This window comes from Macaca fascicularis, chromosome 11, assembly GCF_037993035.2.
Source record: "Macaca fascicularis isolate 582-1 chromosome 11, T2T-MFA8v1.1".
Classification (NCBI taxonomy): Eukaryota; Metazoa; Chordata; class Mammalia; order Primates; family Cercopithecidae; genus Macaca; species Macaca fascicularis.
Window position 1 is genome coordinate 12,569,196 of NC_088385.1, and position 52,039 is coordinate 12,621,234.

Below are 52,039 nucleotides of genomic sequence, written 5' to 3' on the forward strand. Positions count from 1 at the left end.
TTTGTACAACTCAACAGCAATAAAAAAAAAACAAATAATTCGATTTACAAATGGTCAAAGAACCTGAATAGACATTTTTCCAAGGAAAACATACAAATGGCCAACAGATACATGAAAATGTGTTCAACATGACTAATCATTAGGGAAATTCAAATCAAAACTGCAATGAGATACTACCCACACACCTGTTAGAATAGCTATTATTAAAAAAGACAAAAGCTAACAAGTATTGGTAAGGATGTAGATAAAAGGGAACCTTTGTGCTCTGTTGGTGGGGATATAAATTAGTGCAGCTATTATGGAAAACAGTATGGAAGTTCCTCAAAAGACTAAAAATAAAACTATCTGGCAGGGCGTGGTGGCTCACACCTGTAATCCCAGCACTTTGGGAGGCAGAGGCAGGTGGATCACAAGGTCAAGAGATCGAGACCATCCTGGCCAACATGCCAAAACCCCATCTCTACTAAAAATAGAAAAATTAGCTGGGCATGGTGGCATGCACCTGTAGTTCCAGCTACTTGAGAGGTTGAGGCAGGAGAATTGCTTGAACCTGGGAGGCAGAGGTTGCAGTGAGCTGAGATCACGCCATTGCACTCCAGCCTGCCGACAGAATGAGACTCCATCTCTAAATAAATTAATTAATTAACAAATAAATAAAAATAAAACTATCATATGATCCAGCAATCCTACTTCTGGGTATATACCAAAAGAAAATGAAATCACTATCTAGAACAGATATCTGCACTTCCATACTTATTGGACCATTATTCACAATAGTGAAAACATGGAAACAAGTATTGGCCAATAGACGAAAGATAAAGAAAATGTACTATGTATATACAATGGAGTATTATTCAGCCATAACAAAATGAAATCCTGTCATTTGCACAACATGGATGAATCTGGAGGGCATTATACTAAGTGAAATATAATAAGTCCTATAGAGAATTACAAGTACTGTACAATTCTACTTATATGTAGAACCTTAAAAAGTCAATCCATAGAAACAGAGGGTAAAATGATGGTTGCCAGGGGATGGAGGGCAGTGGAGAAAATCAGGCAATGTTGGTCAAAGGGTACAAATTTTCAGTTCTAAGATGACGAAGTTCTAGAGATCTAATGTACTGCATGGTGACTATAGTTAATAATGATGCATTGTACACTTGAAATTTATTGGGGAGTAGATCTTTCTTTGTGTTTGTTGATACCAATGGCCAGAAGGGAGTAGATCTTAAACGTTCTCACTACACACAAGATTGTCAACTATTTAAGATAATGGGTGTGGATTAACTAACTTGATTATGGTAATCATTTTACAATATATGTATGACAAATCACCACAGTGTACACCTTAAATATATACCATTTTATCTGTCAATTATACATCAGTATAGTAGGGATGAAGAGAAAACCAGACAGGAGGAGAAACCACATCATATAATTTTATTGGTAAATAATTCTTTAGCAACCAGACAAAAATTAAGAGAGACTCATGTTCTCTCCATGTGTGCACAATAGGGGTCTTCAGTACAGGCTTTGGCACATGAATAAATGCTCACTTTATGAAAAAGTGAATCAATCAATGTACAGACCAATTCTCTCATAAGTAGAATAGTTGACAGACCACCTAAATTATATGGACCTCCCTTACACATAAATAAGAAGAGCTTATTATCTATCCCTACAATGACAGATGCCAATCCAACCACTTGTTAATGGAGAATGTTCAGTTCATAAGTGGATCTTCATCATCTCACAAACTGACCTTTGATGAACAATACAATGAACATCATTCCAGCCCCATCTTTTGGGTGTTTTACGGAAATTTAGCACAACACAGCGCTCATTGGGATCACTGGGCTCATGTGGATGCCAGAATCTGAAAGGGACAAAAAAGATGAGGGCATTTCTTCAGAGCTTTGAAAAGAGTTAGAGACAGGGGTGAGGAGCTAGGGATGAATTTCATGGAACATAGGGTCAGATATGCCCAAATCTATGTTTCAGCCACTCATCATGCAGCTTCTCCTCCATCTGCATTTCTGGCATTTCCTTTGAAAACTCTGCTTACATCACTCAATGTTCTCTCTCTTACTGCTTTGAATATCCTCACCACAGATTTTCCAGAGGTTCTCTTCTCTTTGTCCATCCTTATGTCCTGTTCCTATGGGTCCGTCAACCTATAGGGTGTCCTTGTACAATGAGAAGATTTCACCCTGGTCCCACTTATCAATAGAGTTTTTCCTTTTTTTAATGCACTGTTTTTAAAGTCTAGAGAACTAGTAAAATCTTTTGGATCTTCTACTTATCCCTGTTATTGGATAAGTAATTTAACTTCCCTGATTCTCAATTTTTCTATCTAAAAAATGAGGACTAGAGTAATATCACAATTTATTTCATACAGTGGATATGAAGATCAAAGGTGGTAATCCAGTAAAGTATATATTTTATGTAATTTATGTAATGTATGTAAAGTATGTAATTTATGTAATTAAAGAATTACATAAATATGAGATACAAGATTATCAGAATTTAGCATTTTTGCTTCATAAGAAGTATTAAATCTTCAACCTGACTGGGTGTGGTGGCACACACTTGTCATCCTAGCAACTCAGAAGACTTAGGTGGGAGGATCCCTTGAGCCTAGGAATTCAAAGTTGCAGTGAGCCATGATTGCACCACTGCACTCCAGCCTGGTTGACAGAGTAAGACCCTGTCTCAAAAAAGAGAAAAAGAATTATCAAATCTTAATAATTGGTTATGATCTTAATCAACATGGATTTTCACTATGTAGAGATAGGTAAATATACTGGTTAAAAGCACAGTAAGATCCACCCCATTTGAGAACTATTGTTAGCCAGGCACGGTGGCTCACGCCTGTAATCCCAGAACTTTGGGAGGCCGAGGAGGGTGGATCACGAGGTCAGGAGCTCAAGACCATCCTGGCTAACAAGGTGAAACCCCATCTCCACTAAAAATACAAAAATTAGCCGGGTGTGTTGGCGGGTACCTGTAGTCCCAGCTACTTGGGAGGTTGAGGCAGGAGAATTGTGTCAACCTGGGAGGCGGAGCCTGCAGTGAGCCAAGATTGCTCCACTGCACTCCAGCCTGGGCAACAGAGCGAGATTCCATTTCAAAAAAAAAAGAAGAGAGAACTATTGTTGACACCACTGGGTGACCTTAGCTGAATTATCTATACTCTCCAAGTTTAATTTCCTCATATCTACAGGGGAAAAATAACAACGTGTGCCTCATAGGGTTCTTATGCAGATTAAATGAAATAACGAAATTATTTAACCTAGTGCCCAAGAGCTAAAAGAATAGTGAGATATTCTACTTTTATACCTGATAGCTAGAATACCCTAAGTTCTCTGCATGATCCAGGACCCAAGATGCTTTTATTTCATTCTATACTCACGTGGAACTTTCATTGTATGGTGTCCGATCTACCCATTGCCAATGTCGCTGACCTTCTGGATCTGAGAGCCCCACAAAATAAGCAGATTCTTCTTGCAGATTCTGGAAGATGAAATCCTGAGGGGGGGGAAGAAGGAGTCACAGCCTTTACAGTATTTTTTACAGCTCGAACTGAATTCTTAATACCTTAGAGAAACGAGAAGAAAAGGAGAGGATCCAGCAACAGCCGCATTTTTTTTTTTTTTTTTTTTTTTGAGATGGAGTCTCACCTTCTATCCCAGGCTGGAGTGCAGTGGTGCAATCTTGGCCCACTGCACCTCTGCCTCCCAGGCTTAAGCAATTCTCATGCCCCAGCCTCCCCGGTAGCTGGGACTACAGGCGTGTGCCACCATGCCTGGCTAATTTTTGTATTTTTAGTAGAGGCAGGGTTTCACCATTTTGGCCAAGCTGGTCTTGAATTCCCAGCCTCAAGTGATCTGCCTGCCTTGACCTCCCAAAGTGCTGGGATTACAGGCATGAGCCACCATGCCCAGCCAGTATGGAAGCAATTTCTATGATCAGAATGAATTCTCATCTTAGGTTTACTTCCCCTCTTTCCTTCACTAAGAGATTACATTCTTCAAAGTTGCACACGAGAAACTTTTGGCAGATTCAGTCATTTTCCTTTCATAACTTCAGGGATTATTTATTTTCACTCCTGAGTATTGATTGTGATTCATCATGAGTTAACTTTCTTTTCTCTTTTCAACCTAATACCACTTATCTGTTAAATAGTTAATCATGTATAAAACATTTACATATTGAAATAACAAATTGATATTTCAGACTGAAACATTTTCATCCTTCCATTCAACCCTCATATATTTTTAATGCCACAATTTCTTTCGGGGAGGTTAGTTTTACTGAAGCAGGAAGAAGGTATGGAATATAAAGGCTTAGGAGCCCTTTCTATTTATCTTATTTAAAGCCTTCTGCCACAGCACAAATATCCCAAAGTAGCAAAAACCTCCTTCGCAGCCAAGACAGATACACAAAGATCAGGCAGGGCTCACAGCCCCATTATCTATTAGAAAGTACCTGCTCTTCTCGAGTGTTTATCACCAGCAGGTGAGCCTCCATTCTAGCGCAGTCCTTCTCACTCTTTTGCCAAGATGCTGATTCAGTAGAAATAAAGTAGCAGTTGGAACTAAACGGCTTCCAATTCTTTGGGCAACAGCTCCAGGCTGTCTCTGTATTGGGAAGAGGTGCACATACTTGCAGTATAAATAATCACTTTTAAAAGTGTGTATATTATTAAAATTAAGAGCCAAAGGAGAACACATGGAAGCTGGAACTCCCATCCCCACTCAGATGTAACCAGGAGCCCCTGCCCCTCAGGCGTCAAGGAAGCCAAGTCTACCTCAGTCAGGCAGTGATGAGGCAGAGCCTCTTTTCTCTTGCTGAAGTGCTATCTGAAAAGGACAGCTCTTAATGAAACATGTTTAAATAAGATCCAGACTCTCAGAATATAATGCAAAAATGTCCGAAGTTCAATAGAAAATAACTCATTATGCTAAGAACCAGTAAGTTTTCAAATTTAATAAAAAATAATAATCAATAGATGCCTACAATCAAGACAACAAAAATGGGGCCGGGCATGGTGGCTCACACCTGTAATCCCAGCTCTTTGGAGGCTGAGGCAGGAGAATCACTTGAGCCCAGAAGTTCAAGACCAGCCTGGGCAACACAGTGAGACCCTGTCTCAAAAAAAAAAAAAGACAACAAAAATGTTAGAATTATCTGACAATGATTTTAAAGCAGCCGTGATAAAACAAAAATGCTTCAACAAGAAGATACAAACATGCTTGAAACAAATGAAAAACTAGAAAGTTTCAGCAAAGAAATAAAAGATATAAAGAAAAACCAAATGGAAATTTTATAATTGAAAAATATAATAACCAAAGTAAAAAGCTCAGTGGATGGACTCAATAGCAGAATGAAGGGGATAGAGAGATTAGTGAATTGGAAGACAAAACAATCTGTCAACTGAACAACAGAAAGAAACTAGACAGAAAAGGCTGGACACAGTGGCTCATGCCTGTAATCCCAGCACTTTCAGAGGCCGAGGTGGGCGGATCACCTGTGGTCAGGAGTTCGAGACCAGCCTGGCCAACATGGCAAAACCCTGTCTCTAAAAAAAAAACCCTGTACTAAAAATACCCAAAAAAAGGCTGGGTGTGGTGGCTTACACCTGTAATCCTAGAACTTTGGGAGGCCAAGGTGGACGGATCACCTGAGATAAGGAGTTTGAGACCAGCCTGGCCAACATGGTGAAACCCCATATCCACTAAAAATACAAAAATTAGCCAGGCATAGTGGCGCATACCTGTAATCCCAGCTCCTCAGGAGGCTGAGGCAAAAGAATCACTTGAACCCAGGAGGCAGAGGTTGCAGTGAGCCGAGATTGTACCACTGCACTCCAGCCTGGGCGACAGAGTGAGACTCCATCTCAAAATAAATAAATAAATAAATAAATAAATAAATAAAAATAAACAGAACCTTGTAAAGTGACCCCAAATGTGTACATATCAAACAAAGCTGCAAAATCTATAAAGCAAAACTGATACAATTGAAGGGAGGAATTGAAAAATATACAATTACAGGTGGATACATCAACACCTCTCTCTTAACAATTGACGGAATCACACAGAAAATCAGCAAGAACATAGAACTTAAAAACATCATCAACTACAAGGATCTAATCCACATTTATAGAACACTCCACCCAACAACCGAATACCCATTCTTTTCCAGTGCCCCTGGAATATATGCTAAAACAAACCATATCTTGGGACATTAAATAACCTCAACAAATTTAAAATTGCTGAAATCATATATCCAACCACAGTGAAAACAAACCAGAAATTAATAAAAGAAATAACACAGGAAAATCTCCATACACTTGAAACTAAACAACACACTTCTAAATAATCCATGAATCAAAGGAGATGTCTCAAGGGAAATTTTTAAAAATACATTGAACTGAATGAAAATGACATTACAGATTATCAAAATTCATAAGATACTCTTCTTCAATCAAAGGAACTAGGGCTCCTCAAAGAAATATCTGATTCTAGGATAGGGACATGAAATGTACAATGTGAGTCTCCAGCATTTTCAGTCCCAGAAAGTGAGGAAGTGCTAAACCAACACAAAAGAAAAAACACATTCTGGTGATACGTTAAAGGGTCACAGGAGTCAAATGAAAGAGTTCCCAATGTCCAAAGCTGGAGCCACAAAATAAAGTAGTATTGGATTATAAACCAAAATTTAAAATAAATATCCATGAGTTGGACACACGGTGGGGAACAACACACACTGGGGCCTGTGGTGGAGGGAGCACGCTGGGAGAGGGAGAGCTTTAGGAAGAATAGCTAATGGATACTGGGCTTAATACCTGGGTGATGGGTTGATCCGTGTAGCAAACCACCATGGCACACATTTACCCATGAAACAAACCTGTATGTACTGCACATGTACCCCTGAACTTAAAAGTTGAAGAAATATATATATATATATCCATGAGTACATGCAGATATAAATAAATGATTGGATAAATAAATGGAATAAAAGAGACAAATATCACCTGGACAAAATTTCAAATAAATTATATATGTACGTGTGATGGCTAATTTTATGTGTCAACTTATCTGGGCCACAGTACCCAGATATTTGGTCAAACATTCTGGATGTTTCTGTGAAAATGTTTTTGGATGAGATTTACATTTAAATTTGCTGGACCTAGAGTAAAGCAGATTGCCTTCAGTAATGTAAGTAGACTTCATCTAATCAGTTGAAGATCTGAATGGAACAAAAAGAGGACCTCCTCTGAGCAAGAGGAAACTCGGTGGACCACCTTTGCACTTCATCTGCAGCACTGGCTCTTCAAGGTTCTGCAGCAGATGGTCTTTGGACTCAAACTGCAACTCTTACTCCTGAGTCTCCAGCCTGCTGACCATGACTGATACCATACTCCACCTCATGAAAGGAGAGCATAACTCCCCAATCCTTAAGTGTGGACTGAACCTTCCAAAGAGTGTAGTATGGAAAGGGGCAGGGAGGGAAAGAGTAACTTTATAGTGGAGAAACTTGACAAACACTACCTTAGCCAAGTGACCATCAATAGCCAAGAATCCTTTTGATAATATATGCCCTTGATATGATGTAATGAAAATAGCATTTTACATCTGTGATCTTCCTCCCAAAAACCAATAATCGCAGTCTAATTATTAGAAAAACATCAGACAAATTCTGATAGATGGACATTCCACAATATAGCTGACCAGTATTGCTCAAAACTGTCAGGGTCATCAAATATGAGGAAAATCTGAGAAACTACCACAGCAAAGAGGTGCTGAGAACAGGAGACATGAGACATGAGAACTCAATGTAATGTGGTGTTCTGGATGGGGATCCTATTGCAGAAAAGAAACATGAGGTGAACACTAAAGAAACCTGAAAATTGTGAATTTTAATTAATAATAATATACCAATATTAGTTAATTAGTTGTAAGAAATATACCATGTTCGTGTAAGATGTTAACAACAGGGGACAGCATGTGTGCAGAGCAGGGGTAAAATGAGATCTCTTTGCATTATCTGCTCAAGTTTTCTGTGAATATAAAACTGTTCTTAAAAATAACCTATTAGCCAGGCACGGTAGCTCACTCCTGTAATCCCAGCACTGGGAGGCTGAGGTGGGAGGATTGCTTGAAGCCAGGAATTCAAGGCCAGCCTGGGCAACATGGCAAGATCCTCTCTCTACAAAGATTCAAAAAATAAAAATAAAATAGCCAAGCATGGTAGTTGGCACCTTTGATCGCAGCTACTGGGAGGCTGAGGTGGAGGATTACTTGGAACCCAGGAGATCAAGGCTACTGTGAGCTGTGGTCACACTACTGCATTCCAGCCTGGAAAACAGAGTGAGATCCTGTCTCAAAAATAATAATAATAATAATAATCCATTAATTTAAAGAATTTAAATAGCCGGGCGTGGTGGCTCAAGCCTGTAATCCCAGCACTTTGGGAGGCCGAGACGGGCGGATCACGAGGTCAGGAGATCGAGACCATCCTGGCTAACACAGTGAAACTCCGTCTCTACTAATAAGTACAAAAAAACTAGCCGGGCGAGGTGGCGGCGCCTGTAGTCCCAGCTACTCGGGAGGCTGAGGCAGGAGAATGGCGTAAACCCGGGAGGCGGAGCTTGCAGTGAGCTGAGATCCGGCCACTGCACTCCAGCCTGGGTGACAGAGCGAGACTCTGTCTCAAAAAAAAAAAAAAGAATTTAAATAATTCACATCCATAAAAAAATCATCATCACATTTTCATCACATGGTTCTAACTGATATGTGAGAAAAAAAGCAAATGTGTATAGAAAGTTCAGAAAGAAGCAAAGGTTGAAGACGTCTAAAAGCAATGTAACCTTTTTCACAATTAAGCTTCTATTTTTTACCATAGACAAACTAAAGATATATGAGTACATAAAAAGAATTTTAGGACCAGGCACCGTGGCTCACGCCTATAATCCCAGCCCTTCAGGAGACTGAGACAGACAGATTAGCTTAGGAGTTCAAGATCAGCCTGGGCAACAGGGTGAAACCCCATCTCTACAAAAAATACAAAAACTAGCTGAGTGTAGTGGCATGTGCTTGTAGTCTCAGCTACTCAGGAAGCTGAAATGGGAGGATCACTTGAGCCCAGGAGGTTGAGGCTGTAGTGAGCTGTGTTTGCACTACTGCACTCCAGCCTTGGCAACAAAGTGAGACCCTCTCTCAAAAAAACAACAACAAAAGAATGTTATGTCCTATATATTTGCTTTCTGTTTTTTGGTTTTGGGTGTTTTTGTTTGTTTGTTTGTTTTTGTTTTTGAGATGGAATCTTGCTCCCTCGCCAGGCGGAGTGCAGTGGTGCGACCTCGGCTTACCGCAACCTCTGCCTCCCGGGTTCAAGCGATTATCCTGCCTCAGCCTCCCGAGTAGCTGGGATAACAGGTGCACGCCACCACACCCAGCTAATTTTTGTGCTTTTAGTAGAGACGGGGTTTCACCATGTTGGCTAGGATGGTCTCGATCTGTTGACCTCGTGATCCACCCACCTCAGCCTCCCAAAGTGCTGGGATTACAGGCGTGAGCCACCACGCCTGGCATGTCCTATATGTTTGTATATTTGTAGCTTAAATTATTGTGAGACTCAACTTCTCAGTATGATCTACCTGGGAATCTTACTGGAAATACTGATTTGGGATCCCTACATAGTATAGTCAGCAACTGAATTCTAGGCACATTAACTTTTACCTTCCGTGGTCATATTTTTTTTCACACACTCCAATGTTGTATGAACCAGGTCTTTCGTAGTCATTTTTTCAAGAAGCTGAGAATATTTTTGAAAGAAAACTGGAAAAGAGAATAAAGACCATTTATTTTCCTGGTAGCATTATGACTTTGCTCTTTATCGTTACTTTCTTGCATTCTTTATTGAAACAAAACTTACAAGTGCCGTATTACTTGAGTAGAGGGAAAAGATTTCCCATTTTGAAACTATAGATATCTCTAGGAATAGCTAAAAGATCAGTAGTTGGAAGGGGACACAACAGTTCCATCATAATGGATCTAAAGTCCCCGCACATTCTCCTTCAATACTTAATATAAGATACACGCAAAGGCAAACTCTTGGGGGTGGAGGGACGGAGGGCAATAAACACTTATATTTAGGGATGTGCACACCCTGGGACTCTGGAGCAGAGGGGAGAGGAGCAAATTAATTCTGAGGAGTTCTGGGTTACCTTGGACAATGGAGAATTTTAAAAAGAACCCCACATGAATCAAGAGCGCATGATTTTCTTCCTCTTCTCTCCATTACTCTCTCCATCCCAACTGGCTCTTACTCCTCAGCACACCAACGCTCCCATGTTTCTCCCAATTTAAAACTAACCCACCTCTCCCTCTAGAAACTGAACTTTTGGGCGGGCACGGTGGCTCACGCCTGTTATCCCAGCACTTTGGAAGGTCAAAGAGGGTCAGGAGTTCGAGACTAGCCTGGCCAAGATGGTGAAACCTCGTCTCTACTAAAAATACAAAAATTAGCTGGGCGCAGTGGCAGGTGCCTATAATCCCAGCAACTTGGGAGGCTGAGGCAGGAGAATTGCTTGAACCTGGGAGGCGGATGTTGCGGTGAGCCGAGATGGCGCCGGCGCACTCCAGCCTGGACGACGGAACAAGACTCCATCTCAAAAAAAAAAAAAAAAAAGAAACTAAACTTTTTCTCTTTCCTCCCTACCTTTCATTTGCTCCTTGACCCATCATATTCTGGGTTTTACTTCACTATTTCACTAAAACCATCCCTAAAATGGATCCTCAGTAATATCCTAGGGTTACTTAGTCCTTTTCCTATTTGACTTCCTTAAAGGCTTGACCCCAGTTATCTTTCCCCTTAGCTCTTGGGACACTACTCTCTGTTGTTTTTGTCTTACCTTTCTTGCTGCTGCTTCTTTCACTCTTCTGTAGGCCCCTTTTCCTCCATCCATCTCATTTAAAATGTAACATATCCCAGAGTTCCATCCTTATCCCTCTTTCTTATACTAAGTTATCTCCCTGAGTGATATTATATATTCTCATGGCATCACCTGCTACCTCTATGTGAAGAACTTCCAAAGCTCAGACCTCTCCCCCTAAATCCAGACAAATGGACCAGCAGACATGTCCATTTGAGGTTCTCACAGTCATGTAAAACTCAACATGCCCAAAACTTAAGTCACCATCTTCCAACCCAAACCTGCTACTGATCCTATATTGTCTACCTCTTTGAAAAACTTAATGATTTCTGAGTTTACAAAGTCAGAATATTGGAGCCACACTTTACTTCTCTAGGTCCTTTATTTCCCAGAACTGAATATTCATCAAACCTCTACCTCCTTTATCATTCAAAACTACTTCATCTTCTCTTTTTGCGCTAACACTAGCCATAGACCAGTCTGACAATATTTCTCAATTGAATTAGCGAATTATCCTTCTAACCTCTCTTTCCCTCCAAATTTGTCCTCATATATCCATTTTCCACACCTCTCTCAACATGCTATTTCTTCTTTTTTTTTGCTTTTAAAAACATTTTATTTTATTTATTATGTTATTATTTGTTGATGTTTTAGCTATTGCATATTTATGTGTTTTCATTTCTTTCAATCGATTTTCTTTGAATCTTTATACATCATTACTACTTTTGGTGTAATTTATTCCACTTTGGGCACTTCTTCATAAGTCCAATCCGATTATATCAATTCCCTGCTTAAAATTCGTCGATTTTAAAAATTGCAAAAATGGCCACAACTTTCAACATTCCCTGGATCTACACTGTTTTGCAATGTGATTTTGCAGTTTCTTCATTTAAGAGACGTGGTCTATTTCTCCACTGCCTGGATCTGGGCTGCTTGTCAGACTTCTTTTGGCCAAGGTGAGTTCTGTGCTAGTTCCAAGGTGAGACTTCAAAAGGCATTGCTTACTTCAGCTTTCAGTCTTAAAAGCCTGCCAGTTGCCATGTGAACAAACCCAGGCTAGCCTGATGAATGATAAGAGAAATGTGGCCAAATCTCTCCCGCCATTCCAGCTAACATCCTCTTCCTCAGAAGCTAAGTTGCCTGTGGCCAGTACCCTACCACATATACATAAGTGAGTTCAGCCAGGACTCAGGGAATCTCCCAGCTGATGCCAGTCTCAATTGCCAAGCCACAGATGTATGAGCTAAATAAATAGTTGCTGTTTTAATCCACTACGTTTTAGATTGGCTTATTAACCAGCAAAGGATAATTGATAAAATAACCTTTAGGAGGGAAAAAAATCCAAACTCTTTATCATGATATACAGCGCTCTTCATGGTCTGAGTCCTGTTTATTTCTGTCACCTACAACTTCATTTCTTAGTTCTTTACTTAGCGCCATATGTTCCAGTCATGCATACTTATGTTTCCCCAAATTCCACACTCTCTCATCTCTAGTTCATTCTTGGTATACACAGCTCTAGATGTCACCTCCTCCAGGAAGCCTACCTCAGCCTCTTGCACTTATTATACTTCTTAACTGCACAACACTTACCATACAATGTTATAACCGCTGGTTCATTTTACCATTCTCTAAATTTCTTGAGACCAGGTGCTGTGGCTCTGTCTTGACTCTCTGTCTGGCACAGTGCCTGACATACAGTAGATGGACAATACTTACAAAATGACCAAAGAAATTAATAGAGAATCTACCTAAATGTACACTAGTTTTGATGCCTTTTAAAAATTTGGGGCCAGGCATGGTGACTCATGCCTGTAATCCCAGCACGTTAGGAGGCTGAGACGGGCAAATTGCTTGAGCCCAGGAGTTCAGGACTAGGCCAGGAAACATGAGAAAACCCTGCCTCTACTAAAAATACAAAAAAAAATTAGCTGAACATGGTGACGCACACCTATAATCCCAGCTACTTGGGAGGCTGGGGTAGGAGAATCGCTTGAACCTGGGAGGTGGAGGTTGCAGTGAGCCAACACTGCACCACTGCACCCCAGTCTGGCTAACAGAGCAGGGGGGAAGAACCCAACAAGTGCTGAAAGCCAAAGATATGCAGCAATCCACCTAATTTGCTAAATTGGCTTTTAGATCCCACACAGTCTTGAGTAGGACAGGAATAATCAGAGTAAAAGTCAGTAGAGAACTCCTCCTGAAATATGTCTTCCCATCTCCTTGTTGTCTACCTGCTCATCCCAAAAGATAAGTGTCTGTGCATTCAAATAATACTGGCCTGATAAATGCTACCAAGGAAATATAGATTTGTCCTCACTTACGTAGTGTCTAGTATAGAGATGATGCCCCATAGATTTCACTCTGTAATACAAATACATACACCCACATTTATGCTTCAGTTTCTCTAAATGAGAATGGATTCCATTATTTTTACAAGACAGTAACTAAATCCAAATAAAGAGTAAAATTCACAGTGGATTCCCATGAATTATGTCTCCCCAGAGAAAATTTCACTTCGGATTTCTGGATAAACTCATTTTCAAAAGTCAGTTTTTAAAAGATGCCCTCTCTTCATGCACAGCAGATATTGCTTATTGGTTCGGTTGGCATACTTACTGAAAAAAGCAAAAAAGAATGAGATTGCCAATAGCAGGAAAAGTATCATCAATGAGGCACAAAGCAGCTTGGAAAACCCGGTATTACTTTTGTGAGGGGCAGTCCTTTTCTTGGAAGCTGAAGAAGAAGCCAAATTAGTTTTATCAGTAATAAGTTCTGTCTTTACTTCCTCTTCTTCCTCCTCCTCCTTCCCTTTTCTTGGATGACACACAGTAACTAACGGTATGACATTTGAAATCACATGAGAACAGGAATAGAAAGGCTATAATATTCACTTTAGAAACTTTAGAAAATATATAAAAATACAAATTCCTACCATTGAGGATAACTGTTATGCCATATAAGTTATAATGCACCATAATATTTTGATATAATCTTTCTAGCAATTTTATGAATGTATATATACATATATGCAAATTTTCCCACATGATTGATATACCATAAATACTGATATCTGACCTATTCTTTTCCTTACACTGTATCATGAACATTTTTCATACCCTTATATTTTCTTCTTTAACACTCCTTATTATGGTTGCATAGTATTTCATCATATATTTAAATAATAGATTGTTTCCAACTTTAAATAATGCTATAGCAAATAAATTTTTATAATCATCCATGGTTACCATCTCATGGTTAGAAATTGCTTTCTTAAAGTTATGATATTTTGTAAAATGATGGGGGGAAAATCTTCAGTATTATATAATATGATTACATTTTCAGTAAAATACATATGCACATGATATGTATTTGTTGTTTTTTTTTTTTTTTTTTTTTTTTTTTTTTTGAGACGGAGTCTCACGCTGTTGCCCAGGCTGGAGTGCAGTGGCGCGATCTCGGCTCACTGCAAGCTCCGCCTCCCGGGTTCCCGCCATTCTCCTGCCTCAGCCTCCTGAGTAGCTGGGACTACAGGCGCCCGCCACCGCGCCCGGCTAATTTTTTGTATTTTTAGTAGAGACGGGGTTTCACTGTGGTCTCGATCTCCTGACCTTGTGATCCGCCCGCCTCGGCCTCCCAAAGTGCTGGGATTACAGGCTTGAGCCACCGCGCCCGGCCCATGATATGTATTTGTATGTGGAAGGATATTCACTAAATTGCAAGTTATGATTGTCTCTAGATGATAAGAGTAATTATAATTCAAATATCTGTGTACCTCTGGCTAATTTATTCTACAATGAACATTAAAACTTGTGTAATAAAGAAATTATACAAAGTTTTTAAGGGGAAAAAATTTCACTAAGTGCTCTCCACACCTTCACAGAGATATTTTAGAAAGCATAACTATAGTCCTGACCCCTTCCCCCATAGTTTCTTGTACTCTATATACATTCTTTTCTCTCTTTTGCTCTATACTTGGGATATCACACATGACACCCAAATTACCTTGCATCTACTCCCAAACGTAACAGAGTCTGTCTCAGAGATGCAACATGCAATAAGTTCTCTGATTTCAGAAAAAGTTTCCTGGAGATTTAAGAGACTTTCTTTGTAGACTTTCTAGTCTTTCATTTGCAATGGCCTTTTGTTACATTTCCATCCATTACCAACAAATATTCCCTCACCACTGTCCACCCAAACTCCTTCCCTCTAACTGATCAAAAAACAAATCTCACAAATTCATCAGGACCCCCTGCATCTGGGTTGATGGTTTCAGAAGCTGTATTCAACCTCTTAACCCCAGCCCCACTCAGCCTTAGAAAACACAGGGGCATCAGAGCACTCGCCTTAGCTCAGAACTGGCATTGATTTCTCTCACCTCTATTTCAGTAAGCAGAGTGGAGGCTGAAGAGCGTGACACAAAATCTTTTGTTCTCCACACTACAAATGTACACCCCGTAATGTGTATCTGCAGGCTACTCAGTCTTCTGGGACTCTTGTGTTTCCCAGACATACTCAATCAGAGAACCAGCAACTCCCAACACCTAGGCCTTATTCATAAACCCTCTCCTCATCCTTCCTCTCATCATTCACTCTGACCCCCAGAAAATGATCTTTACCTGCAGAAGAGGCTGAGTCGATGCCTGAGAACTTGGATTCATTTTGGAACCTCACTTCAGCATAAGTGATTTCTGAAGTCATAATGGGAAGAGACCTTCTGCTTTCTTCAGAAAATTGGTTTCAAATCTTTCTTAAAACATCTTATAAATGAGAACCAAACATGGTGGTAGATTACCTCCTTCCTTTCACTCACCTAGAGGAGAGCAGAGGCACCAGATAGGCACATATCTTCAAGAAGGGTCTTTTGAGAACTAAGGATCACAATAAAAACCAAAAACCTCAGTTCACAGAGGCCCTTTCCTCAGGACCAGTATAGTGAGAATCACAGCCTTGAAACAAATGCAAGCAAATGTAATAAAAGTGGGAAACCAAAGGGTTGTGGAAACAGGAAGGAAAACAAAAGAGGAACCAAGCAATTAGAGAAGTCTTTCTTGAAAACTGTGTTCCTCACCAGTAAAAAATACAATTTGTGTGCTTCCACATGCAAATGTAATTACTTTTGACCAAATAACCTGAACAAAGACTTAGGTTGCATTCATCTTATCATTTTTGACTGATAGGCAACTTGTTAGTACCACATTCTAAGAATATAGACACAAAACTCACGTATCAGCCTCCCTACCTTCAAGAATCAGCTTCCTCTAGCATGGTGGGGAAGGCAAAGTTTAAACCCCATGCCTTCTGAAGCTGCTTCTCCATGCTCTCGGTGTTTCCTTGTTGGTAACTACTCTATCAAGAGTCTGCATTCATCTTGCTAGAATCTCCAGAAAGCAGCTCCCTTTATTGCATGCTGGAGGAGAGGGAAGGCCAGCCTTTATTCCACACTTTCCTAGCCTTTTAATCCTCACACCACCTCCAATATATATGACTATTTTTTATTTTATTTTATTTTATTTTATTTATTTTTTTTTTTTTTTATTTTTTTTTTTTTTGAGACGGAGTCTCGCTCTGTCGCCCAGGCTGGAGTGCAGTGGCCGGATCTCAGCTCACTGCAAGCTCCGCCTCCCGGGTTCACGCCATTCTCCTGCCTCAGCCTCCCGAGTAGCTGGGACTACAGGCGCCCGCCACCTCGCCCGGCTAGTTTTTTGTATTTTTTAGTAGAGAAGGGGTTTCACCAGGTTAGCCAGGATGGTCTCGATCTCCTGACCTCGTGATCCGCCCGTCTCAGCCTCCCAAAGTGCTGGGATTACAGGCTTGAACCACCGCGCCCGGCGACTATTTTTTAACAGTTAGGATAATTAAATAGAAACACAGTATAGAAGGGGATAAACTTAAAGTACGAAATATAACTTTTTCCAAAGGCCTAGAAGAAAACACTCCAAATATTAAATCCTTCCTGTGGAATCTCTCCATAGACATGCTCCCAGCTCACACCTGGATTCTCTGCCCTCAACTCTCCTCAAATGACCCTCCTTTTAATCTCCCCGAGCTGATTCCTTCTCCTGCATAGCATGTATGCACACACACACCCCTATATTTCTATATTATTTCTATATCTAAATATATTGAACACCAATATTCTATAATCTAAATATATTGAACACCATGAGTTCACACGAATTCCTCTAATTCCAATCTAACACCACAGGATTCATTCTAGTTTTCTCCCTTCCCACATTCCTAACTCCTTTCTGTGACAGTAAGAAACCTGCTTTCATTGTCTTTCACTTACTCCTTATTTGATCAGTCTCCTGGATGTCTTCAATCTCCCACCTGCTAAGATGTCCCTCTCTTCCTAGTTGGGCTCTAACTCCTCAGTCCAAGCCACCATCCCCTGCGCTGATGCCCTCCCTCCTCACTCTGAGGGTGCCGGCAAAGGGCCAGCCCAATCCCCACCCCCACGAACATCCCCCCACAAACATCCTCCTCACCCTGCCGAGGTTCTGACTCCCTGTGCTAGGCCACTCCTCTGCAGGAAAGCCCTCCTCACTCTGCTTGCGCTCTGATTCCTGATGCTGGTCCCCTAGTCACCACTTAGACCCCCTTAGGTTCTAATGCTCCACACAAGGTCACCCCATGGGTGGGAACCCTCCTCACCCTGGAGGGGTTTGACCTCCTTATTGGGTTATCCTACCACATGGACCACTTCCTTATCCTGCTAGGTTTCTGAAACCCACACCAAGTCTACCCTCTGCATAGAAGCTTTCTTCATCCTGCTTGGGCTCTGACACTCCATGCAGGTCCTCCATCCCCCAGCAACAATGTCCACCTTACCCTACTTAGGATCTGAGTTCCCTCACTGGGCTACCCCACCACATAGACACCCTCCTTATCATGCTTGGTCTCTGAAACTCACACCAGGTCTACCCTCTGCAAGGATGCTCTCTCTCCTCATCCTGCTTAAGTGCTGAGTCCCAACCCCAAAGGGGCCAACACTAGGCATGGGTGTCCTCCTCACCTCTCCCACATGCTGACATACATACCAGGCTGGCCCCAGAGTACTCTGCTTGCGACTCTGACTCCCTACAGAAGGTGACCTCATACATGGATGCCCTCCTCACCCTGTTTGCACTCCAAGTCACTACACCTGACTCTCCCACCACCTCTCAGGCTCTGACCTCTCACATCAGGCTACCCCTCCTATGGACACCCTCGTCGATCTTATCCTCTGACACCCTGCACTGGGCCATTGTCAGGAGTGGACATCTCCTCGCTCTGGCTCTCCATGTCAGAACGCTTTCCCACCCCCACGGGGTGTTCTTCTCACTCTGCTTGGGCTCCAGCACCACTGTCAGGCCAATACCCTGCAGAGTCACCCTTTTCACCCTGCTAAAGCTCTCACCCTGTGCCAGCCAGGCCACTCCTGCTCTCCCAGCCACCTTAACACAGACACCTCTCTTGCTACTGCTTTGTTTAGAATCGAATTATTTAGTAAGAAAAGGGAAAGGGGAATGGCAAAGCATAAGGGAAGGATAAGAGAAATTTAAGTTCTCCACAATTAATTATTGGACCTAACCAGCATGTGCACGTAGACAGGTATACATGCACACATACTCCCTGAAATAATGATCATTGATTCTCAGAGGCTTTACAGTCTAAGCTCATAATTAGAAAGCAAACCATATTCCTAAAATTATAGCTCTCTCCCTGGAATAAGTCACGTTATAACTGGATTACACTGTATCACCAACAACCCCAAAATCCAAGTGGCTTACAACACAAACATGTATTTCTCACTCACATTGCACATGTGCTTAGGGTCACCGTGGAGCTGAATGCAACTCCGCTTGGCTCCTTTCCAAGTGTTTTCTCATTCTGGAAGCTGAGATCACAGAATAACTCCTCGTAAGCTGGACCATGTAGTAGCATCCTTTATTCAGATAAGGTGTACATTATATTTGCTCTGATTCTGTTGGCCAATGTGAGTTATCTGTAAGCGAGACAGGGAAATATACTTTGTCTACAGAAAGACATGTCAAGGGTATCAAAGTTTAATCCTTTCACAAAGGAGAACATAAACATTTGGAAACAATAATAGAATCTACCCCCCATCCCTTTAAATTATTTATCCAAGAGATCTCTTGGGCAGTGATCTCCAAAATAGGGTGCAAGTACTTTAGGCAGTATAAAAGAGGATCTGCTAAGGCACAGAGATAAAACACTAAACATCTATTTATACTGACTTAAAGTTTTAAGGAAGATAAGCTTTACTAGTATTGATTGCATGTCATGTGTGGTATGGCACCTATTATGAGGGAAGACTGGAAGTTCCACAACTCTGAGAGGTTGACCGTGTGCCTTCACTTGTTCGTTTACTCTCTGAATATTGTATCCTGCTGCAGTTAACCTGGGTAGTAAAGAATTTGCCTCGATTTTATCCCCACTTCCTGGGAGGTAGCCTTTAAATCCTTGGAATTCTCTAAGTAATAGGATTGTCTTTGTTATTCATGGTGGGCCCGATGAGGTCTCTCATGATGGGCTCCAAGATAGTTTATGCTAAGAAGGTGATTCAGGATGGGGCTGGCCATGCTGGAAAGACCAGCCATGTGATTGGAACACTGGGGCCTTGAGCCGTGTTATATCAGCCCAGGTGGGGAAGGGAAGCTAGAGACTGAGTTCAACTTGTGACCAATGGTTCAATCAATCATGCCTACATAATGGACCCCAATAAAAACTCTGGACATTGAAGCTCCCCTGATTGGAATACTCTGTATATTATCACACATTAAAGTTCTAAGAAAGTGATATATCTATGGGGTCAATGGAAATTTCCATTTAGGACTCTCTCAGGCCTTACCCCATGCATCTCTCCCTCTGGCTGGTTCTGATTTGTATCCTTTTGCTATAATAAAACTGCAGTCATAAGCATGACACTATCCTGAGTTCAGTGAGTCATTCTAATAAATCATAAAACCTGAAGTGATCACGGGTATCCCCAAATTTGTAGTCAGTTGATCAGGAGTGAGGACACCCCTGGAAACCCCTGAACTTGTGGCTGGTATCTGAAGTAATGGCAGTCTTATGAAGGCCATGCCCTCAACCTGTGAAATTTGGCCTAAGTCCAGGCAGTTGATATCAGAAGTCAATTTAATAGCTCAGTATTTTTAGTTTTATGAAAACAAAATATTTGTTAGACTATTTATATTGATATGATGGCAAGTGACCATTTTGTTCACTGTGAAAGTAATCTCAGTATTTGGAAGTAAGGATGGAGTAAATAGGGCACTTTTATTTTTACTTTAAAGTTTTTTTACTGTTTGATATTTTATAAGCATGTATTTCTTTCATAATAAAAAGACACAGGCTAGGCATGGTAGTTCACGCCTGTAATCCCAGCACTTTGGGAGGCCGAGGTGGGTGGATCACCTAAGGTCAGGAGTTCGAGACCAGTCTGACCAACATGGTGAAACCCCATCACTACTAAAAATACAAAATTAACCAGGTGTGGTGGTGCATGCCTGTAATCTCAGCTACTAGGGAGGCTGAGGCAGGAGAATCACTTGAACCTAGGAGGCAGAGGTTGCAGTGAGCCGAGATCGCACCGTTGCACTCCAGCCTGGGCAACAGGAGTGAAGCTCTGTCTCAGAAAACAAAAGTAAACAAACAAAAAAATCTATCTTATTTTCACCAAAGATGAGACTAAGACCATTTCTGCAGCAAGACTAGTTAATTCAGCTGGTATAGTATTTTGTTCAGAGGAACTGCCTAAGAAAACAGATCTTTTGTGTCTGGATTCTTTCATTTAGCGTAGTGTTTTTGAGGTTCATCCATGTTATAGTTCAAATCAGTTTCTCAGTCCATTAGTGTTGTAGCAGCAAGACTAGTTAATTCAGCTGGTATAGTATTTTGTTCAGAGGAACTGCCTAAGAAAACAGATCTTTTGTGTCTGGATTCTTTCATTTAGCGTAGTGTTTTTGAGGTTCATCCGTGTTATAGCTCAAATCAGTTTCTCAGTCCATTAGTGTTGTAACAACAAAATACCTGAGACTGGGTAATTTATAAGGAAGAGAAATTTATTTTCTCAGTTCTGGAGGCTGGGAAGCCCAAGATCAAGGTACCAGCATGTTCAGTTACCTGGTGATGACTGTATCTTCTAAGGGGAGGAGCTCCATGTCTTCACATGGCAGAAGGCAGATGGGCAAGAGATAGACCAGTAATGCATGATACCTGTTTTATAGGCGCCTTAATTCCATCCGCAAAGCCCTCATGGCCTAACCACCTCTAAAAGGGCCCATCTCTTAATATCATCACACTGGCAATACCTGAGTTTTGGAGGATGATGTGGTTTGGATCTGTGTCCCCACCAAATCTCACATCAAATTGTAATCCTCGGTGTTGGAGGTGGGCCTGGTTGGAGGTGACTGAATCATGGGAGTAGATTTCCCCCTTGGTAGTATCCTCGCCATAGTGAGTTCTCATGAGATCTGGTTGCTTAAAACTGTGCGGCACCTCACCCCTCTCTCTCTTCCTCCTGCTCTGGTCGTGTGAAGTGTCTTGCTCCCACTTTGCCTTCCACCATGATTGGAAGCTTCCTGAGGCCTCCTCAGTAAGCAGAAGCTGCTATGCTTCCTGTATAGCCTGCAGAACTATAAGCCAATGAAACCTCTTTTCTTTATGAATTACCTAGTCTCAGGTTTTCTTTATAGCAGTGCAAGAATAGACTAACACAGAGGGGGACACATTTCAACCACAGCAATCAGTAATTCATTCTTTTTTATGGACAAATAATATTCCACTGTATGTTGAATCTCACCCTGACAATGTAAATTATTAGCTTATCTTCACAGGTAGAAGACAAGAATAAGACTAGACATCATCCCTCTGTCTACTCCCAGATGAATGCATAAATGACTTTTCCTTTACTCCTACTTTTCACATGTGAAATGTAGATTCACTGAGTGCTAATCAGAGCCTCACAAGAAAGTAACCACCTGCCTCCTTGTCTACTCTGCCTTGTCCCTTACCTCCTTCCCCTCCTGCTTGCTCTTTTCCCTTAACATACTGAAGTCCTCAAAATCCTCTTCGGAAAAAGCACCGATCGCAGATGCTTCTGTGATTTGTGTTTCATTCCTGGGCACGTCCTCAACCTTGGCAAAATAAACATGTAAATCAGTTGAGACCTGCCTCAGTCACTTTTTTGTTTACACAAGGAATGGTTGTCATTCTTTTTGGCATCTAACTCTCCTTATGTTTGAAGAATATTCCCACTTTATGAAACAGAGCCCTTCATATTCTACAACAGCTGCAAATCCAGGTATTTGCTTTCAGAAACTGTACCATAAATACTTGAAAGCTACAGACCTTCAGGGAAATAGAGGAAATTTGAGATTTATTATCCAATCTGGCTGAAGCTGAGAAAAGAGGAAGTACTACTAGTATTAACAGATGGGACTTGGTAGTCCTTGTCATGCAATGACAAAATAGGCAAATTGAAACACATTATCACCTCAAACAAAGTTCCCATTGGAGACAAGCCTTTAAGAGCCCAAGCAGGCCAGGAGCATTGGCTCACACCTGTAATCCCAGCACCTTGGGAGGCCAAGGCAGGTGGACCGCCTGAGGTCAGGAGTTCGAGACCAGCATGGCCAACATGGTGAAACCCCATCTCTACTAAAAATACAAAAATTAGCCAGGTGTGCTGGTGAGCACCTGTAATCCCAGCTACTTGGGAGGCTGAAGCAGGAGAATCACTTGAACCCAGGAGACAGAAGTTGCAGTGAGCCAAGATAGTGCCACTGCACTCCAGCCTGCATGACACAGCGAGACTCCACTTCAAAAAAAAAAAAAAAAAAAGAGCCCAAGCAACCCCAAGGGAAAGAATTTAAGAACTGTAGAGTAGAATAGTTGCTTCTTATGGCACTGGATAACCCAAAGGAAGAGAGTAACAAATTCAATAGATCCTAAATTCTTGGCCCAAGGTAAAAACTGAAAACTAGAATTTCTATAACTATATTAAAAGAATTCTTTATTGCTTGTAGCTGCAGGCTGAAGAGGCCAAAAACCAAAGTTTTCGTTGGACTCTATGGTTAAATATTGCAAATCCAGTTGAATTCAAGCTTTGCTATGTCTCTTAAGTGAAAACGAGAGGCTTGATTGTGATAAAATGTGATCTCAAGAACTGATAAAGAAATATATGGAGGATACTCATATATTGCCCAAAGCATCACAAACATTCCAAGTCCACGAAGTTTCCTGTCCCCACAAAAGCAGCAGGTATAGTGAGAGCCTGAAGTCACCCTCTGGTTATCTCCCAAATTCCTGTTGTCCAGAATCCCCACACTATCTCCCTGACCTGTGAAGCAAGGTCCATTATGATGGAAAACCAAATTGAAGTTCTGAACTTCCCCTTCCTAGTAAAATAAAATCAAAAGCAGTAAAGCATCTATAATGAAATCACAAAGATTAGTACAACTAGCAAAGGATTCAAAACTGAAGCATAAGCAATTCCTGTTATATTCTTGATTTAAGTCACTCATCTTGCCGATACAGATGGGTCATAAAGAATGGTAGTAGATGACCATTCATTTAATCAGGGGGTGACTCCAATTGTAGCTGCTTTCCAAATGCAAGGTCTAGAGCAAGTCAATACAGCATTTTGCGCTTAATATAAACCTAGTAATGGTCAGGTACAGTGACTCACGCCTGAAATCCTCACAATTTGGGAAGCCGAGACAGAAGGATCACTTGAGTCCAGATCTTTGAGACCAGCCTGGGCAACATAGTAAGACCCCACCTCTACAAAAATGAAAAACAAAAATTAGGCCGGCTGCGGTGGCTCACACCTGTAATCCTAGCACTCTGGGAGGCCGAGGCAGATGGATCATTTGAGTTCAGGAGTTCAAGACCAGCCTGGCCAACACAGTGAAATCCTATCTCTACTAAAAATACAAAAATTAGCCAGGCAGTAGTGGCACGTGCCTGTAATCCCAGCTACTCAGGAGGCTGAGGCAGGAGAATCGCTTGAGCCTGGGAGGCAGAGGTTGCAGTGAGCCAAGATCACACCACTGCACTCCAGTCTGGGTGACAGAGTGAGATCCTGTCTCAAAAAGTATATATATATATATATTAAAAATTAGCCAGGCGTGGTGGTACACACCTATAGTCCCAGCTCCTTAGGAGGCTGAGGTGGGAGGATCACTTGAGCCCAGGAGGTGGAGGCTGCGGTGAGTTGTGATCGTGTCACTGCACTCCAGCCTGGACAACAGAGCAAGACTGTCTAGAAAAAATTAAATATATATCTATATGACATATATGTATACTATCTGGTGGATATTATTTCTTCCAGTTAATAAATAAGCTAAAAATCGTAATCAAATTGCTTTTCTCCTGGCAGAAACAACATACCTTCATCATCTTCAGGCCTATATAACTCTTCAGATCTATATAACTCTTTCAGTCTGGCCTACCATTTATCCTGCAGAAAACTTAAACATCTCACCATTTTACAGGATATCCTGCTGGTTCACTCCATTGATGATATCCTACAGATGCTACAAGGAAAGTAGGACAATATGGTACCCTAAATGCCTTGGTAAGCCTCATGCCATTGAAGTCTTGGTCTATCAGGCAGTGGTTCTCAGTGTGGTCCTAAACCAACAGTATCACCTGGGAACTTGTTAGAAATGCATATTCTTAGGTTCCACCTTAGATGTACTGAATCCATAATTTTGAAGATGGGGCCCAAAAATTGGTGTTTTAACCAGTCCTTCAGTTGACTCTGATTGATGTCTGGAGCACTTAAATATCCCCTCCAAAATATCAAATAATTTGCCATTTTAAAAGGCAGGATTCATAGGCCTCTCTGAATTTTTAAGGCAATATATTTCACATTTGAGTGTTCAAACATATTTGCTAGAAAACTGAAAACCCTCCAGGATTTGGTGACATACTGAAAAGGCTGTTCAGGTGGTCCAGGCCACAGGTAGAGAGTCTGCACTTAGCCCTAACAAATTAGTGGCGCTTGAACCCTCTTTGGCAAATCCATGTAGATTGGAGCTTAAAGCAAACCAACCTGGAGATTGGTAGGAGAATTCAAAGGAGGCCAGTAGGATATTTTAGAGAAAGTCATTCCCTCTCAGCAAGCAATCGGTCTATTCTTGAAAAATGCTATTGGGTCCTCGCTGAATCAGAATATATCAGCATGGGACAACGGGTAAAGATGCAACTTGAGGTAACCTTCACGAGCTGAGAGTCATCTAATTGGAGTAGAAAATCATTCGCTGCAGCAATGGCTAAGGGTTTGGATTTAAATACACACAAAGATGAGGAAACAAGGCCTTGGACAAGCACTAAGCAAGGAGTTGGAATTGAGACTTCTCTATAATTCAGAATTTTTGCAAAACTGCAAATTAAGTGAAAGGGAAACTAGAAAGTAATACCTCTCCCTGGGCTTTAGGTGAAAAAGGAAAAATTCGTAGGAAAGTACAAGGTGAGTCTACAATACTTTGTTCCATCAGAAATAAAGGAATTGCTCAAACATGAATGCAGTATGTCAAAAAGCAACAAATTAGCTTGAAGGGTACTAGGCAATGTTAGGGCAATGTGGGCACTGTATGGACGCCTCTTTTGTAGGTATCACATCTTCACCTTTTACTTCAGCTCTTGCTACAGAAACCAACCTCGGGCAAGTGCAACCTGATAACACCTTGCCTCAGCCAACCATGAATCTCTTGCTTTCTGTCCCAGGGCTCCTCTGACATTACAAGTACCGATGTGCCCCGTACAGAACAAACGTGAAACTGCGCGGGTGCCAACACCCCATGAGGAAACCCTGATCCAATGACGGAAGGAAGCTGGTGGATAAATTGTCCCCTCTTTTATCTCTTGGGGACACAATTTTAAGGTGCATTTTACACAGCTCCTCAGAGCTCCAGAAGAATTGAGTCCCAATTGTCCAAAACAGTAACCAACTTAATAATGCACCCTTGGCCGGGCGTGGTGGCTCAAGCCTGTAATCCCAGCACTTTGGGAGGTCGAGACGGGCGGATCACGAGGTCAGGAGATCAAGACCATCCTGGCTAACACGCTGAAACCCCGTCTCTACTGAAAAATACAAAAACTAGCTGGGCGAGGTGGCGGGCGCCTATAGTCCCAACTACTCTGGCTGAGGCAGGAGAATGGCGTAAACCCGGGAGGCGGAGCTTGCAGTGAGCTGAGATCCGGCCACAGCACTCCAGCCCGGGCGACAGAGCGAGGCTCCGTCTCAAAAAATAAAAATAAAAAATAATAATAATAATAATACACCCTTGTATTAGCTTTCCCGCTTCCCCATTTAACTCTTCCAGTCTCTCATTCCTGTTAGGCAATAAGAACCTGGGTAGGGGGTGAGAGGGCAATAAGATTCAAGAAGAGAGAAATCTGGAAAGTGAGCAGATTGCTACAACTGCTTTATTCTGAGGTTTGCTAATTCTGAGCACAGGCAGGAGGCTGAGAATCTGGATTTTGTACCCACAGATGGCTGCTGCTAGGGGACCAAAAAGCCATCAGAGCTTTTGGTAGAGCTTTCAGGAGACTTCAAATACATTGCTAATTTCTCCCTAGAACATTTTCTGAATTTAAAGACTGTACAACTCAACACTAAAACAAAAAACAAATCACCTAAGCAGAAAGCGAGATTTGTCAAAATGTCAACAATTGTTAAATATGGATGATGAATATATGGGTATTATTTGTATTATTCATTCAACTTCTGTTTGAAAATATTCGTGATAAAAAGTGGAAGGGAAAATTCCAGGCCTCTGTGTATGTAAGTTTGGAGTACCAACTTATATTATCTATAATATAGGTAATTTTGGAGTACAAACTTACATAACTTATGATACAAAGGAGACTCTGAGCCAGGAATTTAACTTAAAATTAGGTCTCAATCTGATAATAACCCTAAGAACTTAGAAAAGGCAAATACAAAACCACTCCAAAGAAATACTCCCACAACTGCAGTAGAACAGGATTGCCCATAAGAAAAACACACTAAAGACAAACTCACAACTAAAACTTAAACACATGACAACACATGAAAAAAAGATAATAAAGAAATATATGAAAAGAGCACAATGTCACTATAGTAAGAGAAATGAATATATTTTTCACCCAATATATTAAATATTTTTTAAATAATGTGTTGACAAAATAGAGAAAGAAACAGCCTCAGAATTTATATTAAGTATATGAATTAGGCAGAAGATAATATAGAAATAAATCTATCAAAATTTTAAATGTTGTGGGAGGAAGGAAGGGAGGCAAGGGTTGAAACACTATTGGATATTATGGTCACTACCTGAGTGATGGGATCAGTCACATCCCAAACTTCAGCATCTCGCAATATTACCCACGTAGGCCAGACGTGGTGGCTCACGCCTGTAATCCTAGAACTTTGGGAGGCCGAGGTGGGTGGATCACCTGAGGTCAAGAGTTTGAGACCAGCCTGACCAATATGGAGAAACCCCATCTCTACTAAAAATACAAAATTAGCCGGGCGTGGTGGCACACGCCTGTAGTCCCAGCTACTCGGGAGGATGAGGCAAGAGAATTGCTTGAATCCAGGAGGTGGAGGCTGCAGTGAGCAGAGATTGCCCCATTGCACTCCAGCCTGGGCAACAAAGGCAAAGCTCTGTCTCAAAAAAAAAAAAACAATATATGTGTGTGTGTGTGTGTGTGTATATACACATATATGTACATATATGTGTGTGTGTGTATATATATATACACACAGTCACATAACAAACCTGCACATGGACTCCCTGAGCCTAAAAAAACAGTTGAAATTTTTTTTTTTAATTAATCACATTTCACCCACCAAGTCCATTTTTGGGGAATCTATCCTTTAAATTTTCATTTAAGTATATTTATATGTAAAAGATGTTCAGTGTAAAATTTAGTGTCAAAAATGTGGGAAATGTTACTATCAATGAGGACAGTGGTTAAATATATTATACATTAGAGAACCTGAATAGTTCTAAACATAAACTAAACATAAGTAAATACAAATGCATGGGCAAAGAAAGAACTTCACAACATTATTAATTTTTACAATAATAATATAAATAATTTACGTGTCATTTTTATTTTATTTATTAAAGGATCTTTGCATAGGCAGATACACACAGAGAATGCTTTAAAAAATGTCTAGAAGGCCAGGTGCTGTGGCTCACACCTATAATCCCAGCACTTTGGGAGGCCGAGGCGGGTGGACCATCTGAAGTCAGGAGTTCAAGGCCAGCTTGGCCAACATGGTGAAATCCCGTCTCCACTAAAATACAAAAATTAGCCGGAGGTGGTGGTGCACACCTGTAATCCCAGCTATTTGGGAGGCTGAGGCAGGAGAATCGCTTGAACCACACTGTTCTATATACTTTATCATGTCTTTATCATGATGTCTTTATCATGATGTCTTTATCATGTGACAAACACCATATTAGGAGTTAGGGGATAGGGGGAAGGAAGGGACATGATTCCTAATTTAAAAACTTGATGTCTAATAGAGAAGCATGTAAATAAATAATTTCAGTACAATGGGAGAAGCACAAGACCTAGTTATACACTGTGCGGTGGTGGCACGAAGGAGAAAGAAGAGGTGGCTTCTGCCTGAGCTTATGAGGAAAGGTTCCGTAGTGGATGAACAGGAACTTGGGAAACAAAGTATTCGAGGCAGAAAGACCAGAGAGTGTAAAGGCACTGTAGTATGAAATAGTGCAGCATATAATTAGATCAGTCTGGCTGGAATATTAATATGAAAATGGTGGTTTCCTTTTTAGAAAATGAACGTACAGAGGTAGGCCACAATCAATTCATTAATTATTATCTTTGACACTAGCATGTTGTCACTTTAGGTACAAATTAGTAAAGCTTTTTTAACCTCTCTGTGCCTCTGTTTCCTCATCTGCAAAATACGGATAACCCTACTACCCACCCCAGAGGGTAAGAATTAAGAAATCCCAGAAGTAAGAATCCCAGGGGTTTGTGTGAAGATCGAATGAGACAATCTTTATAAAGCACTTAGCTAGTCCCTAGCAAATGATCAGTGCTCAAAAAGTACAGGATAAGAAGACAGTTGGTTTGGGGTTTCTTACTTATGTGGAAAGGTGTATAGTATAAAAGCTAAAAAGGGGGTTGAGCAGGATTACAAAGAGAATAAGAATTTAAATCCTTACTATGGAATCCGTCTGAAACGTGTCTCAGAAGCGTGTCTCCCTATCATCCCTTACTCCTGATTTCTCCTCTATTAGATGACTCTGCCTACTTCCTGCCCCAATCTTGGGCATCTACCTCACTTCTAAGACAATAATAAAAAAAAAATAAAAAAAAAAAAAACCTCCTGTGATTTTGCCCTTACACCATCCCATTAAACACCCGGACAGCCAGAATTAGAAGCAGTACTAGTACCAGCAACAAATATTTAAATGGAGCTTACCATATTCCAGGCCCTGTTCTAGGCACTTTAATTACTTTATATATTTATTTTTTAGAAACAGCATCTCACTCTGTCACCCCAAGCTGGAGTGCAGTGACACCATCATAGCTCACTGTAACCTCAAAATCCTGGGCTCAAGCGATTCTCCCACCGTAGGCTCCTAAAGCACTGGGATTACAGAAGTGAGCCACCATGCCCAGCTAAGCAATTTAATTTTTCAATTTATTTTACGGTCACAATATTCCATAGGTACTATTTTCATTTTGTATATGAGGAAACTGAGGCAAATAAAGTTTAACTAATTTTTCCAAGGTCAAAAAGCCAGTAAGTAGCAGAGACAAATTTTGTAGCAAAGTAGTCTGCCTTCTCCCAAATCCACGTTCCTGACCACAGCTCTTTACTGCCCATTAATCCTCTACTATGAGTGGAGCTAGGAGGAGGGGGGTGTCCTTAAAATTAAGTATATTTCCCATTCAAATATTTATTAAAACATTATATTCATTATATTCCCCATTCAAATATTTATTAAAGTATTAAAGTATGAAGAATGGATCGTTTGCTACTTCATTTTCTGCCTGCCCAAACAGCTATTTTCCTACATTCTCAACAAACTTTGGATCAGTTACAGGCTTAGACTCCATAGACTAAATGTCCCATCCAGTCTTCATTTCTTCCTTTTTAAATTCTTCCCCTGTTCTCGTCCCATCTTAGATTGTTGAAAAAGAAAATAAAAAATAAAAAACAAATGCTTCCCCTGCCACCAGGAGTCTGAGCAAATGCCTACAACTATTTCAGTTGCTAAGGAGGAGCATGCCCTCTAGTGGTCCCATGTTAATATGCAGCCAGATGCAGCACTGACACTAAGTGCTTCAATGACTGTTTTTTCCAGTAATAGGTACGTTGGCAGAATACACATAATAGGAAGAAAGAAAATGTTGACAAGCAAGCCAAAAAATCCATAGTGGGTCTTAATGCATTATTTTGTTTAATTGAGGAGATGATGTTATCCTTAGATTGATGAGGCAGAACATGAAGTCACAATGGACAATTATTTCACTACGGGCTCAGATGCAGGTAATTTAAGTATACCAGAGCTTTTTTGAAAATATACCACCCTGTATTGTATGTCTTTGAAAAGGAAACTGGAGATGACAGTTCTAGCAAAATTTTGAAATAAATGCAAACCATAAAAATGCTGTGAAAACCATCTGTATAAACCCAGGCTAAGGAACCACAAGTAAATAAAATTCTCCCTCTTTCCTTCCTTTGAATATGTGACTGAGGGAGAATATGTGATTGATGGAGAACTCCTGAACATTAGTCCTATAGTCACATACGTATTTCCTTCATGTACAATTGAGAAGCAATTTTAAAAATGGTTTTTGAAAAGGCTAAAAAAAACTAAAACTTGAGCAAAGTGCAATGCAATTTTAGCCACTTATAATTAAAACGAGACAGTAAACTACCAAATGTATCAGCAACTCTACTACATGATACCTGGTGTTCCTTCCCCAGGTCAAAAAGTCTATGTACCAAAGTAAAATCTGTCTTCATTACTACTTACTTGGCTCTCTCATATTGACTGGCTCTCAAGCACAAAAATAAGATTTTCTTTTTTTTTTTTAATTTTTTTTTATTTTTTATTTTTTATTTTTTTGAGACGGAGTCTCGCTCTGTCGCCCAGGCTGGAGTGCAGTGGCGCGATCTCGGCTCACTGCAAGCTCCGCCTCCCGGGTTCACGCCATTCTCCTGCCTCAGCCTCCGGAGTAGCTGGGACTACAGGCGCCCACAACCGCGCCCGGCTAATTTTTTTGTATTTTTAGTAGAGACGGGGTTTCACCGTGGTCTCGATCTCCTGACCTTGTGATCCGCCCGCCTCGGCCTCCCAAAGTGCTGGGATTACAGGCGTGAGCCACCGCGCCCGGCCAAAAATAAGATTTTCTTTACTCAAAACCATAATTGCACAGAAATTGAACAACCTGCTCCTGAGTGACTTTTGGGTAAACAATAAAATTAAAGTGGAAATCAAGAAATTCTTTGAAATTAATGAGAAGTATATAATATACCATAATCTCTGGGACACAGCTAAAGCAGTTGTTAGGAGGGAAATTTATAGTGCTAAATGCCCACATCAAAAAGTTAGGAAGATCTCAAATGAACAACCTAACACCACTCTTAGAGGAACTAGAGAAACAAGAGCAAACCAACCCCAAAGCTAACAGAAATCAAGAAATAACCAAAACCAGAGCTGAACTGAAGAAACTGAGAAGCAAAGAGCCATACACAAGATCAAGAAATCCCGCAATTTGTTTTTTAAAAGAACAAATAAGATTAATAGACCACTAGCTAGACTAATAAAGGGAGGGGAAAAAAGCAGAAGATCCATGTAAATACAATCAGAATGACAAAAGGGGCATTACCATTGGCCCCACAGAAATACAAAAAACCCTCAGAGACTGTTATGAACACCTCTATACACACAAACTAGAAAACCTAAAAAAACTAGAAACGGATAAATTATTGGAAACATGCAGCCTCCCAAGATTGACCCAGGAAGAAATTGAATCCCTGAACAAATCAATAACAAGTTCTGAAACTGAATCAGCAATAAAAAGCCTACCAACCAGAAAAGGCCCAGGACCAGGTGGATTCACAGACAAATTCTACCAGATGTATAAAGAAGAGGTTCCTGCTGAACTATTCCTACTGAAACTGTTCTAAAAAGTTGAGGAGGAAGGACTCATTGCTAACTCATTCTATGAAGCCAGTATCATCCTGATTCCAAAACCTGGCAGAGACAGAATAAAAAAAAGGAAACTGGGTCAATATCCTTGACGGGCACAGATGCAAAAATCATCAACAAAATACAAGCAAACCAAATCCAGTAGTATATCAAAAAGTTAATCCACCATTATCAAGTAGGCCTTGTCTCTGGGATGCAAGGTTGGTTCAACATACACAAATCCATAAATATAATTCACCATATAAATAAAACTAAAAACAAAAGCCACACAATCATCTAAATAGATGCAAAAAAGGCTTTTGATAAAATTCAACATTTCTTCATATTAAAAACCCTCAACACACTAGGCATTGAAGGAATATACCACAAAATAATAAGAGCCGTCTATGACAGACCCACAGCCAACATTATACTGAATGGGCAAAAGCTGGAAGCATTCTCCTTGAGAACTGGAACAAGACACGGATACCTACTCTCACCATTTCTATGCAACATAGTACTGGAAGTCCTAGGCAGGACAATCAGGCAAGAAAAAGAAATAAAAGGTATCCAAATAGTAAGAGAGGAAATCAAATCAAATCTGTTTGCAGAAGAGATGATTCTATACCTAGAAAACCCATAGTCTCTGCCCAAAAGCTCCTAGATCTGATAAACAACTTCAGCAAAGTTTCAAGATAGAAAATCAGTGTACAAAAATCCAACGTCCAAGCTGAGAGGCAAATCCAAAATGTAATTACATTCAAAATAGCCACAAAAAATAATAATAATAAAATAAAATACCTAAGAATATAGCTAACCAGGGAGGTAAAAGATCTCTACAATGAGTATTACAAAACACTGTTCAAAGAAACCAGAGACGACACAAGCAAATGGAAAAATATTCCGTGCTCATGGATAGGAAGAATCAATATTGTTAAAATGGCCATACTGCCCAAAGCAATTGATAGATTTGATGCTATTCCTATCAAACTACCAAGGACATTCTTCACAGAATTTTTTAAAAACTATTCTAAAATTCTTATGAAACCAAAAAAGAGTTCAAATAGCCAAGGCAATCCTAAGCAAAAAGAACAAAGCTGGGGGCATTGTGTTGCCTGACTTCAAACCGTACTACAAGGCTACAGTAACCAAAACAGCATGGTACTGGTACAAAAACAGATGCAAAAACCAGTGTAACAGAATAGAGAGTCCAGAAATAAAGCTGCACACCTACAATCATCTTATCTTTGACAAAGTTGACAAAAAACAAGCAATGGGGAAAGGATTCCCTTTTCAATAAATGGTTCTGGGATAATTGGCTAGCCATATACAGAAGATTGAAACTGGACCCCTTCCTTATGCCGCATACAAAAATCAACTCAAGAGGGATTAAAGACTTAAATGTAAAACATAAAACTATAAAAACCCTGAAAGATAACCTAGGAAATATCATTCTGTACATAGGAATGGGCAAAGATTTCGTAAAGAATATGCCAAAACCAATTACAACAAAAACAAAAATTGACAAATGAAACCAAATTAAAGAGCTTCTGCACAGCAAAATGAACTATTCAAGAGTAAACAGACGGCCGGGCGCGGTGGCTCAAGCCTGTAATCCCAGCACTTTGGGAGGCCGAGATGGGCGGATCACGAGGTCAGGAGATCGAGACCATCCTGGCTAACACGGTGAAACCCCGTCTCTACTAAAAAATACAAAAAACTAGCCGGGCGTGGTGGCGGGCGCCTGTAGTCCCAGCTACTCAGGAGGCTGAGGCAGGAGAATGGCGTGAACCCGGGAGTCGGAGCTTGCAGTGAGCTGAGATCCGGCCACTGCACTCCAGCCTGGGCGGCAGAGCGAGACTCCGTCTCAAAAAAAAAAAAAAAAAAAAAAAGAGTAAACAGACAACCAACAGAATGGGAGAATATATTTGTAAACTATGCATCTGATGAAGATCTAATATCCAGAATCTATAAGAACTTAAGCAAATTAACAAGCAAAAAACAAACAACCCCACTAAAAAGTTGGCAAAAGACAAGAACAGACACTTTTCAAAAGAAGACACGTGGCCAACAAGCATGTGAAAAATTGCTCAATGTCACTAATCATTAGAGAAACACAAATCAAAACCACAATAAGATACCATCTCACACCAGTCAGAATGGCTATTACGAAAAACTCAAAATAACAGCTGTTGATGAGGCTGTGGGAAAAAGGGAACACTTATACACTGCTGGTGGGAACATAAATTAGTTCAGCCATTGTAGAAAGTAGTGTGGTGATTTCTCAAAGAACTTAGAACTACCATTCAACCCAGTAATCCCATTGTTGGGTGTATACCAAAAGGAATATAAATCATTCTACCATAAAGACATATGCATGCCACATACATATGTTCACTGCAGCACTATTCACAATAGCAAAGTCATGAAATCAACCTAAATGCCCATCAATGGTAGACTGGATAAAGAAAATGTGGTATATAATCACTATGGAATACTATGCTCCCATGAAAAAAGAAAAATAACATGTCCTTGGCAGCAACATAGATAGAGCTGGAGGCCATAAACCTAAGTGAACTAATGCAGGAATAGCAAACCAAATACCACGTTCTCACTTATGAATGAGATCTAAACATTGAGTACATATGGACACAAAGAAGGGAACAACAGACATTGGGTCCCTGAGTGGGGAGGGAGGAGGAGGGAGAGAATTGAAAAACTACCTATTAAGTACTATGCTTATTACCTAGGTGACAAAATAATCTGTATATCCAACTCCCATGACACGCAATTTACCTATATAATAAACCTGCATATGTACATCTGAATCTAAAATAGAAGTTTTTTAAAAAAGAAAGAAAAGGTGCAGGGAAACATCAAAGATATGGTGGAGAAGGCAGGGATGGTTTGATTGTTTCTTGAAGAGAATCAACTGGCCTGTATTAGGATTCATGGAGAAGCTGTAGGCTTTGATATGCACAGCAGCACCCAATTGGCTTGATTTGTAATGATGACCACAGAAACCAATTTATTTGCAAGGCATAAAGTAGCTGTTTGCCATCCTCAATACAGAGGAAAAATGGGGAAAATGCACTGGAATGAAAAAAGGAAAATAGAATTTAATTTATTCTGAGGTGACCTGCAATTCAATGTTAAGACCAAGCATTTGTCACAACTGGTGTATCTCATCTAGAAAACATTGAAGGTAATGAACTGACCTTACTAAAATGTACTAACCCTCCCGGGTTCAAGCAATTCTCCCACCTCAGCCTCCCGAGTAGCTGGGACTACAGGTGCACGCCACCACACCCAGCTAATTTTTGTATTTTTAGTAAAGACAGGGTTTCACTATGTTGGCCAGGCTTGTCTCGAACTCTTGAGCTCGTGATCCACCTGCCTCGGCTTCCCAAAGTGCTGGGCTTACAGGCGTTGAGTCACTGTGCCTGGCCTGTTACTTCTTTCTTTCTGCTAACTGTGGGCTTTTTCTAGTTCCTTTAGGTGTAACATTAGGTTGTTTGAGATCTTCCTTTTTTTCTTAATGTAGGTATTTCCCACTATAAACTTCCCTTTTAGAACTACTTTTGCTGCATCCCATAAATTTTGATATGCTGTGTTTCCACTTTAATTTGTCTCAAGACATTTTTTTTTTCTTTTTGATTCTTTGACCCATCGGTTGTTCAGGAAACTTTTTAATTTCCACATATTTGTGAATGTTCTGGTTTTCATCCTGTTATTGATTTCTAATTTCATACTATTATAGTCAAAAGATACTCAACATGATTTCAATCTTAAATTTGTTAAGACTTGTTTTGTGACCAAACATATTTATACTGGAGAACATTCCATGTGCACTTGAGAAGCATGTGTATTCTGCTACTGTTGAATAAATGTTATGTATATGTCTCTTAGGCCCATATTGTCCAAAGTGCAGTTCAAGTTCAATGTTTCCTCTTTGATTTTCTGTCTGACCTATCCATTGTTGAAAGTGGGGTATTCTATTGCTGTCTATTTCCCTCTTCAAGTCTGTTAAGAGGGCTGTTCTGCCATTCTTTTGTTCCTTTACTTTCTTAATAAACTTGCTTTCTCTTTTTTAAAAAATCTGTTATTTGCTTTATATATTTTGATGCTCCAATCTTAAATGCACATATAATTGTTATATCATCTTGATGAATTTACCTCTTTGGGCCAGGTGCAATGGCTCACACCTGTAATCCCAGTACTTTGGGAGGCCGAGGTGGGTGGATCACTTGAGGTCAGGAGTTCAAGACCAGCCTGGCCAACATGGCAAAACCCCATCTCTACTAAAAATACAAAAATTAGCCAGGCATGGTGGTACGTGGCTGTAGTCCCAGCTTCAGGAGGCTGAGGCGGAAGAATCACTTGAACCCAGGAGGCAGAGGTTGCAGTGAACTGAGATCATACCACTGCACTCCAGCCTGGGTGACAGAGGGCAATTCTGTCTCAAAAAAAAAAAATTTACCTCTCCGACATTTATGTAATGACCCTGTCTCTCACTCTTGTTATAGCTTTTGACTTAAAAGTCTATTTTGTCTGAAATACATCCAGTATTTCCCCCTTATCCTCAGGGAATACATTCCAAGATCCCCCATGGATGCCTGAAACCACAGATAGTACTGAACCCTATATACATTATGTTTTCTCCTATATATACACACCTATGCTAAAGTTTAGTTTATAAATTAGGCACAGCAAGAGATTAACAATAAGTAATAATAAAACAGAATAAATATAACAATATGCCAAAGTCACTACTCTTGTGCTTTGGGGCCACTATTAAATAAAACAAGGGTTAACTGAACTTGTACAAGCATTGCATTACCACAACGATCAGATAACCGAGAGGACTACTAAGTGTCATATAGGTAGGTAATGTATAAAGCATGGATACATTGGACAAAAGGATGATTCACATCCAGGGCAGGGCAAAGTAGGATGGTGTGAGATTTCATCACACTACTCAGAACAGTGTGCCACTTTTAAACCTATGAATAATTTTTGAAATTTTCCACTTAGTATTTTCAAAGCATGGTTGACTACGGGTAACTGAAAGCACAGAAAACAAAACCTCAGATAAGGAGGGACTATATAGTAATATATCTACCCCTGTTCTCTTCTGGTGTCCATTTGCATGAAATATCTTTCTCCATGCCTCACTTTCAGTCTGTATGTTTCCTTAAAGGTGAAGTGACGCTCTTGTAGGCAGAATACAGTTGAGTCTTGTTTATTTAATTCATTTAGCCACTCTGTCCTTTGATTGGAGAATGTAATCCATTTTGCATTCAAAATAATCATTAATAGGTAAGGATTCACTACTGCCATTTTTAAAATTGTTTTTTGTTTTGTGGGCCCTTTGTTCCTTTCTTCCTCTCTTGCTCTCTTCCTTTGTTATTTGATGATTTTTCTACAGTACTTTGTTCTCTTTATCTTTGGTGTATCTACTGTAGGTTTTTGCTTTGTGATTACCATGAGGTTTACATAACACTTTTTAACAGTCTATTTTAAGCTGATAATTTAAATCACATACAAAAACTCTGCACTTTAAATTTCCATCCCATCTATAATTTTTGTTTTTTCTTAGAGACAGGGTCTTACTATGTTGGCCAGGTTGGTCTTGAACTCCTGGTCTCAAGCAATACTCCCGCCTCAGCCTCCCAAAGTGCTAGGATTACAGGCATGAACCATCACACCCAGCCACATTTTGTTTTTGATACCAATTTTCATCTTTTTATACCACGTATCCACTAACAAATTATTGTAGCTATAGTTTTAGTTTTCAAGGGAGGGTTTTTTGGTTTTTTTGTTGTTGTTGTTTCTTTGAGATGGAGTCTCACTGTCACCCAGGCTAGAGTGCAGTGGTGCAATCTCACCCACTGCAACCTCTGCCTCCCAGGTTCAAGTGACTCTCCTGCCTCAGCCTCTAGAGTAGCTGGGATTACAGGCACCCACCACTACACCCAGCTAATTTTTGTATTTGTAGTAGAGACAGGGTTTCACCATGTTGGCCAGGCTGGTCTCAAACTCCTGACCTCCAGTGATCCACCCGCCTCAGCCTCCCAAAGTGCGGGATTATAGGTATAAGCCACTATGCCCAGCCTTGATTCATGTTTTTTTTTGTTTTGTTTTGTTTTGTTTTGTTTTGTTTTTTTGAGAAAGTTCATTTTATCACCGAGGCTAGAGTACCGTAGTACAATCACAGCTCACTGCAGCCTCGTCCTCCCAGGCTCAAGTGATCCTCCCACCTCAACCTCCCAAGTAGCTAGCGCTACAGGCACATGCTGCCATGCCCAGCTAATTTTTATATTTTTTGTAGAGATGAGATCTCGCTATATTGCCCAGGCTGGTCTTGAACTGGCTTCAACCAATCTTCCCACCTTGGCCTCTCAAAGTGCTGGAATTACAGAAGTAAACCACCACATCTAGCTAATTTATCTCCTGTGACAATCACTGAACAAGAACTCCCAAGATCTTTTCTGGTTTCCAAAGTCTGTGGCTCTGACCTTAGTTCTTTCTCTTATACTGATCCCTGTCATTTCTGCTGATTACAGTTAAGATATAAGAAGTGGCCTAGATCATGAAGATAATTGGAAGCAAATTAACTGCACCAGAAAATAAATAATGAATATTCATTGATTACACAGAGTGCTCTGTCATTTTAGGACCATGAGCACAAAGCTCTAGTCTCAACTTCTTAAAAGCCTTATTTCTTAATAAAGAGTGATATAAATATCCTTTATTACCTACTGGTCCATTTATGTTTGGTCGATTCAATTTAAAAGGTAATCAAATAGCAAATTAAAAGATAAAAGAGACACTTTTTTCATATTTTTAATTACCATTATTGCACCAATACAGCATATGCTTTATATACATATATCTTAAACATTTTCCATTTTTCAGGAATTCAAATACATAATATATTATCATCTTGATAATACAAAGAACACAACATGGAGGAAGATAGAGAAAATAGGTTCCCAGTATTTAGTCACTAGTGATTCCACAGACTTTCCTTTTAGTGTTCTCTATTGGAATTTTAATATGTCCTGCCATGGCTCTGCAAGAATAGAGCTGCCTGGAAAAGGAGGCAATGAAAAGAAAATGGACCCAAGTCAGAAAAAGTTAAGAAGGGAATCCAGGAAGGTAATATATTTTGAAACTAAACCTAAGGACTCCCTTCTGCCAGAGTGTACATACCCAAATAGGTGCAAAAGGGAAGCAATTATATCTTCCCATTTCATCCTCAAAATTGCTCATTGAGAAACAAAATAGAAAGTACCCACTCACCTAAGAAGCACAACTTTTTTCACAGCATTGTAAAAGGAATGGCAGGGCAGAGGGAAAGGAAAGTAGTGGGAGAACAACTTGCTTTTAAGATACCCCGGGTGACAGGTATCAAAGCCTTGCGCAAAACCTGTCACAGTAAAGCTGTGACTCTCCAACTTCCTTCACAAATGACAATATACATAATAGCAGCTTTCTGTTAAAGAACTACATGAACTGAAAAGAAATGTTTATGGAAAGGGGCCAGATACCCAGGCAGCAAGGCAATGAGGGTACTAAACAAGAGTTAAGTGTTTTCAACCTCTCTGCTCTACAGATCAGGTTAAAAACTCTAAACCCTTCAACTTTAGGTCAAATAACAGGGCAAATACAAATTAATGCCATGCTTCAAATGCAGCAACCAGATGGAGCTGCAAGAAATTAAACACTCCTATAGACTATCACTTGGAAAGCACAGCCTCTTGAACCTCCTTCATTACAGAGACACCCACTGGTCAAAGATGTTACACAATTCAAATTCAACAAACAGAAAAGAATAGTGGAGGTGCCACCAACACAACCCTCTTATCATAGAAAGAGACATGTAAACACACAAGAGGGCGATGGAGCTGCACCCAGCACTGGATGTTCACTGAGTACAATAAGCCTGAAGGAGGCTACACAGCAGAGACCCAGGAAATAGGCCTTTCTCCATATCTACCCCTATCAAAATTCTGAATTTGTAAACACTGAGGTCAGCCTGTCCATTTTTAGTCCTGGGTTAGTGGAGAAGGAAGTTGCAAGGTTTTTGACTCCCCTGAAATTGCTAAATAGGGCTTCACAAAGAGGCACACAAGGGCCATGAGATGATTTTGAAATAAGTTAAAGAATTTAAAAGATGAGACAAATTTTACAGATGTTAGAGGTCATTCCCCCTCAGATGCTGGCCTTTTGAGCCCTGCATGGTCAGCCAAGACTATGATAAGATCCACTAGTCCCCTACCTTGGTACTAAGCGGGAGATAACAGATACTTTCTTGGCTGCACAAGTAACAACACAGGGGAGTGACATAAACCAGCTTGAATGTAATGGAGAAGCTATGAAAAAGATTGTCCAGTCATTTTGGTTCTGGGGAGGAAATGGGTTCCTAACTTCCCTCACAGATTGGTGCCCTCAAGGTCATTTTTATTCCTCAAGTCTGTCCTTAATGTCCTGCCAATGCCATTCAGAACTGGACCCAGTTGGATGGCTGTGGTGCCTGGTTTGGAACAGAGCTGCAAGACAGGAGAATAGAGAAAGTCAAAGACATCATATTAGGATAACAACTCCATTCTTTACTTAATAGTTTCTAAGAAATCACTGCCTAGAATTTCCAAAACTACACTTCATGGCAATTCTACTTACCAAGGCCTGAAATATCCCATTCAAACCTCATCCTACAGCTTTCTTGTCCCACCATTCCCAGCACTACTATATTTCCTTCACTATAACTCCTCCAAAAGACTCTATGTGACCTGCATATCCATTGCTTCTCCAGATCAAAGATTTCAATTGACTGCACATATCTTCTACACCCTGATTGCGAGTGCGCTAGTTTCACTGCGCCCGTCACCTGGATGCAGTGCTGAAATCTCCCCACAAGTCATTGCCTGCAGAAACTGGAGTTGGTGCTGGTGTCGTGACAGGAGCAGGAGAATCCAAATCTAAAAGGATATCTAAACACAAGGTAAGAAAAGAAAAAAGAAAAACATCATCAAAATCTAGGAAATGAGAATTTATGTTCACACAAAAAATCTGTACACAAATGCCACGGCGGCTTTACTCATAATGGTCAAAAACTGTAAACAACCTAGATGTCATTCCTTGGGCAATAGTTACTCACACTGGTATATCCATGCCATGGAATACTACTCAGCAATAAAAAGGAACAGACTATTGATATACACAACTTGAATGAATCTCAAGGGAATTATGCTGCGTGGGAAAAGCCTGTCCCAAAGGTTACATGCTGTATGATTCCTTTCACAGAACATTCCTGAAGTGACAAAATTCTAAAGATGGAGAATAGACTGGTGATTGTCAAGTGTTAGGAATGGGGGAAGAAAGGATGAGAGGGAGATGGGTGTGGTTGTGTAAGGTTGACACAGGGGATCTTTGTAGTGATTAAACTGTTCTATAGCCTGAAATGATGGTGGATCCATCAACCTACACACGACAAAACTGCAAAGAACTGGCCAGATGCAGTGGCTCACATCTGTAATCCCAGCATTTTGGGGGGCCAAGGCAGGATCACTGAAGCCCAGAAGTTTGAGGCCAGCCTGGGCAACATAGTGAGACTCTGTTGTTACAAAAAATTTAAAAATTAGCTTGGTGTGGCAGTGTGCACCTGTAGTCCCAGATGTTTGGGAGGCTGACGCAGAAGGATCTCTTGAGCTCAGGAGTTTGAGGCTGCAGTGAGCTATGACTGCACCACTAGCCTGAGCAACAGTGCAAGACCCTGTCTCAAAAAATAAAAAAACAAACAAAAAAACCTGCATAGAACTAAATATACAGATCCACACAAATACACACAGATAAGAACATGTAAAATGGTTTAAGCTGAGTAAGATGAGAAAGTGGTATAATGTCAATTTTTGATTTGTGATAATTGACAATAGTTTCACAAAATATTACCAATTGAGCGAAACTGGGAAAAGGGTAAACAGGATCTCTTCATATTATTTCTTACAACTGCATGTTAATCTACAATTATCTCAAAATAATAATTTAATTTAAAAAAAATCTTAGATACTATCCCCAGTGCCTTCTGGCAACACCTACCAAAAGAAGCAGGCTGTAACATTTTCACCTCAAAAATTCCAGAAAGAGAAAGCTTAGCCTTAGTAATCAATTCAACAAATTATCTGCATTGTCCAATACATTAAGTTAAAATTCTCAGATTCTAAGACATAGTTCCCTAATCTTAGAAAATTTCTTTTCTCAGTTCCAATGCTCTCACTTTTCAAATGAGAAGATGTAACTATATTTATTCTTTCTCCCACCAGACAGAAAAAAAGAATGAAAATGTATGGACAAATCTCCTTTTCTCCCAATTGTTCTTGTGAAGAAATGGGAAGGTTTAAGAAATAACATTTACTAAATGGCTACCATGTTCCAAGTGCTATGCTAGGTGCTGTCAAATCATTTAGCCCCTCACGACATTGGGATGGTAATTTTTTTTATTTTATCTATCTATCTATCTATCTATCTATCTATCTATCTATCTATCTATTTATTTATGTTTGTTTGTTTGTTTGTTTGTTTTTATGAGACAAGGTCTCACTCTGTCACCCAGGCTGGAATACAGTGGCGCAATAATGGTTCACTGCAACCTCCCAGGCTCAAGCCATCCTCCCACCTCAGCCTCCCAAATAGCTGGTTCTACAGGCGTGCACCACCACATCCAACTAATGTTTGTATTTTTTTGCAGAGATGGGGTTTCATCATGTTGCCCAGGCTGATCTCAAACTCCTAAGCTCAAGCAATCCACCCATCTCAGCCTCCCAAAGTGCTGGGATTACAGGTGTGAGCCAAGGTCCCTGCAGGGGTGGTTTTACATCTCCAGTTTGTAGATAAGGAAATTGAGACTCAAAAAACTGAAGTAATGTTTACCAAGCACATTCAAATATAAAGTAGCAGAGCCATGACCAAAATCTTGGTCCATCTGACTCAAAAGCTTATAAACATCTAACCAAGAAAAAAGTGAAGGAAATTGTCTTTTTAATAAGCACATATTTTCTGCCAAAGAACCTACGAGATACTACGACTCTTAGTTTACCAGAAAAGCTTTGATTCCTTGCTAGAAGCTGCCAGAATCACCTTGTCAGTACCATGAGCTATTTCATAGCAAAAACATTAACTCTCCTTGACAAACAGGTATTAATTAATTAAAATATAAGATTGGATTTCTCAAAATTAGAAGTATCAGATTTACCTGCATCACTGCCTCCATGGTTAGATTTCGGAATGGGTGGTGGGGTGACATGATTGCTGATGGCGACTGAGGAGGACGGTGGGGGAATAGTGACTTTGCCTCCTGGCGGGGGTGGGAGTAAGCTCAGGCCCCCACCCCTTGCAGTCCTGGGCTTAGAAGCACCTCCTTTCTTGGTTGTAATGTTCTACAAAAGAAAAAAAGGAGAGCAAGAGAAAGATGTGATAGGCTTACGGAAGCACAGGAAAACAAAATTTTTCAAAACCATACTCACCCCGATACTCAACTTGATGGTTTGTCCTTCCTTGAAGCCCAGATCCAACTTAGGACGAGCGTCCATTTCTTGAGATTCCTTGGAAATCTCAGATTCCTGCTTTACCCACCTTTGGGAACAGAGCAAGTTATCTTAGTTTGAGATTTCCTGAAAGCAGAGTCTGACATACAAATTTGGGTGTATTTACTTTTATGAAATGGGATTCCAGAAAGCACAGTGAGAGATAAAAAAGAGTGAGAAAAAAAAGCCAAGAAAGAAAACAACTGGAGTTCAATCCCATTGGGGGCCCTCTGAGAAATCTCACAGAATACATATCAGACTTGCCCCTTCCAAAAGGATGGCATTTAGCCACCAATTCCCATTCCCCACAGTTGGGGGCTGCTCCTGAGGGGGTGTTAGTTTCTTAATCTTTCCAAGTTAAACCTTGCTCTTAGCCTTCTACAACTTCAAAGAGTCCTGAGGCAGAAAAGGATATGCTTGCTCTTGAGGTAGGAAGCTGACTGTGCATAGTGCTGTCAACCACAGCGGCAACAAAATCAAGCAGGCTAAAGAAATACTGCAAAAGTCACAAAACACGTCAGCTACATAAGGTAACAAGAGTGGCACACAACTCCCCACGTAAAGCCCTGTTGTTACTGTAGACCTCCCTCTACCACCTAAAAGACGGGGCAAATTCCTGTCTGGAAAGTGAGGAACACCTCTGCCCAGCCACCGCCCCGTCTGGGATGTGAGGAGTGCCTCTGTCCAGTTGCCCACTGTCTGGGAAGTGAGGAGCGCCTCTGCCCGACCGCCGCCCCATCTGGGAAGTGACAAGCACCTCTGCCCAACTGCCGCCCCGTCTGGGATGTGAGAAGCGCCTCTGCCCAACTGCCGCCCCATCTGGGAAGTGAGGAGCACCTCTGCCCAGCTGCTGTGCAACCTTCCAAGTGTGAAGTGACAGCCTTGTGTGTCACCTTTCTGCCTTCCCCAAGTTTGTATTTTCGACATTAAAGTTTACTTTTTAATTAAAAGTTTAAAAAAAAAAAGAAAAAAGACGGGGCAAATTCGACAGAGCATCATTTCAGACTACTGCACAAGGGATCTAAAACATACTGCAGGCTATAAGGAAAGGAAACATAGAATAGATGCAAAGATGACCGAAGGAAACAAAAGCGAATGGGGAGATTTATAATCATGATGAAACAGTTTAAGAAATAAAGAAACCAGGAGGAAAAGAGACACTGCCCATTCATGTGAGAAGCAGCATGCCTATAAGCATTCAACCGGGGAACTAAGGACAAGTTTCACTCACTTGAAGTGATCCTGCAAGGAGACGTTAAAGTCGAAGGCATCTCCCCGATCTGTGAAGCCAATGCCAATGAAAGCACTGCGCCCTGTGAAAAGGTAGGAAGACTCGAATAGGAAGTATCTTCTATGGCAAGAGTCCCCAGCCCCTGGGACCAGTCCGTGGCCTGTTAGAAACCAGGCCATACAGCAGGAGGTGAGTTGCACAGAAGAGAGCAAAGCTCCATTGTATTTACAGCCACTCCCCGTTGCTTGCATTACCACCTGAGCTCTGCCTCCTGTCAGATCAGTGGCAGCATCAGATTCTCAGAGGGGTGTGAACCCTACTGTGAACTGCACATGTGAGGGATCTAGGTTATGTGCTCCCTATGAGAATCTGCTGCCTGATGATCTGTCACTATCTCCCATCACCCCTAGATGGGGGTCTCCCCTTACCCCCGTCTAGTGGCAGGAAAACAAGCTCAAGGCTCCCACTGATTCTACATTATAGTGAGTTGTATACTTATTTCATTATACATTACAATGTAATAATAGAAATAAAGTGTACAATAAACATGATGTACTTGAATCATCCTGAAACCATCCCCTAATGCCGGTCTGTGGAAAACTGTCTTCCACAAAATGGGTCCCTGGTGCCAAAAAGGTTGAGGACTGCTGCTCTATGGCAAATTCTGCCCAATGAAAATATAACAGTCACCCTAACTAGACAAAGTCTGACTGTGAAACATCTTCTCACAGACCAAGAGTTGATAAACTACATAGAGTCCACATGCTTTATCCTGCCATAGCTTGGTTTTCCAGAAAAAGTTTCATTGGAACATAATATCAACGTGTTTATTTATTTTTACAGTGCTTTCACACTGCAACAGCAAAACTGAGTAGTTGCAACAGAGGCCATTTGACCTGCAAAACCTAAAATATTTATTATTTGTCTGTTTGCCAATCTTTGTTATAGACCATGGAGAAAAGAGTGAGAATAACTGCCCCACACATAATATGATTCAAGTTTTGCCCCACCAAAAACTACCACAAACAATAAACGGGCAAAAAGTGTTCATTCTTCTTTTTTTTTTGAGATGGAATTTCGCTCTTGTCGCCCAGGCTGGAGTGCAATGGCATGATCTCAGCTCACTGAAACCTCTGCTTCCCGGATTCAAGCGATTCTCCTGTCTCAGCCTCCCGAGTAGCTAGGATTACAGGCACGCACCACCACGCCCAGCTAATTTCTGTTTTTTTTTTTTTTTTTTTTTTTTTTTTTTGTTGAGACAGAGTCTCGCTTTGTCGCCCAGACTGGAGTGCAGTGGCCGGATCTCAGCTCACTGCAAGCTCCGCCTCCCGGGTTCACGCCATTCTCTTGCCTCAGCCTCCCGAGTAGCTGGGACTACAGACGCCCGCCACCTCGCCCAGCTAGGTTTTTGTATTTTTTAGTAGAGACGGGGTTTCACCGTGTTAGCCAGGATGGTCTCGATCTCCTGACCTTGTGATCCGCCCGTCTCGGCCTCCCAAAGTGCTGGGATTACAGGCTTGAGCCACCGCGCCCGGCCATTTCTGTATTTTTAGTAGAGGTGGGGTTTCATCATATTGGTCAGGCTGGCCTTGAACTCCTGACCTCAAGTGATCCACCCGCCTTGGCCTCCCAAAGTGCAAAATGTGTTAATTCTTTTGTTAGATGTGGCGTTTTGATTTATTTAAGTCTACATATGAATTACCACATCTTGAACTTGTGCTCATATCTATTACAAATAACACGTTAATACTTTTCCTTTAGCAACTATAGTAACTTTAGAGAAAGGGAAGAAAAAAATGAAGTAAACCAAAGAAATATAAATGCAATTGGACACACTTTTCATGGCCGTGCATTCACCTGTTTTCCTAACTTCATTCCATTCACAATCCCAGTTCTCTTACCAGTACCATCCTGGATCCGGATTACAAAGTAGCGGCTGGAATCTGTCACTGTCTCCACAGCAATACCAGGATATTGTTCTACTGGAGCCTGAGCAAAAAGCTCCCCTGACAGATAAGAGAAAGACTTTTTTGAGCAAAGGAAGCCAAAATCCAGAACTCCAATTAACAAGTATTTCCATTCCAGTCCCCAAATTGAAGGTACTTATAAAAGAACACCAAATTAATATCCTTAATGTTAGAGGGTCACTAGTGAAGATTACCTGAAACTTTATCCTCGAGTTTGATATAGGCAATCTTCCCTTTTGAAGTGATTCGGAGGCGACCAGTCCAATCCGGCTGGTCTAATTTCCAGTCAGATGCCCTAGGAGAGGAAAAGAGGAAGGCTCAGGTACATGTCCTTAATTTACTAAAGCCTACCCAGAATCTTTTACTGTATTTCTATTTCCCTGTCCTGGATTACCTATTCTTTCTACCTATTAATCAACAAGAATAATTCATGATATATTTAGATGCCTCATGTTACATAGAGTCCAAAGCAAGTAAAAGACAATGCTACTACTTGAGGACTTTGGAGTCCAATAAGCATCATTAAAAAGATGTAAAAGCACAAATAAAAGCAATAAAAAATAAAATTCTGGCTGAGCGTGGTGGCTCAAGTTTGTAATCCCAGCACTTTCGGAGGCCAAGGTGGATGGATCACTTAAGTCAGGAGTTTGAGACCAGCCTGGCCAACATGGTGAAACCCCATCTTCTAAAAATACAAAAATTAGCTGGGTATGGTGGTGTGCACCTGTAATCCCTCGGGAGGCTGAGGCAGAACCAACTGAACCTGGGAGGTGGAAGTTGCGGTGAGCCGAGATTATGCCGCTGCACTCCAGCCTGGGTGACACAACAAGACTTGGTCTCATATAAATAAATAAATAAAATTTCTCATAACAATGCTATTTTCATACTATAGATGGTATACTAGATAACAATGCTTTACTAATCAGATAACAACAAAGTCTACTAAATTAAATATCCTAGATAATGGGAGCCCTCCCAAATCACTAAATATACTATCTTTCACTGAATTCAATCAATATTTATACAATACTTATTAAGACAGAGGCACCACTGTTCTAGATGCTTGGGATACAACAGCAACCAAAACAAAGATTCCTACCCTCATGAGGCTTACATTTTAATAGCAGATAGAAAATAAAAAAGAAACAAAATAAACAGCATAATTAGTATCTTAGAAAGTGGTAAGTTCTAAGGTAAAAAGAAAATGTAGAGGCAAATTAGGAAGATTGAGAAGACAGTGGGAGAATGAACAGGTTGTAGCATTCAAGAGGGTGGTTGGGGTAGGTCTCATTAAGGTGAAATGTGAACTAAAATGTGAAGCAAGTGAGTTACCCATACAGATATCTAGGGGGAAAAGCATTCTAGACATAGGGAACAGCTAGCCCAAAGGTGCTGAGGTGGGGCCATGCCTGGCATGTTTGAGAGACAGCAAGGAAGCCATTGTGGTTAGAAGAGAGTAAGAGACAAGGTAGGAGAGGTAACAGAGGGCCAGATCATGCAGGGCCTTGTGGGCCATAGGAACAACTTTAGCTTTCACTCTGAGTGAAAAAAGAGCTACTACAAATTTTAAGCAGAGGTGTGACATGATCTCCCTTATATTCTAAAAAGATTACTACATCTGCTGTCTGGAGAAAAGCTGTAGGGATAAGAGGACTGAAGCAGTGGGATTAGCTAAGAGACTACTGCAGTAATCTAGAAAAGTCACAATGGTAGCAGAAGTGTCTAGATTCTGGATATATTTAGGGTACAAGCAGCAGGATTTTCTCATGGATTAGATATGGGATAGAGGACACAAAGAGAAGTCAAGGACAACTCCAAGGTGTTTAGCCTGAGCAAAGGAGTTTCCAGTTATTGAGATGAGGTGGAACATGTCTAGGAAGAAGGATCAGGGATTCAGTTTTAAATATGCTGAGTTTGAGATGTCTCATAGATTTTCAAGAGATGTAGAGTAGGCAAAAAAATATATGAGATGAGTTCAAGAAAGACATCTGGGCTGGAGATACAAACATCCATGAAAACATTAGAAATTTATAAAATGTGTTATCATCAACTTGAACAACAACTAAGATTATTTATGATGAATTTTACAAAACATTGTATCTGTGATTTGTTTTGCCAGGAGTATGGAAAAGAGATTAGCAAAGTAAAAGTTATTAATAATTCCTCTTTTAGGAAACCAATGACTAATACTTAAGGGCTAGAAAAGCAACAATAAGGTATATATGAACAAGAATGAGTTTAACAAGATGAGACGTAAAAAGCTGAAAGGAAGAAAATGAAAGTGAAAATTAGCACAGGTTTTGAACAGGATCTGTAAAATAAATCCTTCCCATTCTCTTCGCTCTTGATTCCCTGCCCTCAAAGACTCTCAAGTACCTAAATCTGATCCAGATTACAGAGCTCTAAAGTTCCTCATCTATTATACTTTTTTAATGAGTCATTACTTATTATAATCATGCCACCAAAAGCTAATGTAAATGGGCTATTAAAAATATTAGGAACAGCCAGGCACGGTGGCTCACACCTATAACACCAGCACTTTGGGAGGCCAAGGCAGGAGGACTGCTTGAGCCCAAGAATTTGAGGTTGCAGTGAGCCATGATCGCCCCACTGCACTCCAGTCTGAGCGACAGGGTGAGACCCTGTCTCTAAAAAAAAAGAATTAGGAACAAGCCTATTAAATGTGTTTTTCATGGATGAGTTCCTTATTTATCTTGTGTATCTAGTGCCCAATATTTAATAAATTCTGTAAGTAAATGGATATTCGTGGCAGCAGATTCCCTCAGCCTTGAGACTTAATTCCTTTCCTACTCCAAGACCTAATCTAAAGAACTCTTGATTTTGCTGGTCCTCTGACAATACTTTAAACTCACCTCACAAATTTTCATTTACCTTAGTAATAAAACTTCATATATATTAATAAAAAATCATTATGATGATTCACAGTAAGATTCCACGTGTACATTTTATTATGTCCTTATAGTAGCTATGTGAAGTAGGCATGAAAAGCCTATCATACCTCTCTCTCTCTAAATGATGGAAAGGAAAACACAGTAATAATGCCTAACTTCAAAGTCCATTATTCTTTCATTACACTGAAACACATTATAGAGGTTAATACTGATTTAGCTAAGGGAAGAGGGTAGTGACGAATATTTTTTAAAAAGTTTTACAGGTTGGAAGTGTTTTCTAACCATTTATTTATTTTTTTTTGTGTGTGTGTGTGTGTGTAATAGAGTCTCACTCTTCCACCCAGGCTGGAGTGCGCTAGCGCGATCTTGGCTCACTGCAACCTCCGCCTCCTGGGTTCAAGCGATTCTGTTGCCTCAGCCTCCCAAGTAGCTGAGATTACAGGCCCAGGCCACCATGCCCAGCTAATTTCTTTTGTATTTTTAGCAAAGATGGGGTTCCACCATGTGGGCCAGGCTGGTCTCAAATTCCTGACTTCAGGTAATCCGCCCGCCTTGGCCTCCCAAAGTGCTGGAATTACAGGAGTGAGCCACCGCGTCCAGACTGTTTTCTAAGCATTTGTAAGTTTTTTTGTTTGTTTTGAGACGGAATCGTGCTCTGTCGCCCAGGCTGGAGAGCAGTGGCATGATCTCAGCTCACTACAACCTCCGCCTCCCGGGTTCTGGCGATTCTCCTGCCTCAGCTTCCCAAGCAGCTGGGACTACGGGCGGGCGCCACCACGCCTGGCTAATTTTTTTGTATTTTTGTAGAGACGGGGTTTCGCCATCTTGGCCAGGCTGGTCTGGAACTATTGACCTCAAGTGATCCGTGCGCCTCGGCCTCCCAAAGTCCTGGGATTACAAGCGTGAGCCACCACACTCGGCCTAATAAGTTTCTTCTCAACCCCAATTTTCCTTCTTATAGTCTAGAAGTCTGGTCAGTGAAAGTCCGGGAACGAACAGCTTACACTAGGTGAATTAAAGTCAATTATTCTCTTTAATCTTATCAGTCACTCAAAGGAAAAATTCCTCCTGCTTTCTGAAAAGGCCAGTTTGTCCTTTAATGTCAGCCTAGAGAATAAATCCTGCTTATAATATAAAGTGGGTTCTGGTAAACAAGAAAGATTATGCAGACAACAAGAAAACTACCATTTATCAAGCATTTATTATGTGCCAGGCATCATGTCCATTCTTGTGAAAATTAAGTTAGAGGGCCCGGCACAGTGGCTTATGCTTGTAATCCCAGCACTTCGGGAGGCTGAGGTAGGTGCATTGCCTGAGGGCCAGGAGTTCAAGACTAGCCTGGCCAACATGGTGAAAACCCATCTCTACTAAAAATACAAAAAATTAGCCGAGCATGGCGGCGCACATCTGTAATCTCAGCTATTCAGGAGGCTGAGGCACAAGAATCACCTGAATCTGGGAGGCAGAGATGCCAGTGAGCCGTGATCACACCACTGCATTCCAGCCTGGGTGACAGAGCAAGGCTCTGTCTCAACAAAAAAAAAAAAAAAGAAAGAAAGAAAGAAAAATTAAGTGAGAGGATCCTACAAGGTAAGTACTGTTACAGTCATTTTTACAAAAGAAGAAACTAACATTCAAAAGTGGTAAGTGATTTGCCAAAAGTGACCCAGCAAATAAATATTGTTATTCAAACTTAATTCTGCTCTCTTCATGTACTATACTAAAAAAGTGACTGATGATAACATGTCTCTTGGAGGATAAAAAAAGCCAATAGGCATGAAAAACACAGAAGTATAACAGGAAAAAGAGGAAAATTAAGAAACTGCTTTAATGGCTCAGTGCAGTTAACTGATGTAAGTATAAAGGTTGTGGAAAACTAGGAAGTGAAGATAGAGAATGCATATGGGTGAGAGAGGCAAGGTGTTTTAAAAAGCTTGAAGTGGGCCAGGCGCAGTGGCTCATGCCTGTAATCCCAGCACTTTGGGAGGCCACAGCGGGCGGATCACGAGGTCAAGAGTTTGAGACCAGCCTGGCCAACATAGTGAAACCCCGTCTCTACTAAAAATACAAAAATTAGCCAGGCATGGTGGTGTGCACCTGTAGTCCCAGCTACTTGGGAAGCTGAGGCAGGAAAATCACTTGAACCGGGGAGGTGGAGGTTGTAGCGAGCTGAGATTGTGCCACTGCACTCCAGCCTGGGCAACAGAGTGA

At 40.8% G+C, this 52,039-nt stretch overlaps 2 protein-coding genes across 5 annotated transcripts in view; both read right to left on the reverse strand.

The window, feature by feature from the left end:
- Positions 1-1,422: 1,422 nt before the first annotated feature.
- CLEC4A (C-type lectin domain family 4 member A) lies at positions 1,423-22,796 on the reverse strand. 4 transcript variants are annotated; one of them, XM_005570038.5, is made up of 9 exons: positions 21,967-22,795; positions 18,744-18,932; positions 16,185-16,352; positions 15,562-15,755; positions 13,562-13,678; positions 9,747-9,845; positions 4,492-4,643; positions 3,416-3,531; positions 1,423-1,879 (listed from the first exon to the last, which is right to left on the reverse strand). In XM_005570038.5, exons 4-9 carry the CDS (start codon positions 15,641-15,643, stop codon positions 1,732-1,734), a joined length of 714 nt encoding a protein of 237 aa, XP_005570095.2. In that variant the 5' UTR covers positions 15,644-15,755; positions 16,185-16,352; positions 18,744-18,932; positions 21,967-22,795; the 3' UTR covers positions 1,423-1,731. The 4 variants fall into 4 exon arrangements, with proteins under 4 accessions (XP_005570095.2, XP_005570094.2, XP_073862386.1 ...); XM_005570037.5 differs by lacking the exon at positions 16,185-16,352 and having other exon boundaries at positions 21,967-22,796; XM_074006285.1 differs by lacking the exons at positions 15,562-15,755; positions 16,185-16,352; positions 18,744-18,932; positions 21,967-22,795 and adding an exon at positions 15,756-15,905.
- A 17,488-nt stretch (positions 22,797-40,284) lies between these two features.
- NECAP1 (NECAP endocytosis associated 1) overlaps positions 40,285-52,039 on the reverse strand; it is a 14,804-nt gene continuing 3,049 nt past the window's right edge. The window contains exons 2-8 of the mRNA XM_045364746.3: positions 47,111-47,211; positions 46,851-46,955; positions 44,950-45,031; positions 43,659-43,767; positions 43,388-43,571; positions 41,027-41,129; positions 40,285-40,688 (exon numbers count right to left, since the gene is read on the reverse strand). Coding sequence (XP_045220681.1) covers positions 40,640-40,688; positions 41,027-41,129; positions 43,388-43,571; positions 43,659-43,767; positions 44,950-45,031; positions 46,851-46,955; positions 47,111-47,211 — 733 coding nt within the window. The 3' untranslated portion in view covers positions 40,285-40,639. The remainder of the gene's footprint in view (positions 40,689-41,026; positions 41,130-43,387; positions 43,572-43,658; positions 43,768-44,949; positions 45,032-46,850; positions 46,956-47,110; positions 47,212-52,039) is intronic.

What these genes read in the sequence shown, in the direction of transcription:
- CLEC4A (XM_005570037.5), bottom strand. Translation starts at nt 15,643, where the DNA reads ATGACTTCAGAAATCACTTATGCTGAAGTGAGGTTCCAAAATGAATCC. An exon ending in AAAAAATATGACCACGGAAG is followed by an intron (nt 4,644 to 9,746) that starts GTAAAAGTTAAT and finishes TTCCCAATACAG; the next exon opens with AGACAGCCTGGAGCTGTTGC. An exon ending in CCATACAATGAAAGTTCCAC is followed by an intron (nt 1,880 to 3,415) that starts GTGAGTATAGAA and finishes TGTCCCTTTCAG; the next exon opens with ATTCTGGCATCCACATGAGC.